The sequence below is a fragment of the Eumetopias jubatus genome, unplaced genomic scaffold (genome assembly GCF_037043125.1).
Source record: "Eumetopias jubatus isolate StellerSeaLion01/CBP00866 unplaced genomic scaffold, mEumJub1_p1.0 scaffold_9, whole genome shotgun sequence".
Taxonomy (NCBI): Eukaryota; Metazoa; Chordata; class Mammalia; order Carnivora; family Otariidae; genus Eumetopias; species Eumetopias jubatus.
The window spans coordinates 68,131,214-68,203,302 of NW_028274815.1; positions in this window are offsets into that span (position 1 = coordinate 68,131,214).

Sequence of the window (72,089 nt, forward strand, 5' to 3'; positions counted from 1 at the left end):
GTTCTTAAAATTTTCAGCTGTTTCTGCTTGAAACCAGAGGTGCAAATATTTGAGATCTGGAACAAGATTATGAATCAAGACAGTCAAATTACTTTAAGGAAACAGAATGCTCAAGATTTCAGTGAACTGAGATGGAGAGAAAATATCATTGTAAGCAGTGAATCACACCGTGAAACAGAGGACATTTTATGAGAAAATACAGTATCATCAAAATGGAAACTCAGAGATGCGAGTCCTTAAAAGAATAATTAAAATCATAATAATGCCTATTTCTATCTCTTTGCATTACATTCTCTTCATTAGCCCCACCAAATTCAGAAATATGTGATATTATAAAAATTTTCTTACATATAGATTATTGAGCCCAGGCACAGAATTTTTTAAATTATAATAATAATTTATGAAGGAACAAAAATGAAAAGTTGGGCATCCAATCTCTTCAGTAAGTCAACACTTTTCCTTTCTAGTATATCTAGTATGTCCACAAAGTATCTGTTAGGTACACAACCTCAGAGTAGAGAATATATAATTAAGTTAAACTGACAGGATACCTATTTACTGGCAAGCTATAAAAGAAAATAAACAAGTATATCAAACTTTGCTTTCTATTTATATTCAGTCCCGGTCTGTTTCCACATTCTCTGTCTACCATATGTAGCTATCAAGCTAAGTGAAAGCAAATATTGAAAAAAATAATAAAATCTTTATAGCAGAGATATTAGCTCAATACGTTAACTTTGGCTAGATATACTAATACTGGATAAATAGAGAAAAGGTATTAGCTTAAACATTTTGATTACTTTGACCAGTGAGGAGTGAATTACAAAAACCATTCATGTAAATAATATCTGAGGAACTCTCACATGCCGTGCACTATAATTGAGGCCAGGATATGGCAGTGAACAAGATGGTCAAGGTCAATACTTATCAATTACCTCAAGTAGAGCAATAAAACTAAAAGAAAAATAAACAAGGATAATATGAGATGAACTACTAGAGGGAAGGAATAAGAAGTGTTTGGACGGTCAGGGAAAAAGTTTTTGAGGAGGTGGCATTTAAACTAAAACCTGATGACAGGAGGCTCCAACCATGAAATGACCTGAGAGTAGAGAGCCTTCTTGGTAAATAGAACTATAGGTACAAAGGCTTGGCTGGATGGAGGGGGGAAAAAGAGTGCTATGGTTTAGTGCAATGAATACAAGCCTCTAAATTCATTTGTGCATGTCTCTGCCAATTCAATCAAAACAGTCCAATCAGTTTTGTGTAGACACAACTTTCTGTGGGGTTTCTTCCCCATGGAATACAAAATCAGTCTAGGATGGGAATCTTGGCCTAGAAAAAACTTGATAGGATGGTCCTTCTTGGTAAAACCCTGCTTAGTTCCTCTTTAGAGGGCTCATGGGCTCTCTCTGAATCTTGACTCTTAAAATAGTATCTTTGTAAAAAGTCTGCAGAGCTGAATATCAACACTTGGCATGCCATCTGCATAGAGCTAATTATATACACTTCGTTATTTGTCACTATAAGATATTTCAGAATGAAATGTGTGAACCATCTGCCAACAACTTTATTCACATTTCTTGGATCATCAACAAGAACCCTTATTCTTCTTTTCCCCCAGGGAACATAAATTGTAATGTGCACAAGGTGGGTAGATGGAAAAAAATTCTAAAAATGGCTTTGCCATGTACCAGAAAATAGTAGGTATTTTCATAAGAATGTCCTAGAATCATTTATATCCATTACTCTGCCATGTGTCCGTGAGACAGTGTTATACAAACTAAAGCTAACCCCCCAAGTGTCAGACACGCACCAGTGCTTTTGGCATTATTTACATGATTGTTGGGTAAGGAAGAACAAAGAATCCATGAGCTTAAAATAAATTGCAGTTTGCCATTTGATTATGTAAATATGTGGTTGCATGATCCCCAAATTCTCCAAATCACATTTTATGCACAAAGGCAAAACCAGCTTTAATGTTTTGAAAAGCAGGTGCACAATTATTCCTGCAAAGAAAAAGAGAGTCATTTGCAGTGATTTTTGGGGGGAGATGATTGAGCAATTACAGGCATACATGCTAATTTTGTTTCGCCCTCTGACCATCTTCTGTTTGTAAAATGGACAGGCCTTTCTGTTTCTTAGATAAGAGAAAGAAGCTGCAGAAACAAAGATATGTACGTCGGACAATTTATGCAGTTGCCAGTCTACATCAACCTGGCACTACATGTTCAAGCACTTCTCACTGAGGACTTGTCATGGCCCTGCATTTACTAAAACACCCAGGCAAAGTTTGATGCCTACCTTATTGACAGTGTTGTCCAAACACCCCCACAGAAAGGCAGGGACTTGGTATTGCTTGCAACAGGTATATATATAAATACATATAAAAATATATATTTTTAAATTTTCATTCCAGTATAGTTAACATACAGTGTTCTATTAGTTTCAGGTGTACAATATAGTGATTCAACAATTCTATACATTACTTAGAGGTCATCAAGATAAGTGTACTCTTAATCCCCATCACCTATTTCACCGAGTCTACCAACCTCCCCTCTGGTAACTATCAGTTTATTCCCTAGAGCTAAGTCTGTTTTCTGGTTTGTCTCTTTCTTTTGTTTCTTACATTTTGCATATGAGTGAAATCATATGGTATTTGTCTTTCTCTGACTGACTGACTTTGCTTAGCATTATACCCTCTAGATCCATCCAAGTTGATGCGAATGGCAAGATTTCATTTCTTTTTTTTTTTAAGAGAGGATGGTGGGGAGGGGCAGAGGGAGAAAGAGAATCAGAAAATCGTAAGCAGACTCCATGCCCAGCATGGAGCCCAACATGGGGCTCAATCTCACAACCTTGAGATCACAACCTGAGCCAAAATCAAAAGTTGGATGCTTAACTAACTGAACCACCCAGGTGCCCATAGGTTTCATTCTTTTTATATGCCTAATATTCCAGTGTGTGTGTGTGTGTGTGTGTGTGTGTGTGTACACCACATCTCCTTTATCCCCTCATCTATTGATGGACACCTGGGCTGCTCCCATAATTTGGCTATTGTAAATAATGCTATAGTAAACATAGAGGTTACATATATCTTTTTTTTTAAAAGATTTTATTTATTTATTCGACAGAGAGAGTGAGAGAGTACAAGCAGGGAGGAGTAGTAGAGGGAGAGAGAGAAGCAGGCTTCCCGCTGAGTAGGGAGCCTGACACGGGGCTCGATCCCAAGACCCTGAGATCATGACCTGAGCCGAAGGCAGACACTTAACCATCTGAGCCACCCAGGCGCCCCACATATATCTTTTTGTATTAGTGTTTTTGTATTCTTTGGGTAAGTACCCAGTAGGGGAATTAGTGAATCATATGGTAATTCTTCTTTTTAGTGTTTTCAGGAAACTCCATACTATTTTCCATAGTGGTTGCACCAGTTTGCATTACCACCAACAGCACGACAGCACATGAGTGTTCTCTTTTCTCTACACCCTCACCAACACTTGTTGTTTCTTGTGTTTTTGACTTTAACCTTTCTGACAGGTGTGAGGTAATATCTTATTGTGGTTTTAATTTTCACTCTGATTATGAGTATGTTGAACATTGTTTCATGTGTCTGTTGGCCATTTGTCTGTCTTCTTTGGAGAAATGTCTGTTCATGTCTTCTGCCCATTTTTAAATTAGATTATTTGTTTTTTGGTGTTCAGTTGTATAAGTTCTTTGCAACATGTATAATTTTTAATAATACTTTCTAATAGTCCTTTTGGAAAGAAATTGAGAGGTGAAAGTAAAAGATTAAAAGAGCGTATACTTTGACTTGGAAATTCAACTTACTTCCTTGCTACCGTGAGCTTCCCTCAAAGACAAAGGGCCACAAAGTCACTGTGATTTAAGATTAGAACTTGGATGATTCTAGAAGGCAGAAAAGTGAGAGGAATAGTGTCCTTGAGTTTTGTGCTACTTGTACTACTTGAGCTCTGAAAATATTCCAGGCTAGAACTGTAATTAATGTTATAAAATGTCAAATTTCTCTTTCCAAATAAAATTTTATAAAGTTGGCTTAAATGTATATATCTAAAATGTATGTATATACACACACACACACACAATGTACACACACATACACACAAATACACACACGATTTTTTAAACTATATTTCTACATCTATATTTTAAGGATCAGATGGAGAATCTCTAATTGCAGGAAATTGCATAATACAAAATCATTGAAATGTTGAGGTGCCTGGGTGGCTCAGTTAGTTGAGCGTCCAACTTGATTTCAGCTCAGGTCATGATCTCAGGGTCATGAGATCAAGTCCCGTGTCAGGCTCCATGCTCAGCACAGAGTCTGCTTGTCCCTCTCCCTCGGCCCCTCCCCTTGCTCTCTCTCTCAAAATGAATAAATAAAATCTTTTAAAAAAATCATTGAAATGTCAATTACCTTAGAAAATTATCTCATTGAAATTACTTGGGAGATATTCAAGTGTAGATAATTTTACTTAAATAATTTGATAGGACCACTGGTAAACCATTAGAAACACTTGCTATAAACAAACAGCAGCCAAGTATTAGAAAAGTCTATCATAATATCCTTGATAATAAGATGGGAAAATATATCTGTATACTAATTAATCTAGATTACATTGAAATAGTTAAATGTCCTCCTCAAAGGGGTACAGACACATGAATCAATATCACTTATAAGAAAGCATATACCACTATAGTCCATCCTTGACCATCTGTGCATCAAGCTCATGAATGTTTTGCATGGGGAAAAGCTGCTAAGTTAATTATTTGCCCATTAAAAGAAATGAAGAGAAATAGCCAACGCAAGGAAAGAGTCAGGATTAAAAGTGACAAGAAGAAATAATGTGTAAGACTGTTGAATCACAGACCTGTACCTCTGAAACAAATAATACACTGTATGTAAAAAAAAAAAAAAAAAGGAAGATAGTAGGAAGGGAGAAATGAAGGGGGGGAAATCGGTGGGGGAGAGGAACCACAAGACCATGGACTCTGAGAAACAAACTGAGGGTTCTAGAGGGGAGGGGGGTGGGGGATGGGTTAGCCTGGTGATGGGTATTAAAGAGGGCACGTATTGAATGGAGCACTGGGTGTTATATGCAAACAATGAATCATGGAACACTACATCAAAAACTAATGATGTAATGTATGGTGATTAACATAACATAAAAAATAAAGAAATAATGGACCAAGTTTATCAAAAAGAAAATGAATAGTAAAATGTAGTTGGGTTTTTTTAATTCAATTATTGTTAAAGATTTTATTTATTTATTTGAGAGAGAGAGATAGCAAGAGAGAACATGAACGGGATGCAGGGAGAGGGAGAAGCAGGCTCCCCACTGAGCAGGGACCACCCCCTCACTCCCACCCCTGATATGGGGCTGGATCCCAGGACCTGGGATCATTACCTGAGCCAAAGGCAGATGCTTAACTGACTGAGCCACCCAGGTACCCCAGTAGTTGGATCTTTTTTTTAAAGTGCAGGATAGGCTGGAATCTTTGCTGTGCCCTTTACTCACTGTATATGAATGAGCAAGTTGCTTAACTTCTCTGTGTTTCAATTTCTTCAACTACAAAATAGATATAATTTTTAAAAATACTGATCTTTTATGAATGTTGTAGGATTAAATGCGTTTCAAGGATGTTTAGGCACAAAGGCAGGTCTCAATGAATATTAAAGTTCAATTGTATTTGTAAAGAAACAAGAAAGAGGAGGGTGATTTTGGTTAAAAGCTTAGTGTGAATCAACAATGTTGACTGACAAAATACATTGATCTGGGGCTTGATTAAAGGAAGGAAAATATCAAGACTGAGAAGTCTATGGGAGTGTAGGCACATGCCAAACCACCCGCCTAGCTATTTATTTCTGGTACATCTGCTTTCTGCTGTCTCTCTTCCTTTGTTTCTCTATGCACATCTTTCTTGTATATCTTCCTCCCTCCCTCCTTTCCTCATTCTCTCCCTCTTTTTCTCTTTCTCTCTCTCTCTCCCCCTTTCTACACCACTTCTTTTCTGTCACATTAGAGGAAACTTCAACATTCTTGAGTGCATCTAGGGGAGAGCAAAGACTAGCTGGTGACAGCTGGAACTGGGACACCAGAATGGCAGCTCCATAAACAGAGATGGCAGGGCTCAGGGACATGCTGAGGAGCAAAGCAAACTGTTTTCAAGACCACCAAATATACACAGTTTAACCAGGTCTGTGAAGCTTAGCAGGGAACAAGAAGAATAAATGGAGAAAAGATATTTGAATTAAAAAAATTTTTAACCTAAAACTTTGGAATTCATAGTAGTCTCCTCAAAAATGTAACCCTGTGCACTTTTGGTGGGAATGTTAATTAGTGCAACCATTTTGAAAAACAATACAGAGATTTCTGAAAAAAATTGAAAATAGAACTACCATACCAGCAATCCCACTTCTGGGTATGTATTTGAAGGAAATGAAGTCATTACGTTGAAGAGATTTCTGCACCCCCATGTTAATTGAAACATTATTCATAATTACTAAGATATAGAAACAACCTAAGTATATATTCACTAATGAATGGAAAAAGAAAGAAATTCTGCAATATGTGATGACATGGATGGACCCTGAGGGCATTTTGCTAAGTGAAATAAGTCAGACAACGACGACTACTGTATGATCTCACTTACATGTGGAATTTTTTTTATTATGTTATGTTAACCAGCATACATTAATTTTTTTTAAAGATTTTATTTATTTATTCAAGAGAGAAATGAGATAGAGAGAGAGAGCACAAGAGGGGGGAGGGTCCGAGGGAGAAGCAGACTCCCCGCTGAGCAGGGAGCCCAATGTGGGACTCGATCCCGGGACTCCAGGATCATGACCTGAGCCGAAGGCAGTCGCTTAACCAACTGAGCCACCCAGGTGCCCACATCATTAATTTTTGATGTACTGTTCTATGATTCATTGTTTGCGTATAACACCCAGTGCTCCATTCAGTACATGCCCTCTTTAATACCCATCACCAGGCTAACCCATCCCCCCACCCCTCTCCCCTCTAGAACCCTGTTTGTTTCTCAGACAATTTTAAAAAAAGCCAAACTCATAGAAACAGAGAATAGATTAATGGCCGCTGGGGTCTAGGTCTTGGGAGAAATGCGGAGATGTTAGTCAATGGTACAAACTTCCAGTTATAAGATGAATAAGTTCCAGGGATACGATGTACAACATGGTGACTATAGTTACATGCTTGAAAGTTGTTGCGGGAATAAATTATAAGTGTTCTCTCCAAAAAGAGAAAAAGGTAATTATGTGATGTGATAGATGTATTAATTAATCTTATTGTGGTGGTCATCATGCAACATATATGGATATCAAATCATCACTTTGTATACCTTAAACTTACATAATGTAAGTTGTTAATTATATCTCAATATAGCTGAAAGGGGGAAAAAAAAAGAATAGTTCCTTCACGAAGCAGTGAATTTCATCTCACCCAGAAGTTCAGAAAGAGAATGGAGAGCTTATGATTACCTTATAGCTAACTTAAAGAACCTGGAAAAGGCCTATCAGGTTTTGGGGGGAGGTTTGTTTGTTTTTTGCTTTATAAGTAAGCTCCACTCCAACAAGGGGCTTGAACTCATGACTCTGAGATCAAGAGTAGCATGTTCTACAGACTAAGCCAGCCAGGCACCCTCTTGGCCTATCGGTTTAACATGACAAAACTAATGGCTTTGTGTTTGCTGTGACCTGAAGGGCAACAGAGACCTTCCAATAAAACAAGCAATTCATAATAAACATCATTTTGACTAAAAAATGGAACAGGATTTGGATTGCTCTATTGGATCAAGATATTAAAGTCTCTTAACAGAAGTGGAAAATACTACCTGGGTATGATTTTTTTAATCATTATCATTTTACTGTGAATTTGTTTCCCAACTGGACAAATGAACATGTTTATGAGCTAAAATGGAATTCATTTTTGTATATATAATAGGAAATTGATGAGAAGATATAAACAATAAAATACACTGGATTATGTTCTTCCTTTTGCTTTTATGTCCTTCCACTCAGGAAGGCTCTGGTTATTTATGTGGTAATTGAAAGACATACCTCTGCAAAATACATAAGCCACAGAAGTATTATCAATAACATGACCACACAGATACAAGAAAAATATGTATAATTAAATTTAAAAAATTGCTATTTTCAATATACCCAATGTTATTGCTTTAAGTATGTCAAAAAGGAAAAAAAAAACCCACAAGCCTTTACTATTATCTGTAATCTCAGTGCAATCTGCAATGCTATTTAAGGATGACATATACATATAAAAAGAAGGCATATATACACAGTATCCCAAATATAATTACTTCTGAAACAGATTTCAAAAGAAACACTCATGATATATTTGCATAGAGATACAATCATCTTGAAATTTTACTACCTACTTGCTAATGAGGATATAAAGATTATTCATTTTAGATGATGCCTTAGGAAGTAAGATTTTTTCTTACAACATTCATTATGGACTCTTCTAGTTGACTTAAAACTGTATTTTTGTCACTTGCCATTTAGAAAATTGAGAAGGCAAACATTCCAGGAGAGAAAGATGTTTGAGAGCAATGACATAGCTCTTGGGTTCTCTAAGATCCTTCTCTTCTTCTAGAATACTAAGCTACTAGAGAGTGTTCTGGGAGGAATTTTGGGAAATCAACTTTGAGGCTGTATCTGTGGAAAAGAGAGCAGACTAAGCATGAGCAAGGTGTATGCAGGAATGCAGATAAAAAGAGATGGATTTTGAAGATGCATGGAATGGGTGAGAGACAGAGACAGAAAGGCAGAGACACAGAAACAGAGAGAGACAGAGGTAAGAGAATCCAAAGATGGTTTAAATAAAGAAAAATAAAAAGAAACCAAATATGCTACCCAGTAATGCTGTTATATTTTATTGTGCCCAGTGTAAAGGTTATGAGGAATATCTTGAGTAGTTCCCAGGAGTTAGATATTATTATTCTGTTCCTGCAGCCCATGGTTTCATTTTGTTCAGAACAAACAACTGAACTTTTCGAAGATAATTAATGAAGAAACCTTTAAGGCCTTAGAACTTCATATTATTGCCACAAGCCTGATCCTGCCTCCTCTACACATGGTGATACTGGAATATATCTTTTATTTCTTTGATCCCAAAGGTCACTTCTGCAAATTCAAACATCAAAGGAAAGGAGAAACTGGTGGATTATTTTTCTTACTGTAGCAATTATTTCAAACAAGTTCCATTTTGCCTTTTTTTACTCCCACAATAGGAGGAACAGTACACACTTATTGAATCTTTTGCCACACCAGGAAATCAGTTCTTGCCACATGGTAAACTTTTGGATTATAAGAGCCACTGGTCAAAATATACTGAAGGTCAAGAGATGAAAGATATACCAATAACACCATGTGATTTGGGGAAAATTATTTCCCTTCTCTGGGTTTCTGTCTACTGAAAAATAAAAATCCTTAATTCAGTGCTTGCTAATGTCACTTGTACTAATGAATTTGTATTATTCTGTAAATAACCATGTAACCATATAACATACTAATGAAATGATTTTTGAATGATAATCTTATTCAGTTGTTATTTGACTTAGCACTTTATATAGATGCATATTTAATGTATTTAACATATATTTAAAAACAAAATATATTATAATCTTATTATTTTCCTGATGGGTTTTTAAATATTTATTTATTTATTTTTGAGAGAGAGAGAGAGAGAGAGAGAGAGAGAGAGAGAGAGGGAGAACATGGGGGGGCAGTGGCAGAGAATCACAAGCAGACACCCCACTCAGGGCAGAACCCAATGCAGGGCTTGATCCATGACCCTGAGACCATGACCTGAGCCCAAATCAAGAGTCAGACACTTAACCAACTGAGCCACCCAGGCACCCTTTTCCTGATAGGTTTTTGGTGCACTTAATTCTATTTTGCTTTTGTAAAACAGTTATGGCTCAACTACTCTGTTAAAGTGGAGAGTATTACCATCTGTCAAATGAATCACCCACACACATAGACACACACACACATGCCAAATCTATTCTTTCTTGCCATCAAAATAATTTATTTGTCATGCAAAGGGGGGGAGGGAGATAATGTCATCTTAATCAGACAATAATTAAACACATCATTAAGAATGCTATAACATCAAGAAAATGGATCTCAAAAATTGTGAAAAGTTCTTAGCAATTAAAAGATACAGGGGTGGGAGGGATGACGTGGCTGGGTGATAGACATTGGGGAGGGTATGTGCTATGGTGAGTGCTGTGAATTGTGTAGGACTGTTGAATCACAGACCTGTACCTCTGAAACAAATAATACATTATATGTTAAAAAAAAAAAGAAGAAGATAGTAGGAAGGGAAAAATGAAGGGGGCGGAATCGGTGGGGGAGATGAACCATGAGAGACTATAGACTCTGAGAAACAAACTGAGGGTTCTAGAGGGGAGGGTGGAGGGATGGGTTAGCCTGGTGACGGGTATTAAAGAGGGCACATATTGAATGGAGCACTGGGTGTTATACGCAAACAATGAATCATGGAACACTACATCAAAAACTAATGAAGTGATGTATGGTGATTAACATAATAAAATAAAATTTAAAAAAAAGATACAGTATATATATTGGCCATTTTTAAGGAAGACTGAGTTTGGTATACTATGAAGGTTTAGGGAAAAACAAATGAACCCTTCAAATAAGTACAGTTCTCCCAACCATAAATGATTATATTGTGGTAAGTTTAAGACTCATTTTTTTTTAAGATTTTATTTATTTATTTATTTGACAGAGAGAGAGCGAGATTGCGAGAGCAGGAACACAAGCAGGGGGAGTGGGAGAGCGAGAAGCAGGCTTCCCGCGGAGCAGGGAGCCCGATGCAGGGCTCGATCCCAGGACCCTGGGATCATGACCTGAGCCGAAGTCAGACACTTAATGACTGAGCCACCCAGGCGCCCCAAGACTCATTTCATGACATTAATCTGTGGGAAAATTCCAGGCGAATTCTGTTATCAAAATTTTGAAAATGATGTCCTAGTCTTGAAATTGTAAAAACTATAAGCTAACTCATTGACTCGATGTCAAGGAAAAATCTGGATATATTTCTAAACATTAAAGTCTATTCACCCTTGTGGGGGGGGGATACAGTGATCTGTGTGAACCACCAGAGTGATGGCACAAGATAAATTAATTTTGCTTTTTTGTGTATGAAATGTCTATTAAAATTTCCAAGCCAGATTGTATGATACATAAATTATTGCAATGTGACCTTGGTTCCACTGAGTTATCATTTTTATCAATGACCTGAATGAACACTATTATTTATGGACAAGCATGATAACTATTATCATAGATAAAACAATCAAAGAATCCAAACATGTAAGATTGAACACACATAAATGTAAGCTCTGTATTGGGTTCCAAAACAATTGCTCATATATGTAGTCAGAGGAGCATGCTTTGAAAGTAATTCTTGTGAAAATTATAGTGAGGTACAGCTTGAACTAGACATTGTTCTACATCTGCCTATAGAAGTATATTTTCAGATAAACACTACCTAAAGAATCAGAGCCAAAAAGAATGAGATCTTCCTTAATCAAGCTTAAATGAAATACAATAATGGCACATCCTCAAAATAAAACTATCAATGAAGATCTTTCAAGTGTTCAGAGAGTGCCAGGCAATGTGTTAAGCAGTTTATATGCATAATCCCATTTAATTCTCACATCAATTTCATGATGTAGAAACTGTCCATCCTCATTTATTGAGAACCTAAATACTGAGGCTTAGAGAGGTTAATTAATGTGTTCATTGTCACATAGCTAGTGAGACGGTAAGCTATGACCTAAAGCTATTCCTGATACTCCACTGCCCAGGTTCTTATCACTACAGTATATAACTTCCCTAGTTTTGAAGTTATTAAATTAGAAACCGTGAGCTAAGTTTTTAGATAAATTGTGTACAACAGCTGATAGGAATATAAACATCTTTAGTGTTAATGATATGGTTTCAATATTATCACCCAGATGGCCTAAAGAAACATTACCCACTGCTCTCATGAAGAACTCAATATCAATTAAATTCAAATGAAAATATTTATTGGCTATTACATTTAAATTTTAGTGGAACAACAATAAAACAATACCACTTCTTGACCTGATAAATTACATTTTAACATCTCAATATTATACAAAAGAAATCAAAGAATCATTTCATTAGACCATTGTTGAAGTTTTTTTTTAAACTGTGAAGATTATAGTAATTATAGAGGATGAATACAGAAATAGCATTCTAATATTCATAAAGGATAAAATTGAGTGCATTTCCTATAATGGAGCACTAAGTAATACAGTCTAAGTAATACATTCTCCAACTGAGGACAACTAGAAAAAATGGAAAAATGTGGAAAAAGCCAAAAAATCCTCTTTAGAGTAAAAAGGCACCATTCTATCCCTCATATTATTTCCACAATTTTTTTCAAACATAATATCCAGCAAAAATGAAATAGAACATAAAGAAAATTTAAAAGAAACAAAAATTAATATCAGATTTAAAAATTGATTTGAATATGTTGTAATTATCAAACTCAGATATTTAAATACCTGCTTATTCTATTCAATAATCAAAAGAAAAGTGTTGCCTGGGTGGCTCAGTCAGTTAAATGTTTGCTTTGGCTCAGGTTATGATCCTGGGGTCCTGGGATTGAGGCCCCACATCAAGCTCCCTGCTCAGTAGGAAGTCTGCTTCTCACTCTCCCTCTTCCCCTCCATCCTGCTCATGTTCTTTCTCTTGTGTTCTCTCTCTCTCAAATAAATAAAATCTTTAAAAAAAAGAATTGAAAGAAAAAAAGAAAAGGTTAGCAGAAAACTGGAACTATAATTACTTTGTAGGTTTGAAAAAGAACCAAAGAAAGCCAAAATTTAAAAACACAATAGCTAAAATTTTGAACTCAGATGTATTGAACAATAAATTAAACAAAGCTAAAGAGAGAATTAGAGACCTGGAAGTTAAAAAAAAAAAAACTGTTGAGGATTAAGCACAGTGGGAAGGCAAAAATAAGAATAGGTGGGAGACACTGAATACAGTGAGAAGTTCTGACATATAGATACTTATAACCCCAGGAGAGGAGCATATGGAACAAAAGCAGTATTTGAAGATATAATAAACAAGAGTTTTTCAAAGCTGATGAAAGAAATCAGTTAATTGATTCAGACATCCAGTTAGCTCCAAAGTATACTAAATTAAAGAAATCTGCTCATAGATAACTCATTGCAAAACTGTAGGATACAAAAAAAAAAAGAGCAGCCAAAAAAAGAGAGAAGATTAGAATTTTCTTTAAAGCTGACCTCTTAAAAACAATGAAACCAAAAGAAAATGGGTCAATATTTTAATTGTGCTGAAAGAAAATAACTATCAATGGAAAATCCCAAACTAAGTGAAAATAAGAATTCAAGTAAAATTAAAAATTTTTATACAATTGTAAACAGAGAACTCATTACAGAAAGACTCTAAGAAGAATACACGTGCGCACGCACACACACACACACACACACAGGTATATATTAACATATATTCACATATATTGACATATATATGAATGATATATATGGATGAAAGGTAGATAGATTTAATGTGCTGTAAGGTCTTTGCATTGTCTGGGAGAGGGATAAAGCACTAATTAATATTGGACTTTAAAATCAAATATGTATTTAATCACCTTTAGTATAACCACTAAAAAAAAACACACACAATAAAGCATAAATTCCAAATACATAGTGAACAAAATGGAATAATATAATCTACCTATGCAAAAACAAAAAAAATGAGACAAAAGGAGAAAATAAAATGGGTGTAGGAAATAGGTAAGTGTATACACAGCAAAAAAATGATAATTAAAAAGATATTAGTAATTACATTAAATATAGGTGAACTAGAAACTCCAATTAAAAAACAAACAAAAAAAAAACAAAAAAAAAAAACCAAAGGTTATGAGATTATAATAAAAGGGGTGCCTGGGTGGCACATTTGATTAGGCATCCAACTCTTGGTTTCGCTCAGGTCATAATCTCAGGGTCATGAGATCAAGTCCGTGTCAAACTCCCGGCTCAGAATGGAGTCTGCTTGGGATTCTCTCTCTCCCTCTCCCTCTGTCCCCCCACCTGTGCTTTCTCTCTCTAAAAGAAATAAATCTTAAAAAGAAGAAAAGATTATAATAAAAAAAGAACCCATATGTTTGCTTCTTACAGGAGATGTATATAAAATATAAAGATACAGAAAGTTTAGTTGAAAATAAAAGGATAAAATTTAAAATACACTATGTGAAAACTAGCAAATATTAAAACTGGAATAGCTGTATTAATTCAAACTCAGTAAACTTAAGGGCAACAGGCATTAAAAGGAATAAAGGAAAATGCATTGTTAGAATGAAATGTTCAATTTACCAGTAGGATAAAATAATCCTAAATATGTATGCCTATTTAATGTATGTATGTATAAATATGTATGCAATGTATGGTTTTAGAATACATTAAACAGTATTGACATAACTATAAGGAGAAATCAGCAAATCCACAATAACTGTAGAAATTTTTAATACAGCTTTCTCAATAACGTAGAAAAAATAGGAAAAAATACTGAGTATAAAAGATTTGAACAGAGCAATTAAAAAATTTGACCTGATAGACATGGATGAAATGTATCCCACAAACATAAAATACAAATTCTTTTCAAGTACATCTGAGACATTTACAAAAAGTGACCAAAGTAAATCTCAATATATTTCTAATTATTAAAATTATAAAGAAAATGTCTGATCACAATGGAATTAAGATAGAAATCAATAATGTTTCCATGATTTGGGGAAATTAAGAAATGAAACACTTTAGAGCCTGTGGGTCAAGGAACAAATTACAAGAAAATTAGAAAATATTTTGAATTAAATAATAGCTAAAATACATTTCAAAGTTAAGAGAATCAGCTAAAGCTATATTTATTAGGCAATTTATAACTTTAATTTCATACTTGGGAAAAGGGATAGGACTAAGAATTTATAAACTCTGAATCCAACTCAAAATGCTAGAAAAGTGATAAAAAATTAATAGATAAAAAATAATGAAACCAATTAATGAAATAAACATCAACACACCAAGGAAAGAATTGGCAGATGAGAAGGCGGTTCTTTGAAAAGAGCAATAACATTAATAACCCCCCCAAAGAGAATAAAAAGGAAATAAGAATTAAGACAAATATTTTAAAATCAGTTTCAGAAAGAGAAAAGAAAGCTCCATTAAAGATTCTACAGACATTATATAATGTAATACGTATTATAAAAAAGATCATGCCAAAAAAATGTAAATTTACCAAGATGTAAACAGTCATAACTTAAACTGAATCCATAATTTGAAAACTTCATACAAAGAAAACCAGCCCCACTAGCCTCATGGGTGAATTCTACCAAACATTTAACATCCATTCAATTAGAATACCAAGATACCTTAAGGATAATTTGAGAAAACTTATTGGTCAACTTCATTCAAAAACAAATACAAAAATCCTAACAAATGGCAAAATAATTCAGAAATATATAAAAGGGACAACAAAGGTTTTTTTCAGGAATAAAGATTGGATTAATATTTAAAAATCCATCAGTATTGTATGTCACATTGACAAAAGAAAAAAAATGATATAATCATCTCAATAGATGCAGATTAAGCATTAGGCAAAATTCAACATTCATTTATGTTTATAACTCTTAGTCAACTAGGAATAGAAAGAAATTTCTTAACGTAAGAAAGAACAATTATAGGAAATCTGTAATATTTAAAGGTGCTTTCACTTAGTGGTGAAAGTTGAAAACCTTTCCTTTGAAATCAGGTTCAAGACAAGTATGTCTGCTATGACCACTTCTGTTCAACCTTATACTGAAAAAAAAATAAAAGCAAGAAATAGAAATGTAAGAATTGGAAATGAATAAATAAATAGGCATTGTTGGCAAAAGGACTTGATTATGTAAGTAGAAAATCAAAAGAAAATTCAGAAAAGCAGTAAGATTTGGTGATCCACATACAAACAAAAAGCAGAAAATAAAATCAAAAGATACTATTTATAGTAGCAAAAAATATTAAACTAAAATATGTAAGTTCTCCATACAGACCTCTACAAAACATTGTTGTAAGAAATGCAAGAAAGCTGGGGGCACCTGCGTGGCTCAGTTGGTTAAGCGACTGCCTTTGGCTCAGGTCATGATCCTGGAGTCGTGGGATCGAGTCCCGCATCGGGCTTCCTGCTCAGCAGGGAGTCTGCTTCTCCCTCTGACCCTCTCCCCTCTCATGCTCTCTATCTCATTCTTTCTCTCAAATAAATAAATAAAAAATCTTAAAAAAAAAAAGAAATGCAAGAAAGCTTATATAAGTTGAGATAAACATTTTAATTGACCAAAGACTTAATATTAAAAAATCAATCGCTCCAAATTAAACCATAGGCTCAATGTAATCACAATGAGAATTGCAATGGATTTTTGGTTTTGTTTCTGTGGAACCTGACAAGTTGTTTCTGTAATTTATACGAGGATGCAGAAAATCAAGAACAGCTACGACTACATATTTTCAAATGTTTTGTACTCTGAAAAATCACTGAAGACCACAAAGAGTTTTAATTTGTATGGGTAAGATATGTTGATATTTACTATATTAGATATTAAAACTAGGAACACTTAAAAATAGTTAAGATTAATTTTTAAATAACAGTGAATATATTATATTTTAACATAACATAAAGAACATATTTCAACATATAAAAATATTGTATTTTCCAAATCAAAAATAATTGGTAACAATGGTGGCCCTGTTTTGCATATTTACTAACTTCTGCTGCTTACTCATATTGTCTTCAGAATTAAAATCTGTTACATACGCTGTTTGGTTGAAGTATATGAAGAAAATGCAACCTCACACTTTAAGTAGCTAGAAAAGGTGGAATCATATGAATCCTGAAAAATCTTGGGGACCACTTGGGTCTCAGACACACTTTGGGAAGCAAGGGCCAAGAGAATGACTAGAGAATGACGACCTGGTCTATTTATTATATAGTGGCAACAGTTTGGTGTTGGTAGAGAGAGAAAAAAATAGACCAGTAGAACAATATAAAGATCCTAAAAATATACATGGACTCTTAATTGATAGATGATATAACTGTCATTATAGAGCCACAGGAGAAGCATGATGGTCTTTTCAATAAATGATGCTGGGGTAAATGGATACCCATGTCAGAAGAAAACAAAGCTTCACTCCTCCTTGGTACCATATAAAAAATCAATTTCAGTTGGATTTTAAACTAAAATGATCAAACTTTTAGAAGTGTAGAGAAGAATATTAGAAAATTCTCAGGGAAGGGACATGTTTTATTTTTACTTTTAATAGAAAACCAAAAACACTAACCATAAAAGTGAAGACTGATATTTTTGACTACATTAAAATTAAATTATTTTTCTCTAAAGGTATCAGGAGAGTTGATAGGCAAGTCATAGAATGGAGATGGTGTTTACAATTCAAAGAACCAATAAAGGAGGTGTAAATGCAGAATATAGCACCACACATTAGGAGATATTTAAATGACCTATAGTAATATGAAAAGCTGATCTTTAATCATCAGGAACATGCAAATTAAAACCATAATGATATTATCATTACACATCCACCAGAATATGTTAAATTAAAAAGACTGAGATTAAGAATTCCTCATAGTGTATGTGCTATGGTGAGTGCTGTGAACTGTGCAAGACTGTTGAAGCAGAGATCTGTACCTCTGAAACAAATAGTACATTATATGTTAAAAAAAAAAAAAGAAGAAGACAGCAGGAGGGGAAGAATGAAGGGGGGAAATTGGAGGGGGAGATGAATCATGAGAGACGATGGACTCTGAAAAATAAACTGAAGGTTCTAGAGGGGAGGGGGGTGGGGGGATGGGTTAGCCTGGTGACAGGTATTAAAGAGGGCACGTTCTGCGTGGAGCACTGGGTGTTATGCACAAACAATGAATCCTGGAACAAACACTACATCAAAAACTAATGATGTAATGCATGGTGATTAACATAACAATAAAAAATTTAAAAAAAAAAGACTGACAAGCGGGGACTTTCATAAAGTTTGGCATTATCTACTAAAGCTGGATTCACCCTCTGTGACTCAGCAATTTCATTCCTATGTACAGACTCAACCAAAATTCATTCACATGAACCAAGAGATAGATAAAAGAATATTCACAGCAGCCTCATTATTAACAGCCAAAAGCTAGACTCAACCTAAATGTCCATGCACAGTTGATTGGATAATTTAAGTAGTGTTCACTAGAACACTATAACAGCATGAGAACGCAAAGACAATGGTTATATAAAAACATGGATGAATCTCACAAACATAATGTTGAGCAAAGAAACCATACACAAAAAGAACACTTACTAGGTAAATCAATTTACACATCCAGTTTTTCTTTATATGTGTTATATTTTACAGTAAAAATTGTTTTTTAAAAAAGGCTAACACTGTTATGCAATGACATGTATAACCACACATGTACCAGAAGCCTTTCAAAGTGCTTAATATGCATTATCTCAGTCACTCTTGAAAAGAATCCCTATTTTATAGATGAATAATCAGAGGCATAGAAAGATTAAATAACATACCGCAATCACAAGTGACAGAACCAAAAACAGAGCTCTGAATTCAGAGCTTACAGAGCAGTCTATTGCATATGCATTACCTCATTTAATCTTCTAAACTTGCAAGGAAGGAGCTATTATTTCTATCCTGTATGAGAAAAATTAGCCCTGAAGAAGTTAAATCATATGCCCGGGGTCACAGAGCAAGGGGAAACCCATTACGCTGCTATCTTTGAGTAAAACAAACAGGTACCTTTTTATTTTTTACTTATACAAGTCCACTGAAATAAATAACCATCCTTGCTTATACTAAGTAATTTGATGAATAAAACATGCTATACCAAGCCATATGACCTATTTATTCCAAAATATAAAGTGATTCCCTGTTTCCTAAATAAGAATTAAGAAGTGACATGCATTGGTTTCTGGCTTTCCATTGTAATATGTGGCTAATGATTTTGCTTTTGTGACACTGGACCCCTGGGGCCTAAGCAGGACTAGTCCTGATAATTAGAAAACCAATTTGAAAGAAGAGTACAGAACAGCTAACCGAACAGAGAAACAGTCAACGCTACCTCTGGGATAACTCCTTTGTGTTCCTGGTGTCTTTATCCCAACCTGCAAGTACGATGGGACAAGAAACCATGTCAGAGGATCCAAGGAGAAGAAGAGAAGGAGCTTAGTCTGAGAGAAGTGGAGAGAGAGAAAAGAGGTAATAAAGAGGGGGGAAAAATGAAGGGAAAAAAAAATAAGGCCAAGGAGAGAGAACAAATTTTAAAACAGAATTTCCATTTTTTGATACATTGAAAAGAAGAAAGGAAAGAAAGGAGGGAGGGAGGGTTGGAGGGAGGGAGGGAGGGAATGAGGAGGAAGGAGGGGAGGAAGGAGGGGGGAAGATCCCTCCCCCTAGAAAAAAAATAGAGAAAAATGTGATGATAGCAACTTCCATCCTGAATTCTGCCAGTTTGTAGAATCAGATCACATCCTCAGTGACTCCCAGCATTTAATCACCATTCCTTTCTAACTTTCTCAGCCTGAATGGAAAAAAGCCATCCCACATTCAGCATGATGTTACAATAAAATGACTTCTTCCCGGAACTTGCCTTGTAATTTGGTGAATTACAATTGCCCACCCAACAAAATAATGCGATGCCTGTTAGTGACCTAAAGCCTTCAAAGTACCATTCCCTTGATTCCCTGCCCTGAAAATAAGTGGTTTGCCACCAAATTTATTATTTCAGAAGGGCCTAACTACCATTATTTGAGTTGCTATTGCACACAGTAGTACCGGTAATATTGACAGCAAATACTTGGCATCGATTTTAAAAACAAGATGAGCTTTGCCCAGCATCTCATATCGCCTCCCTTTTGAGCTCCTTTAACTGTGCTAACAATCTTTTAATGTGCCATTTCAGCTGAAGGGGATGCTCAATCTTAACCATCAATTTTATGCAGACTCCGATTAAAAGAAATGCCACCACTGGCATGTGTCTTGTTTCCAAACTCCATCATGTGTGATTTGTAAATCTCCATTCCCAATGGGGAAAAAATGAAATTCATATCCTATATTTTTATGAGGCAATACAGAAAGTTCAGCAGTTTTCTGAAACTGGGAGAATGGCAGAAATATCTTTGTCATATAAGAAGACAGTCCCAATCTCCTCCAAGGGAACTCCAGCAGTGGATAAAGGAACATTCTTTAAAATCCTAAATTAAGTTTTAAAATTTATAAATGGTTTGAAATAGGAAGTGGATATTTTGAAAAAGTTATTGCCATGAATATCATAAACTGAAAAGAGTATCACTACGTGATACCTAACATGGTGATTATTTTCACAAGTATTTTTCTAACCTCTCCTTGCCCTTAAAATTGTCTGTATTATTTCTTTATTATTTAGAAAAACTTACTTATACTTTGAGGTAAAACTATACAAATGCTCTCAACAAGAGGATAGTTTAACTAACAACCAGTACATTCTACCTGAAGTAAAAGGTCAGAAAAAGACATATCCAAATTAGTATCAAATATATGTGCTGATGGAAAGCAAGAGAACTATGTAACTCTTATGAGGTAGAAAATCACCACCTCCAGAATTAGGAGTAATGGGACATTGAGCATTCTTTGTGTCCACCACAAGAAAAGGGCTCAAATGGTTTTCCTGTGTCTGCTCCCATTAAAATAGAGATTTGGAAAGGAATCCCATTGGAGAATAATTTCATGTGTAGTTTAGGGGCCTATTTATATAGGTATGAAGCTCAGACATCTCTTTTAATATCAGTAGGGGCCAAACAAGGAAGAAAGAAATGACATTATTTTTCTGGATTTATCATCTGGCTTTAAGTATTCTGTCAGGCAGCCTGGGAAAGGCTGAACCAGAATCAGGCCCATCAGTGCAGAAGTTCTCTACCAAGGGTAATCCTTCCACCCCTCCCCACCCCACCCCAAGCATACACGTGGCAATGTCTAGAGGCATTTTTGGATTGTCAACTGCAAGTTTACACTGTAATCTATTGGATGGAGTCCAGGGATGCTGCTAAACATCCTAAAATGCACAGGATATCTCCATGACAAAGAATTATCTGGCCCAAAATGTCAATAGTACCAAGGTTGAGAAACTTCGGCTTGGGGATTATCCATATATAAAAATGACAGGTATGGGGTGCCCAGGTGGCTCAGTCAGTTAAGTGTCTGCCTTTGGCTCAAGTCCTGATCCTGGGATCGAGCCCGCATCGGGCTCCCTGCTCCACGGGAAGCCTGCTTCTCCCTCTCCCACTCCCCCTGCTTGTGTTCCCTCTCTTGCTGTGTCTGTCAAATAAATAAATAAAAATCTTAAAAAGAAATGACAGGTAGTTTAAAGTTAGGTACACAATACACTAAGTTCAATGAGATTTTTTTAGAGGTCAAAGGCAACTAAAAACTAACTGGACTATAGTTTAATTCTTGATTTTTTTTCTATGTTAAAGTATATCATAAAGAAATCAATGCTTTATTTTGTCATTTGAAAGTTAAAAATATTGTTCTAAGACAACATCAAAAACCTGATCTATCAAAAAATTGATATATTGTGCCTCAACAAGATTAAAACTTTTCTTCTTCAGAAGAGACTGTTAATATAATAAAAGAACAATCCTCCAAGTGGAAGAAATATTTGCAAACTTATAAAGGACTTGGGGATAAGAAGTAGGGGGTAAGAAATTACATACAGGCATCTGGAGCTCAGGAAAAAAATAAAATTGATATATTGTGATATCAGTGATATACATTTGGGAGTAGTTAGGGTATATATTTTATTTTATTTTATTTTTTAAGATTTTATTTATTTATTTGACAGAGAGAGAGAGAGTGAGAGCCGGAACACAAGCAGGGGGAGTGGGAGAGGGAGAAGCAGGCTTCCCGCCGAGCAGGGAGCCCGATGCGGGGCTCGATCCCAGGACCCTGGGATCATGACCTGAGCCAAAGGCAGACGCTTAATGACTGAGCCACCCAGGCGCCCCTAGGGTATATATTTTATATACAGCTGTGAGATCAATGATACCTCAAAATTGTGGATAGAGATATTGGAAGCCAGAAATCTGGAAAAGCAGGAAAAAAAATATGTCTCTCAAAAAGAGGTTATACAGCATAAGCAGAAAACTTAGAGGAAGGAATGATTCAAACAGATTGACTATTAGTGATTTAAAGACAGCATACAATAGATCCTCCTTAACAGGGGAGGATATGTTCCAAGAACCCTAGTGGATGCCTGAAACCATGGATAGCACAAAACCCTGTATGTACTATGTTTTTTTTCCTATACATACATACTTGTGATAAATTTATAAGTTTGGCACAATAAGAGATGAACAATAACTACTAATAAAATAGAACATGTATAACAACATACTATAATAAAAGTTATGTGAATGTGGTCTTTATCAAAATAACTTAATGCACTGTACTCACCCTTCTTGTGATGTGAGATGATAAAATGCCTACATGATGAGATAAAGTGAAATCAATGGCATAGGCATTGTAACATATCGTTAGGATACTACTGACCTTCTGACAATAGGCAGAAGGAAGATCACCTGCTTCCTAACCACAGTTGGCCACGGGTAACTGAAACCATACAAAGCAAAACTGCAGATAATAGGGGACTGCTGTATTTCATTCATCTATTGCATCTTCAAGAAGAGAGTATAGTGCCTGGAAATCAGAAGATCCGAAAAAATGACAGATGACTAGTGAGCAAGGCACATGAAGGCAGCAAAAGGAAACTGTCTTTAATGAAAGGTGGGAGGCTGAGGGGAGAGATTCATCATATTAGTGACTTTGCCTCAGAGATATCTGATACTAAAACTGGCAAACATTCTTCTAGAGTGTGAGAGAATTTCTCTGAAACGGAAGCACAAGGAATTTTGCAGATGCCCTGGTTAGGAATAAATAGGTGCCTTAACTTCGAGACTCAGCTGCAAGGAAAAGTGGTAACTGTAGAGCCGCCTGAAATTCTTTCTGGCATCAGGGGAGGTTGGGGAGTGGATTCAAAAAGGTAAAGATAGAAAATAGGTTAACAAAAGAGAGTGCCCAGGTCAACTAATGGGTCATGTGCCTTGCAGATAATTTTAAAGTCCTATATTAGGGCTTTTTCTTATTTAAAAAATCCTTTCATCCAACAATTTTAAGTACTGTATGGTTTTCAGTACTGTGACAGAAATATTGTGTAAAAACAAAATTTTAAGTTGTCCTTTCAGTACTGTGCCAGAGGTGTTGTGGAAGATATTAAAAAGAAGAAAAAACATGACTGCAAGCAACCACTGGAGAATCAGGAGTCAATGTACACCCACATTTTGGAGGTATTATTAAAGTTCATAGAAACAATATTTTAATACTTCTATAAATTATTTAGAAGCATGATATCTTAAACACTTCCATGAGATTGCCCTGCTATACCTTAAACCAAATGTATATGTGCTTATACGTGGAAGGCATAAAAAGCAGATTTTGGTCAAATTCACCAAAACACTGGATAAGTAAACTGAGTGTCTTTTATGTGCTCAGCACTTTCATCTGTGTTAATTCAGCTAGTAAGTGGCAGCATGTGGAAGTGCACACAGGCTGTAGGATCCAAAACCACCCTTTCCCCTCTCCTCCCTGTTTGTCTTTGCCCCAGAGCTCCTTCCCTTTCACTCTGCATGTGTCAACTCAGATTGACTAATTTATACATTCATGCTCTTCCCTTTAAAGAAATGCTTAAAAAAATAAAAAATAAGTCACCCTGACACATGACAATTTTGCAGAAGCACTGGAAGTTCTTTCAAGTGTTGCTATGAGATAAATTATATACCAAAATAATGTACTGTCAGGTACATTTCTTTCTTGCCACTTGGATAGATTTAATAACGTAGTAGGTCCTTTCCACCTCTAATTGATAGTTGGCATGGGATTTGACATTCTGTCTGGGTAAAATTATATCTCCTAGAGGGAATTTTCAATTGATAAAGTTAATTTCAGTCATTTTGAACTTTCAGCAAGTCTGGGAGATTTTTAGAAAAAGAGTAACACTGTCAACCAATGAGTCAAGTGACTATATATTTTAGTTTGAATTTTTTGAAAGCACATGAAAAGGCAATTCACACAGTTTTTGATACCAGGAAGAATACTCAGGGGTTATATGTCTACCAAATGTATCACCTCAAAGAAAAAAAAAAAGCGAACATACAGATTTTATTAGGAAATTGGGTAAACTCAAAGATTTAGAAACATACTAAGATAATTTCAATCAAATCACCAAAATTTTATCCTTTGTGTAGATAAGTCATAGACACTGTGGTCTATGGTCCATAGCTATGGTCACATACACCTCCAGATAAAGATGAAAAGGTTAGCCAGAAAGTCTACTACTTTCTTACCCCAATGTCTAAGCATTGTAAACACCCCTTCCTTCCACTGATGTTTTTCACCTTTTCAGCTAGACATTGGGCACTGTATACACATAGACAACAGTGTGCCTTTAAACTTAAGGAGACCTAAGCTGACTGACTCAGGCACACTTCCATTAGATATCACTAATGTGATAAAGTACATAATTGTATTCTCAAAGCTAAAACAAAACAAAATTTTTCCCACCTAAATACGGCTTTCTAGAAGGCATTGCCTTCTGTGACTGCTCAATTTTTGTGCTAGTAAACCTCATTCCTTATCAGATTTTTATTAAGAACAATAAAACTTATTAAACTCTATGTTGTAAATACGTACTCTCAGTATCCACAAAAAATCTTGTAAGTTGGGATTTACATCCTGATTTTGAGCATGACCAATAAAGGTATAAAGATGAAAATTAATCACCCAGTAAAATCATACATAAAGATGAAAGCTAACTTTCCTCATCTCTGACTCCAAAGACAATGACCTTTTAATTGCTAAGTACTTACCTAGCTTTAATGCTTAAGTAATAGAGAAATCCCACTTTTAAAAGAGAGGATACCTTGGAAGTTGAAGCCCATGATATGTTTCTTCCTTGGTGCTGTTCTCATGTAATGTATTTTCTAGATAAAATTTACAGGTATCAGGCAAATCTTCTAAATTCTGAAGTACTTTCCTTCTTACTCTCAGCATCACTGTATTCTTGTAACATTCTCTCATTTCAGGAACAATCCCAAGAAATGGTCTTTGAGTCATTACTACCCTATTTTTACTAGAGAACCCCCCCCCGAAAATGGAGTTCAAATTCAGGCTTAAGTTTTAAAAAAGAATCTGAAAGAGTTTCTCCATTCAACTGCCTGCTATTTCTCTGCTTTGACTACAACCTCCAAGTCACTGGCTGTATTGGGAAAAAAAAAAAAAAAAGAATATAAATAAAGAAAAAGGAAGTGGGGAAAAATAATGGAAAAGCAGGTTTGGTGAAGTTTTCAGGCATTCAGAAATGGATTGGAATTAGGGATTAGTACCCCAAATTCAGAATTTTAGTTACTTTTATGCAAATATTGGATAAATAAACATGAATTGAGAAGTCTAGATCTGGTGAATAAAATGTGCCAGTGAAATTTCGTGGGATAAAACAAGGGTTTCCTTACCGTATACTGAAGGCCCCAGCTCTCCTCCTAATGATTTTATAATTTCTACAACCCCAAAGTGCTATCAACTTTCATATTACAGAAAGGGAATAATAGATACTTTTAATTACTTACTTGTTCAAAGATCATAATCTTGAATTACTTTTCCAAGGTTCTTGATAAATTTTCTGAATTCCTCTCCACATGTACAAATAAGAAATAAAATTTAAAATGTCCTCCTTCTGGATAACACCAATAGATGCTTTAAACATAGGCAAAATCTGGCACTTTAAATTATATACTTTGGGATGAAATTAGGTATCATATTAGGGAATGAAAGTCATAAGCAAGAAAGCAAAATGTCCACAAATGAAACATAAATAGACATCCTTAAATGTGTTACTTGAAAAATTTTGATGACAGCATGATCCAACAGTTTAAAATAAAAATTAAGATGTTAAAAAAAAAGATGTGGTACATACATACAATGGAATATTACTCAGCTATCAGAAAGGATGAATACCTACCATTTGCATCAACATGGATGGAACTGGAGGGGATTATGCTCAGTGAAATAAGTCAAGCAGAGAAAGACAATTATCATATGGTTTCACTCATATGTGGAACATAAGCAATAGCACGGAGGACCATAGGGGAAGGAAGGGAAATCTGAAGGGGGAGAAATCAGAGAGGGAGGCGAACCATGAAAGACTATGGACCCCGGGAAACAAACTGAGGGTTTCAGAGGGAACAGGGGTGGGGGGAGGGGGTAACAGGATGATAGGTATTAAGAAGGGCACGTGTTGTGATGAGCACTGGGTGTTATATGTAACTAATGAATCAATGAGCATCAAAAACTAATGATGTACTATACAGTGGCTAACTGAACATAATTAAAAAAAAAGAATCCTTAAATACGGTCCCTAAGGTTTAAAAAAAAAAGATGTTCGCTTAAACATATAGCCCATCTGTCTAAAACATGGAGGAATATTCTGTCACACACTTGACCATTTTAACTAGATGTTTTCTTAATATGTCAAGGGTTGGGGACCCCAGATAGTTTTTCACTTTTTAACCAGATGTTTTAGGATGCAATCTCTTCTTGCCTCACTATGATATTTTGCAGTCTGTTCCTTCTTGCTCTTGCACCCTCTCCCATCTTGCAACTCCACACTGCTAATTATCTTGGTGTGAATGTGAAACAGAGAAAAAGGGAAGATTTTAATTCTAACAGCAAGAACTCTCAAGTCAATAGTTTTTATGGATATAGCTCAAAATATTCCTAAAGATACATCTGCTATATCTTAAATAATTGTTAACTACTGTTTAATGAAAATAAAATTAAATGTTCATGACAATGGAAAAGAGATCAATTTTAGGCCAAGAAACATCAGCATAATTTTCCCAAAACTACGCAAACTGTCTCATGTGAAAGTGTTTTAATATCCTTAACTGCTACACCAACAGCAACTACTTGTGCCTGTATTTTCAGTCTCCATAAAATCCACTGACTTCCTCTACAAGTCTAAGCACCTTTTACTATTACATAACACAAATTTATCCCAGAGTTTTTCCCATGTCTAAAAACTCCATGAGGCCGTTGAGTGCTGCCAAATTAGAATGCATTTTCAGACAATAGAAAAAAAGAAATATGGAGAGGAAATACTTTGCCACAGCTAATATCATAAAGTTACAGGATCATGTTTCCCCATCAATAAGTAGCAATAACAGATATTAGATGCAGGGTGCTTTTCAAGGGAACATACTGATAATTTAATTTTTCCTACCAAAGGAAACAAATTAAAGCCATCTCACTGAAAAGGAGCTTAGCAGAAAAAATAAATTCTAATTTATCTGTCACAAATATTCTGTGGGTATACAAATGGAACTATAATGTTCCTATAGTGGTAGACCTGAAATAATTAACCACATGAGTATTTACCATTAATGATGCAAATAATTGATGACTTGGAGAGTGGTGCTTCCATATTTATTATTTTAACAATATTTTATTTGTGCGAGTATTGATATCCCTTATTTAAAATCTTTATCAATTCTATAAGAAATCCAATGAAAAGTAGAGAAAACACACCAAGCCATTTTTTCTAGATGTCTGAAACCCATGGGAGGAAAAAAAGATACACAGACATGTAAACAGATACAGATAGAGATATTTACCCATAATGCTTATTGCATCATTAGCCTTGGAGGAAATAAGGGATATATTAAGAACACAAAAACAAAAAAGAACTAAAATCAGAGTAGAAAGTGGTAAGCAAATCTGAAAGCTAGAATTGCTCTGAAGACAAAAGTCAATCGCAGCATTGCAATGAAGACACTGAACCTTGGTATAGAAGCAAAAAGGGAGAGATGAAGATTATTGGTTTAATCCAGGGACCCTAAAAGAGGGGTAAAGATTTACTCATTCCCCACTGCCAGGTTAAAGAAATGAAAATCCTTTCTGAGGATATATGTGTATATATATATGTATGTATGTGTGTATATACATCTCTCTCTCGATATATATACATCTATCTATACATATCTATAGTAGAGATCTATATGTATACATAAATATACATATCTATATGCCTATATACATATATCTGTGTATACATATATACATATACACACACACACACATATATATACACACACAGTTTTAGATACCAAAGAACTTAAAATATTGTGTCAGCTAGAGATTATAAGATGCTTATGGATGAGATATTCTAAACAATAATTTTTAGAATAAGCAAGCTCTAAGATACTATTAAAAGGGATTAGGTAAACCTGAAAAAATAACTAAATAGAATTTTTAGAAGTTAAAAAATGTTATGGAAAAATTAGAAATGAAAATAGATGCCCACACACAGATAAATGAATAAAGAAAATGTGGTATATACATACAATGGAATACTATGCAGACTTAAAAATAAATGAAGCTCTTCCATTTATAACATAAACCCGGAGGATGTTACCTTAAGGAAAACAAGTCGGTCACAGCAGGACAAAATACTGTATGACTCCACTTATACAAGGTAACAACATTAGTTAAACAAGATGAATATGTTCTAGAGATCTGCTGTACAGTATTGTGCATACAGTTAACAATATTATATTGTATACTTAAAAATTTAAGAGGATAGATCTTGTGTTAAGTACTCCCCCCCAACCCCCCAACAAGAAAACCTTGGGGGGTGTTGGATATGTGCATTACCTTGATTGTGGTGATGTTCTCATGGGTGTATGCCTATTTCCAAAATTCATCAAATGGTATGCATTAAATACGTGCAGTTTATTGACAATTAAATTTCAATATAGCCATTTTAAAAACAAAAATTTTAAATGGTTAAAATAAAAATATTAATAGATTAAATATCAGAATAAGCAAAACTGAAAAGGAAAGCCTTGAATTCAGAGACAGCATTGAAGAAATTATTCCAAATTTTTAGAAAGAAAAGCAGATGAAAAATTTAAAAGAGGGGGTAAGAGTCATGGAGGAAAGAAAGAGAACATCCATTCTATAAACATTCAACAGTATTCATTAAGTATCTGCTATGTTTTAGGGGATTTCTGTCTCTGAGGCAAAAAAAAAGTGGGAGAAAAAGATAGGAAGTAGGAAGTATGGAGTAGATCACATAATGATGGCCGTGATAGGGAAAACCCATACAGAGGACCGAGTCAGAGTTCCAGAGAGGAGAAGAGATGTAAAAGAAGAGAAGTTACATTTGAAGCAATAGTAGTCATAAATTTTCTAGAGCTAAAGAAAGAAATGAATCCAGAAGTAAGGAAGTATAACCTATACTAAGTGGAATATATAAAAATAAATGCATATGTAGTTTGCAGTGAATCTTCAGAAACTCTATAAGAATATCTTTAAACTAGTCACAGAAAAAGTATTTTTAGCCACAAAAATAAAAACAACCAAATGAACAGATTTCTCAAGAGCAAAAATGGAGGCCGTAAGATGTTGATTTATCCATTCAACATTTATTGAGTACTATGTGCTATGTATTAAACAGGAAGGAAACAAAAATTTCTGCCCTCACAGAACTTATATTTTAATGGTTGGAGACTGATAATAAGTGAAATAATAAATAAAACATATATTAATAAGTGGTATGCTGTGGAAAAATTTTTGAAAAAATGGAAAAAACAGTGATTGCGGGAAACATGGAAAAGTGTTTGCAGGAGTTGCAATTTTAAACAGAGTCTGGAAAAGCCTCAATAAAAAGAAAACTTGATCAAAGACTTAAACTGAGAGAGTGAGCTTGGAATTTGGAGCAGAAGTGTTCCATTAAGTTTATTGACATGAGGGGAGTATGGCTGCTGTTTTCCAAAATCAAAGGATGCTAGTGTACCTGGAGTAGAGAGAGAAAAAAGAAAATTAGTTAAATATGAGGTCAAAGAAGAACGATAGGGAGAGTGCATATTGTTAAGAACTTGAAGTATATCGTAAGGATTTTTTCTTTTACTCTGAATGATAGATGAGCAATTGGAGGGTTTTTTATATGTATTTTAAAGATTTTATTTATTTATATGACAGAGAGAACAAGAGCACAAGTAGGGGGATCAGGGGAGGGAGAAGCAGGCAGGGAGCTCAATGTGGGGCTAGATCCCAGGACCCTGGGATCATGACCTTTGCCAAAGGCAGACACAACCTACTTAACCACCCAGGTGCCCCAACTGAAGGGTTTTAAATAGAAGTGGTATAATGGGCTAAATGGTGGCTCCCCAAAAGATATATGTGAGCCCTAACCCCCAAGACCTGTGAATATCACCCTATATAGCATACAAATATAAAAGTGAAATATATAACAAGAACATAAATGATAAGAGGAGATGAATGGAATTCTACAGTTTAAGGTTGCTATATTACATGTAAAGTAGTATAATATTAATTCAAAATAAACTGTGTAAGTTAAATGTGATATCATTATCCCTAGAACTTCTAAAAAAATTACAAATGGTATAGCTAAAGGCCAAAACATAAAATTAAGTTAAATATTCAAGGTATTTGGTTAACCCTAAAGAAGGGAAGAACAACAACAAAAAAAACAAGAATTACTATTATAGGTGTGATTCTGCTTTTGCTTTTTTTTTTTTGGAAGATTCTATTTATGAGTGGAATAATATGATATTTGTTGTTCTCAGGCTGACTTATTTCACTAAGTATTATACCTTCTAGGTTCATCCATGTTGTCTCAAATGGCATGACCTCATCTTTTTTATGGCTGTGTAATATTCCAATGTGTGTGTGTGTGTGTGTGTGTGTGTGTGTGTGTGTGTGTATACACACACACCACATTTTCCTTATCCATTTATCTGTTGATGGACACTTAGGTTGCTTTGATATTTTGGCCACTGTAAATAATGCTGCAATAAATATAAGGGTGCATATATCTCTTTGAATTAGTGTTTTTATTTTTTCTGGGCAAATACCTTATGGCAGAGTTATTGGATCATATAATGTTACTATTTTTAATTTTTCGAGGAACGTTCGTACTGTTAGAACAAGCTGATGGTTGCCAGAGGGGAGGGACAGAGGGGGTGGGCAAAATGGGTGAAGGGGATAGGGAGATACAGCCCTGCAGTTATGGAATGAATAAGTCATAGGAATAAAAGACAGCATAAGGAATATAGTCAATGACACTGTAATAGCAATGTAACGGGACAGACAGTAGCTACACTGTTGGTGAATATAGCATAATGTATAAGCTTGTCATATCACTAAACTGTACACCTGAAACTAATGTAACATGTTAACTATACTCAAAAAAAAAAAAGATTTAAAAAAAATCAGGAATCACTGGGACCATCAGAAAATAAGTAGGAAGATAGCAAGCTTAAGCATACTGCCCTTGTATTAATAATAACATTAAATGTTAATGGACTAAATACCCCACTTAAAATAATCAGACTGAATAAAAACCAAGATTTTCTTTTACAAATACAGAAGAAATTGAAAATAAAACAATGGGAAAAGATAGCTGGTGTATATCTGACCTCATCTTCCCACTGGGCATGTTATAGCAAGACAGCCATGCCCACAAATTTATTAAATAGGCAACTAGTCTTATATTTTCAGGAGGTACCCAAAAGATAACTAGTCCTATAATTTTGAGAAGAGGATGTTAAAGGTTGCCTTTCTGCAACTAGAATAGAGTAAAATCTGGGACCTTATCCTGGGTCTAGTGAGTCAAATATGGGAAATCAGTCTTTAATCACTTGTTTATATTTGCAGTATTAAATTATGATTCAATTGACCCTCCTTGATGTTCATTCCAAGACTTCATTTCATATTGGACAAACCTGGGCTGGGTTTTCAACTGGCCCTTGTTCGTGTTTGGATTTTTCCCACTCAACATTATAAATATAGTGTTTTGTGCTAACCAGAATGAAAATTTTTGATTGACAGTGAGCATCCAAGCCAGTGGGAAATATTTAGACACAGACATACCTATTATATAAGTAAGATGCAATAAAGAAAAACCGTGATTGCTCTCTGCATCATCTGTCCCCACCTACAAATTAAGTAATAAATATTAAACAAATGTGACCAAATTTCTGCTTTTTCATTAGCAGTATTCATTTAATTTTAGAGCCGAATGGAATTTAAGATTACCAACCTTGCTATGGGCTGAACTGTGTTCCTCCAAAATTTATGTGCTAAAAATCATATGTTGAAAACCTTAGAATGTAACTACTGTACTTGGTTATAGTGTATTTACAGAGATAATTAAGATGAAAATGAGGTCATTCAGGTGGAACCTAATCCAATAGGACTGGTGTCCTTATAAGAAGACAAGATTAGGACACACCTATCTACAGAGGAAAGACCGTGGGAGGACACAGCGAGACGGTGGTCATCTAAAGCCCTGGAGAAAGGCCTCAGCAGAAACACTGGGGACACCTCGAGTTTGGACTTCTTCTGTCCAGAAGTACCACCCAGGCTGTAGTACTTTGTAATGGCGGTCCAAGCCGACCAACACAAATTTCATCTTCTTGTTATTCAGTACGGAAACTGACGATGTAGAAATTGATGTCCAGAGAGCATTTTGACTTGGTTAAGTCTCCTAGAAACCAATCCCAATTTTAAATAAACATCCAAATGCCTGACACAAAAAACTCAAAGATGGATGATCTGCTGAATAGTAGAAGAAAAAGCTCATTGTTTGTGAAACCCCCAAGATATTCCCAGTGATTCACAAAGCAATATTTGAAAATCAGTACACTGGGAAGGCTGACATCTTATACAAGCATTAATAGAGAAGCTTGCTAACCTTCACCTTTGAGCTTAGATAATAAGTTAACTATGACTATAAAAAGGAACAAATATAGGGAAGAAATACTTTCTGCAGTTGATGAAACAAGATATATTTAAATATAGTACTTGAAGATGTAAAAGTAACAAATAAAGAGACTAAAATATTTTATAACCATACCAGGAAGAAGAGGGAAAAGAGATGATAGGCTAATTAGGCTAAAGCATTAGCAGAGTAAGAGGCTTAATGAATCCAGAAATAGCTAAATAAACATTGATTAGCAAGGTGCAAGTAACTGCCAAAAGAAACTGGAAATAGCCAGAAGTCATTGCCTTTGGAGCTCTGGGTTAGAAGTTGGGAGGCAGGAGGCAGGAGGTGCCCCTGTAGAACTGAGGTGTATGTATGTGTATGCCACTGTCCATGTGTGAGTGTGTACTTCTCTTTAAAACAAGAGGAGAAGAAACTTGTGGAAAGAAAGGTTTTATGGAACTTACATCCTTTCCATATCCACTAGAGGGAATAGTGAAGTCTGTTAGTATACACTGAAAAATATAATCCAAAAAAGAAAACAAGACAAAATATGACCAAAAAAATCACTTATCTGTTCCATGCTGACTTCCATTAAGATACAGAGGCCATCAAGCCTCTTCCCACTCTTCCCTAAAGATTTTCTAAGGCAGACACTCATGCTCTAGGTCCGTGGGGACAAAGTCAATTCAAATATCCTCCCTGCTCTCGCTTATGCACTTCCCTCTTCCTCTTGCCTCCCTCCCCAGTTTTTCAAAAAACAAACCCTTTTATATACTAGAATGGAATCTGTCTGTCCTCTGAAGGAGAAGACAATAAATTTCTACAGAATTTCATTCTAGGGCTAGAATTCAATTGTAGACACCTCCATCATTTATTTTACTTCCATGGGCTGTTGAAGAATTGAAACAAAGTATTTTTGTTTTCCCCCTAAATATGAAGGTAAAAAAGAATTGGCAATTTTGTTCTCCAAAAAGCAAGTCATAAAGGATGTATTAAACATAACAAGATAACTGGAAAAGCTATCTCACCTTTAATTATACTAAGATCTACTAGAAAAAAAAATTCTTGAAAATCACATGCCAAAACACAATATAAAATAAAACTTTGATAACTTTTCTGTCATAAACTGATAGAATAGAAAGTACCTGTTATAAAAATATTTGCTTGTCTTGGATAACTTCTGCATACAGCATAAATATAGTTGTTACATTTCAGTGTCAAAATCTCAATTAAGTATCATAGCTGTATTCCCCCACGCAACGTATAACACATAAAGCCAATACATCGTTCAGTCACAAGCAACCTAATTGTAATACCGAAGGAAAATATCTAGGTTATTTTCAGACTAGGAAACTGAAAGGTAATAAACTGATTATGCCCATGTAACAATTAAAGCTGTCCATATGCAGTACAAGTTTGGTTCATTAACAGAAGGCCACAGAACAGGTCCTCTCTCTGGTCTTGATACATAAGGAAAACATGATATGCAGCATTGTCCTGTCATAATCTGCAATATTACAACTGTCTGAGCAGTATGTTTTCCACAGGGACATTTCCGTTTGGCTCCTTTCTTTCTGAAGCACTGCCAATTTTGTCAAATTATTTGCAAGTTTTCACTCCATTACTTTCAAAGCTACCAAGCTTATGTGATCCAAAGAATTTAGAAATACCTTGTAGCCACCTGGAAATTAAACACACAAAGTGTGTTTCTGAATTGGTGGAATTCTCTTAAGAGATCACATTTTTATAAAATAAATTTTCAAATCACCAAAGGAAAAGTCTTTACTGTAATAGCTCTCTGAATAGTTAAGTCATCATGACAAAGATAAGCGCCAAAAATTGACAGACACAAACTCTGTATAGTCTAGGTAGCATGAGGGACAGGCCATTCCTGAAGGCTCTAGCTGCTCATTTAGACACACATTCTGAAACTGTTTCCTATAGAGACTGTGCTGTCATTCTCCAACTGGAAGGAAACAAAACAAAACAACAACAAAAAAACGACTTTTTTTTTTTTTTAGAAAATATTCTCCATCTCACTACTCAATCAGTGAAGAAAACACTCTTAATTTGTTACTAGATATGAAAGTGCAAGGAACTCTCAACTCATCAGATAAAATGTTTAATGCAGGCTATAGCTGCAGGCTCAGAAAACATGACAATATTCCTTAAGAGAGATTCATTACCTTTTTGAGTTACTTCCATTGATTTTTTCATGGCTACACACCTATGTTTCCTGCTGCACCACAATATTCTATTTTTTCTTTGGATACTTTTATTTTCCATCTGCCTACTACTAACTCAAGTCTTTAATAAATTTTTAATGGGTTTTTAGGGTGACCTTAGCAGACCATGCTTTTGTTTCTTTCGAGTAATCTCTAGAGGCAGAGGCCAAGGTCAGCTTCTCTAACACAAATAGGAAAATAAATTGCTGGTTAAGCTACAAGTAATTTTAGGTGTTGTGTCTCTATCTCTAAAACAATGCCACAGTATTGATACCACTGATTTTTTAATGCCATTCAATGTGATTTCAATGATTGGAGAATAGTATAAATGGATAAAAATTAAATGTCTTAGTTAAAGTATTTCTAATCGAATGAGAGGACTTAGACAAAGTCTAGAGGGTAGAAGAATTATAATACAGAGTACAGCACTGAGTAAGTGCTTATTAAATGTTACTGAATCAGTAATGATTTTACTTCACCTTTTTTTTTTTTCCCCCACCAAAAATCTGCTCAGAAAGGAATGAATAATTTTTGGCTGCTACAAAGCCTGATCTGAGTCCTAGACCACTAAAAATAAGAATATAGAATTTTTAAAATGGTCACAAGATAAAAATTATTCATGTAGAAAGAGATGACTTTAAAACCCTATAAGGAATGCCTGTTTAATGAACAAAGAAAAATATACGCCATTTTTATCCGTAGTTGTTGGAAGAGATCTTAGAACCCATCTTATTTGCTCTTATACCCAAAATACCACTATTCACCACAGACTGACTGTGGTCATCAGCTCCGTTTGAATACTTCTGAGAAGAAGGAGGTCTCTCGCTGTCATTAGCCCATCCAATGTGAACAACCAATATTTTATTTACCAACTGAATTGACTGCATTTATTTTGGTTTTGATCTCAGAGATTTGCCAGTTAACTAAATGCCATGAGACATTTTCGCTGAAACCCTTGTCAGCCAGTCTCTTGGATCTACTTTTGGAACCTAGCTTGAAAGTTTGCCTTGTTCCCCATTTTATTTTAGGTAAATGTTAAATAAATTTACAATATATTTTTATTGTAAAATATTTTAAACATACAGAAAACCCTAAAGCAATAAAATCAATACTCATTTAGCAACTAATTTTAATAATCTCATGTTTTGCCATGTTTATTTCTAATATGAAAACAAAGAAATTCAGAGCGAATAAATCAAAACAACCCAAAACTTCACAACCACTGCTCAATTACCTTGTGTGATCCTTCCCAAAGCTATTTCTTTCCTTCTCTCCCCAGAACAAACCACCACAATGAATTTGCCTTGAAGGAGTCTGCATTTCAGAGTTTTACTCATATACATATATCTATAAACAACACAGCAATATTTAACAACTTTCAAATTCTGTATAAACATCCCACTCCCTTTCTGTCCCTCTCTCTATACACGTATGTACATATAATGTCACATTTTGCAACTTGCTTAATTCTACTTAACTTCTGAGATTTTCTGGGTCAATACATATTACTCCAGTTAATTCATTTAACCCACTGAATAACAACAACAAAAAATTAAATGCTACAATGAGAAGATCTGTGTACTTAAGAACATGTGGGAGAGTTTCTCTACGGTGTAAACCTAGATATGAAATTACTTGGCTATAGAAAAGAGGCATCTGCAACAACTACCACTATAAAGGGATTGGAATAATTTATGCACACACCAGGAGCCCCATTGCTCTACTATCTCGACAATACTTGGTGTTATGAAATCTTGTACTTTCTACTAATCTGATGGGAATTATATTTCATCGTGGTTTTATTTCCATTTCCCTAATTACCAACAAGCCTGAGTATCTTTGCTTATAGTGCTTGGACATTCAGTTTTCTTTGCCCATGAATTGCCTGTTTAGATACTTTGTCTTTTTCTTTTTCCTCTTGAGTTTCTGGCCTGGCTTTACTTTTTCATTTTTATTGTATATATTCTAATACATTTCACTCAAATCTTTCTAATGTGAGAGTTACAACTTTATAGTCATACATATATCTTTAGCACGAATGCAGTCACATTTATGAATATTATTATAGTATGTGCTTACTGTGTCTAGTCTAAACAATTTTTCCTTGTCATGGGGTCATAAAATAACCTACTTTTTTCTAGAAGTTCTAATATTCTGCCTTTCACATTTATGTTTTTAACCAGCCGGGGACATATGCTTGTGTATATGGGGTAGAACCTGTTATTTTTTTATCCACCAAAATAAGCATTGTTCCAGTACCATTTAGCAAGTGCCTCGATCTCTCCCACTGCTTTATAATGTCACCTCTATCATTTGTGATATTTTCATTTTACAATGGTTCATTTCAGGACTCTTTATTCTATTACATTTAATCCTTGAAATAATGCCGCATTTTTCACTTTTAGTTTTAATTGCTATATTTTATGATGAGCCTTGGTGTCTGGTAGGGAAAAACCCTCACCACATTCCTCCCTGTGATGGTTAATTTTATGTATCAACTTGACTGGGCCAAGGAGTGCCCAGATTAAACGTATTTTTGGGTGTCTTTGAGAATGTTTCCAGATGATATAAACATTTGAACCGATGGACTTGGTAAATTACCTCCTCAAATGAATGGGCATCATCCCATCTGTTGAGGGCCTGAATAGAATAAAAAGACGAAAGTAGAAGGAATTTGCACCTTTTGCTTCCTGCCTGCTTGTTGACCTGGAATATCGGTTTTCTCATTGACTCTTCTCCCAGAGGATTTTCAGGTCTTCGGACCAGGACTGGTATATAACAACTTTCCTGGGTTTCCAGCTTGCAGATGGCAGATCATGGGGCCTTTCAGCCTCCACAATTACATGAGCCAATTCCTTATAATAAGTATCTTCCTATGAATATAGCCTATGTGTTCTGTATTTCTGGAGAACCCTGACTAACACACTTTGCTTCAAATTGCCTTAATTGTAACTGGCTTCATGCTCTTCAAAGTACATTTTAGTATTAGTTTGTCCCGCAAGATTCCTCTTGGGGTTTTGATAGAACTTGCATTAAATTTATAGGTTAATAAAGTGGAATTTTTCACATTAAGTGACCCCACACATGACAATTTTATATCTTCTCACTTAAAAAGATTTTTAAAATCTTCTGCAATAATATCTCATATTTTTTTCAATAAAAATGTTAAGTATTTTTGTTGAATTTATTCCTAGTTATTTAGCATTTTCTTCTATGGGCACTTAAAAGGAATATATATCTTAACAAAGAGAACAAAATTTTAAATATATTTTAGATAAAGCTTGCTAGTTTTCTTGTTCAAACATTCTAAATCCTTCTAATTTTTGAGTGCCTGACTTCTCAATTTCATAGAGGAGTGTTAAAATATCCCACTACAATTGTGGATTTTTCAAATTGGCCTGTGTTCTGTTCCTGAGAACAGTGAATTTTGGCTCTTTGTTCACTTCTCCTTCCCAGTATCCAGAATGATACTGAGCATATACTAGACACTCAATAAATAATTGTTGACTAAGCAACTGTTTTATATTCTTAGTAATTTTTTTATATTCTTATTAAATTTTTTAAGATACAGTATTCCTATTTTTTCCTGTATATGATTTTTGCCTTAAATTTTATTTTGTGTAATATTAATTTTGACACAACGCCTTTCTTTTAATTCATACTTTCCTAATACATCTTTTTTTCATTTCTTTTTGTTCAAACTTTTTACATGGTTTTGTTTTAGGTCTTTCTCTCATTAGTATCATATGGCAGGATATTTTATCACTATATCTGATAATGTGGTATTTATCTCATCAATTTCTATCATCCTAATTTTTCTATTTATTGACTTTTCTCTTCATTGGTTTTTATTTTCCCCTATTATTTCCTCTATTTGAATTGATAAAGTACTATATTTTCCTTTTGTTGGTAGGCTGTCAAAAATTATATACAGCTATTCTTTTAGTAATTAATTTTATTTTCAATTTTTTGTTATGGTAAAATACACATAAAATGTACCATCTTAACCATTTTTAGGTTTACAATTCAGTGGTATTAAATACATTCATATTGTTATACAACAATTACATTCATCCATCTCCAGAATTCTTTCATCTTGCAAACTGAAACTCTATACCCATTAAGCAATAACTGCCTATTCCTTTTCCTTGCAGCCCGTCAACCACCATCCTACCTTCTGTCTCTATGAATTGACTGGGAGCCTCATACAAGTAGAATCATACAGTATTTGTCTTTTTGTGACTGACTCATTTCACTTAGCACAATGTCTTCAAGGTTCATCCATATGGTAGCATGTGTCACAACTCCCTTCTTTAAGGGTGAATTATAGCCCACTGTGCATCTATCCCACATTTTTTGCTTATCCATTCATTTGTGAATGCACACTAGAGCTTTATCTTATGTGAATAATGCTGCTATGAAAATGGGTGCACAAATATATCAAGACCCTACTTTCAACTTTTTTAGATATATACCTAGAAGAATTGTTTGATCATACTGTAATTCTATTTTTAATTTTTTGAGGAACCCCCCCATACTGTTTCCCATAGCAACTACACCATTTTCCATTTCTCCTATCATTGCACAGGGTTCAAATTTCTCTACATCCTTGCCAACGCCTATTGTTGTTGTTTTATAATAGCCGTCCTAATAGGTGTAAGGTGATAAGTGTTCTTAAAATTTTTAACACTCATACTTAACTATAAATTGTTATAACAAAACTTATTATATATTTCCATCTCATCCCAAATATATCATAGATCCAAACATAGTTTAACTCCTTACTGAAGATTATTTTAATGCCTCCTTTCTTTTCCAATGTTTTACATTTATCTTTTTTTAAGTGTTATTTTACAGTCAGTATACATGTCATACATGTTATTAAATCCTACAACACTGTTTTTTAATAGTTTTAATAGTTTATTAAAATGTAGTTTTAATAGTTTATTTTTATTTTTTTAAAGATTTTATTTTTATTTATTCATGAGAGACAGAGAGAGAGAGAGAGAGAGAGAGAGAGAGAGAGAGAGAGAGAGAGGGGCAGAGGGAGAAGCAGGCTCCCCGCTGAGCAGGGAGCCCAATGCGGGACCAATCCCAGGACTCTGGGATCATGACCTGAGCTGAAGGCAGACGCTTAACCATCTGAGCCACCCAGGCGCCCCAGTTTTTTTTTTTTGTACTTTTTTTATTTTTTTAAATTTTTTATTGTTATGTTAATCACCATACATTACATCATTAGTTTTTGATGTAATGTTCCATGATTCATTGTTTGTGCATAACACCCAGTGTTCCACGCAGAACGTGTCCTCTTTAATACCCATCACCAGGCTAACCCATCCCCCCACCCCCCTCCCCTGTAGAACCCTCAGTTCGTTTTTCAGAGTCCATCGTCTCTCATGGTTCGTCTCCCCCTCCGATTCCCCCCCTTCATTCTTCCCCTCCTGCTATCTTTTTCTTTTTTCTTAACATATGTTGCATTAGTAGTTTCAGAAGTACAGATCTGTGATTCAACAGTCTTGCACAATTCACAGCGCTCACCATAGCACATACCCTCCCCAATGTCTATCACCCAGCCACCCCATCCCTCCCACCCCCCACCACTCCAGCAACCCTCAGGTTGTTTCCTGAGATTAAGAATTCCTCATATCAGTGAGGTCATATGATACATGTCTTTCTCTGATTGACTTATTTCACTCTGCATAACACCCTCCAGTTCCATCCACGTCGTTGCAAATGGCAAGATCTCATTCCTTTTGATGGCTGCATAATATTCCATTGTGTATATATACCACCCCTTCTTTATCCATTCATCTGTCAATGGACATCTTGGCTCTTTCCACAGTTTGGCTATTTTGGACATTGCTGCTATAAACATTGGGGTGCACGTACCCCTTCAGATCCCTACATTTGTATCTTTGGGGTAAATACCCAGTTGTGCAATTGCTGGATCGTATGGTAGCAGGCGCCCCAGTTTTAATAGTTTATTTTAAAGATTTTATTTATCTGATAGAAATAGCGACAGAGAGCACAAGCTGGGGAGGAGAGGGAAAAGCAGGTTCCCCACCGAGCAGGGAGCCTGACGCAGGGCTCAATCCCAGGACCCTGAGATCATGACCTGAGCTGAAGACTTAACTGACTGGGCCACCCAGGCGCCCTAGAAGTTAAAACTCTCAATCATCGTAGGTCTGAAAGAAACCTCTTGGTTGATAATACAGTTGAAAGTACAAATCTAGGCTGAATATCATCTTATGGCAGCACTGTGAAGCCACCGTTGTGCTATTTTCCAGTGTCTACTACTGTCGAGAAGTCAACTGTCCATCTAAGTGCTATTCCTTTGATGGACACCTTTCTTGTCTTTCTGGTTTAAGAGTTTCCCTTATTCACTGATAGTCTATAATTTCACAATAATCTTTCAAGTTGTAGATTTATTTTTTTGAAGTGTTAATTTAAATTCCAGTTACTTAACATACCGTGTAATATTAGTTTCAGGTGTTCAGTATAGTGATCCAACACTTCCATACGTTACCTGGTGCTCCTCACAAGGATACTCCTTAATCCCCAACACCTGTTTCACCCATCCCTTCCACCCCCCCCCCACCCCTCCAGTAACCATCAATTTGTTCTCTGCAGTTAAGAGTTGGCTTCTTGGTTTGCTGCACTCTCTCAAGTTGTAGATTTACTTTATTCATCTTTTTAGTCTCAGGACTCAGGGCTTTAATTCTGAAAATCTATAGATTTTATCTCTTTGAATACTGATGTTCCACAGTTCTTGTTATTCTCCTCTGAAGCTCTTTAAGCTGTCTATTGGAACCTTTCAGTCTCCCTTTGATATCTCCTAACTACTCATATTCTTTGTCTCCCTGGGTACTGGTTTGGGTGAACTCAGCCTCACCTTTTGGTTCACATGCTCACTCACCACATACAGTCTAGAGTGTATCTAATTTGTCGCATTTTAAAATATTTCAGTATTTCAATTTTTCTTTACTAATGATTTTCACATATATACTCATCCTTGTTTTATTTATGCTTATACATGTCACAACATCATGCTCTTTAATAAAGTTATCCTTGAGTTTTCTAGACAAACTTATTTGAAATCCCTTGGGGTACTTCTCTTATAAATAGTTCCTTTGGGAATAAATTCACATTCTAGGTATTTTTTTTAAGATTTTATTTATTCATTTGAGGGACAGAGTGAATGAGAGAGAGAGAGCACACACAAGCAGGGGCAGAAGGAGAGGGAGAAGCAGACTCTCCCGCTGAGCAGGGAGCCTGTCGTGGGGCTTGATCCCAGGATCCTGGGATCATTACCTGAGCCAAAGGCAGACGCTCAACTGACTGAGCCACCCAGGTACCCCACATTCTAAATATTGATAGGCTGTCTGTAAGGGCATTACATTTACTCATGTGTTTTGAAATTTTGGTTTGCAAATTCATTTTGAATATTGTTTTTTTCCTGGTGTTATTTTCTCTTTCTAACTTTCTGTGTTCTCTCCACATCAGGAGGATCTGCAATTGTCACTTTCCAAACCTTTAGGATCCTCAGTTCTTCTAATGGAATACTGGAGCTCCTTCCCATTGTGATGTTGATAAAATCGTACATCCATTTAGGGAACCAGGGCATGGCTTTGTTCGGTCTTGGTTTGGATGTTGTATAGGACCTTCCATTACTGTAGTTCAGCAGCTCATTTACATCCAGTGCCACATATGGTGGCAAGTTTTTATTTTCCTCATAGCGTATATTCATAAACTTCCTGTACAGTCCAGATTCAAGCAAGGAGACTTCTGCAAGGCCCCATCCCCCATGGTGTACTTTTAGTCTCCCTTCTCCTTCAAAGGTCAAATGAAACCACAACTTACTGCTTGAGGTCCTCAGCCAGAAGGTATACAGTCCAGCTATATTCACCATTTTTAGTTTCTCTTCAATTCAGCTCCATGGAGACTCTTTTTCTTTTGTTTAGGTTTTGTTTTGTTTTTAGCCTAGTTATACATTTTCTTTTTCTCTCTGGTCATAATTTACCCATGTGTTTGAAGCAAAGAGGATACATTATGGTATTAATTAATGGTGCCATCCTGACCAGAAATCTTGAGAGGCGAGTTCATAAATTTGAAATTTGAAAGGCGAGTTCACCGTTCCTATTATTTTATTCTAAGTTCCATTTACATTAAAATTCCTTGGACACAGTTGTATTTTCAGTTACAAATTTCCCAAACTATGATATTGTCATTCCCAAATTATTTTACTTATTATAGAGAATATCATGAGAAGCTTTGGCAAATGCTTTGCAAATATCAAAATACATATATTATTCTATTTCTGTATCAGTTACTAGAAAATGAAATGATTAAATTTTGGCCTGAGTGAATTACATAATCAACTAGTAATCTTTATGAAAATCTGCTTGGGAGATATATCAACCTTGTAAGCCCACTTTTATGACCATTTAAATAGTAAAACAAATACTAGTTTTTATGGCAGGAACTCTGGAAGGCCTCTCTTTCCTAGCGCTTCTCCCCTCCTCTGCAGTTCTTGAAAATTCACTGTAAAGGCTCTTTTTCCACCTCTGCATCTTCACTCAATCACCCTCACCAAAATATTTATTTGGTTCTAAAGAAGTGATTTGATTTAAAAGAGCAAGTTTCCCACAATTATCTGTCATGAGTTATATTTTCTCCTGATTATGTTTGCTTTTTCTATTTTTGCCAGTTTATTCTCCTTGGTAAGAAAGAACAAAGCATAAAAGAATTAAATAGGTAAGATTTCTCACATCTCTACACAGTATAGTATCTTCCTCCAGTGATATCTTTATCCTTTAACTTTTTTCCATCATCTCAACCAGACTAAAATCATCCCAATTATCCTTCTGCAATGTTGCCCCTTTTCTGTATTTTATACCTATATTTTAAAAAAACTGTGCTTTCTCAAGTGTTTCTAATAGAGATAATTACTTTTTATCAAAAATAAGCATGAGAACCCTAGAGGGGGTGGGGTGGGGGGATGGGTTAGCCTGGTGATGGGTATTAACAAGGGCACGTTCTGCGTGGAGCACTGGGTATTATACGCAAACAATGAATCATGGAACACTACATCAAAAACTAATGGTGTAATGTTTGGTGATTATCATAACATAATAAAATAAAATTTAAAAAAACCGGCATGTGAATTTTGAAAGACTCTCTGCAAGTAATTGTTGACCAAATAACCATATCATGATAAAAAGGAAGTTCCCCAAATCTTGAGAACTATCACCTTTTACAGAGGATGGTTTTTATCGTCATTAAATATTTGAGTTAGGGATTTCTAAAAACAATTGAACAAACATGATCAAATGGCTAAACCCTCCAATTTCATATACATGATCCCTTGAAGATATCAAGGGGATTTGTCAAATAGTAATAGTGGTAATAATATCAATATCTAACTTTGTGAGGCACTTACATGTACCAATGTACTTCATCAAAAACTTTACATAAATTATCCCATTAAATCCTTAAAACAACTTTTAGGTAGTGTAGTGGGTTGAATAGTGTCCCCCCAGAGTTCATGTCTACCTTAAATCTCAGATGTCACCATATTGAAAATAGGGACTTTGCAGATATCATTACTAAAGATGAGGTCATATTGAATTAAGATGTGCTCTAATCCTATGACTAGAAATCCTATAAGGAGAAAAAACAGAAACATACATAGACACACAGAGGGAATGCCATGTAAAGAAAGAGGCAGAGACTGGAATGATATGCCCACAAACCAAGGAACAACAAAGACAGCCAGCAACCACTAGAAGCTAAGAAGCTTCCAGAGGCAAAGAGAAAAACTTTGCTGGAGCCTTAAGAGACAACATGACCCTGCCTGCACCCAGATTTCAGACATACGGCATCCAGAACCCTAAGAGAATAAATTTCTGTTGTTTTAGGCCACCAAGTTTCTGATACCTTGTTATGGCAGCCCTAGGAAACTGATAAAAGTAATTGCTTTTGTTATTCCATTTTATAGATGAAAAAAACTAAAGTTCAGGAAAGTTAGATAATTTATCCAGATCATATGGCTTGAAAACAGCAAAATTAGAATGAAAACTGAGGAAGCCTGATCCCAAACCCAGATATGTATCTGTGTGTAAGAGAGATGTATATGTATGTGTGTATATATAAACACACACACATGTGCGCACGCGCGCGCGCTACAAATCACCATAAAGTTGTATAGATATGAGTGATATTGTTCACATAAGACAAAAGCTTTGCAAGGTAGCCCCATCAAAATTTTTTTTTATCCAGGAGGTAAAACTTACATTGGACCTTAGATTTTGATAGAATTAAATAAAACTAATAGAAATTGAAGTGCTCAGGATGGACAATGAAGACTACATTAAAAGATGGACTGTCATGGCTGTTAAATGATTCTGTCTGTAGTATAGAATCCAGGAAAGGATTCATATTAGGACATGGTTGGGAATACAGAATGGACGGAAATGGTGGAGCACCAGGTACACTAGGAAAAGAAAGTGAGTCTTCATCATAAAGGTGCAAATTGCTATAATTGAGTGTAAAAGAGTATTTGCTTTGAAAAGGAGGGCTTAATGAAAACTGTACATTTGGAAGATTAATTTGGCAATTATATAGAATATGACCAATAGAGGAACAATATTAGTGGAAAGAAACTATTTTAGAGAACAAAGCAATAGCCATGAGGAATTAAAAGCCTAGATTTGGTTGGTAGCAAAGGAAAACAATAAGGTAAGATAAAGATTCGAGAAATGTTGCAGAAGAGATTAGAGGAATTGATTTCTGATTGACTTGGTTAGTGGGAATATAAAGAGAAAGGAAAGAAAGCAAGTGGAAAAAAATAAAGTGTATTTTTTCTTAAATTTGGAAAGGGAAATGAGATTAGGATAAAGATTGTTACTTTAACAAATCCAATTTATCTATATCCATGATCTTAATTATTATTATTCTATTATTTTCATATCCTAAAAATATATTGATTCAAGTTTTTTTTCAAAATTATTTTTAATATGCATTGTGGTCTTTCTCCTATTTTTATTCAAAATCCTAAAAGCTATAGACTCTTGAAATTATACACACACACACACACACACACACACACACACCCCATTACATTAAACTTGGAAATCATCACATAACACATTTTCCTAAATAGCAATTGGGTAAGCTAAAGAAAAATAAAATGTTTCACTTTAGACTACTTAGTCCACCCATTAATTTATCCAATTATTAGTAATCAAAAGTGAGACTGGTGTATTTCACAATTTGCCTCAAAAACTGATATTTAATGTGTATAACAGGGCAAATCCAGGAAAGCATCAACCAGATTTCAGTAACACAGTTTTACCTCGTCAGTAATAACCAAGATGTTATATATTCAATAAGGCTCTTTCTTTTTTAAAGCCATGAAAAAGATCAGGTTCATTAAATTTTTTGCACAGAGAAAACACATATGAAATAAAATACAGTTTGATTGAGAATCTACTACAAGAATTTCAATTTTTTGGCAAAATCACCCCAAGGCTCTCTCCAAATGCCCAGCTGAACTGAGTAGAAAGCTTTAATTACCAATAAGTATTTCATCAATATAACAACAAAAATGTTTCCCTTGGCTCCTCCCCTCAAAGTCATGAAGGCAATATAGTAAGGACAGAGACTACTCTGACTCACAAGATATTTTGAATATTTATTGACCCATAATACATGCTAGCATGATGGGAACAGGCAGGTGATTTATCAATCCCACACTAGGAGGTTTTCACAGAAGGCTTTGTGATTCAAATACTCTCTATAGTCTAAAATGAAATATAACTCTTTTCTCCTCATCACCATAACAACTTTAACTAGCATGAATGTGTAAGACAACCACTAAGCTAACATGGTTTTACCTAGTAATTATAGGGAAGGTGAAAAATCCAAGATCTAACTCCAATTATGAATTTAAATACAATTTTAAGATGAAAGGTTAGAAGAAGGCATTGCTTATTGTCTATAATGATATAGTGTTGAGATACTTTTTGCATTAATTTCTCCAAGGCTAATCTCTCATTTGTTTTTGCACTCCACACATACCAACTCTCCAGCCACACACCTGTATATACCTTCAATAATACTGAGAATGTTTAAATATTTGAAGTATCCTCCTACTCAGAAACATGTTTGCTACACTGGGAAACTTGTATTTTTCTCCTAGATTCAACATGTCCTTGTATTGCTGCAGTCTGGACTACTTGATATGTTGGTATCACACATTGGGAGTGAGAACCACTGTCTTTATATCAGTCTTTGAATTTCTGTTTGAGGATGTGAGCATGTTGCTCTAATTAAACAAAAATGTCCCAGTGAAAACTTCACACAGAGGAACTTTACTTGCAGAATTTATACTTCAGGTCTTCTTCTTCCTGATCTCCAAAATCTACTGACAGTGATACATATTTATGTCAACAATATACAACAAGCCCAATTAGATTGTGGACTTCTTGGGGTCAAGTACCATATCCCAAAGTATATTTATGGTTTCCACAATATCAAATACAGTGTTAAATACACACTGAAATATGACTCAGTGTTCACTAATTTTAGCAGGCAAATTATTATTTATTTATTTTTTTTGGTCTAATGAAGAAGTGGTCTGCTGTTACTCCAAATCAAGGAAAATACTTCATGACAGCTAGACATTTAAAAGGAAGAATTTGAAGATAATTTCCATCTCTCTCTCTCTGATAAAGCAACCATTCTCTCTTCATTTTGTAATTTAGGAATCCACAGCAATAGTTTGATTTCAAATACCAACCTAAATGACAGCTCCATCATTCAAATTCTGAGTGCAGATGGCTGACATTCTAGTCAGGCAGAGAGAGAGCTCTGCATTTGTTCAACTTATAAAGGTCTCTATTAAAGAGACCCTTTATTAAAAAAACTTAAGTGCTGTCAAAATATTTTATGTTCCAATTACTGTTTTAATTATGAAAGTATAAGCATTCGACTGAATTTTGAGAATAATCACTCTTATGTCTATACTCCCTGCTTTTCTACAAATTCATTTTGAAAAGTAATCTCTCTGAAAGACAAACCAACATTAGAGATGTCATATCCATAAAACACCCACATAACAAGTTCATTGCCTTGATTTCCAAACTTTTGGAACCTGTAAATTAAGTTAGGAATCTATTAAAGAAACAAAAAGGAAGCAGTAAAAGAGAATGAACTTTGAATAAGACACATGTGGATTCTGTTCAAGTTGATCTAGTGACTAGCTCTGAACTTGTGGGCAAGGGACTCTGGACTCTATTTTTTTCATGGATAAAGTTCTGCTTCATAAGGTGGTTGTGTGAAGTGATGTAATAATATATATGCAGTGACTAGTACAGGGCCCGACACATAATATCTCTTCGATAAATGATAACATCCACAACTTCTGGGAAGAGAGCACGGAGAGGCAGGATGAAGAAGAGAGGGATAGGGTGAGGAGAAAGGATTTTCATCCAACACGATCTTCTTCTTTAAAGAATGGCCTAGATGATCTGGTCATGGGCAGAGAACTGTAGAGCTCAATACCTGGCCAGTATTTAGATGTGACTTAGCTGACTGGGTGAATAAATGGAAGAAGAGAAAAGAAAAAAAAAAAAAAAAACTCAAAGACAAAGAAAGAGATTAAAAAAAAAAAGAAGAACAAGTCACTCAGTAACTGAGTGCGCTCAGCATGTGGGACAATGAAAGAAGTACAAGCTACCACCCAGTGGGACATTGTCACCACCATCAGTAAATGTTAGTACATGTCGATTTGCTCAAATACAGTTTGAAAGACTGAACCAGATAATTGTGATTCTAACAATGCCTTAGAACCATTTAGCAAATTAAAGCAACTTGTCTACATTTAATAAAGCCATATGTGAGGTGAGGCAGGTGCACACCTGAGCGCCAGAACCTATCCCCACTTGGCAAGGGTGCGCATGGAGTCCTTCAATCTTTGCCATCCCATCCCATTCCTAAATTCAAGCTATGAAAAAGTCATGGGGGAAAAGTGGTATTTATGCTCTGGTTTTATTTAATCTATTTTCTTCCAGTTAAAAGTTGGTATTTGTGAGCCTATAACGCCCTTTATTCCAACCACGTAAATATGAATCTAAAGAAAAAAAATAGATCATCCAATAGTGGACTGTAGAAGGTACACTCAAAACAGAGTGGTTTAAGAAAAAAAGAAAGGAAGAAAGAATGACATTTATAATTTCTCAGAAACCCAGGTTATTATGACCATACATTCTCAATGACCACACTGCCCTTATGCAATTAGGTTGATATCCAAGGTATGGTTTTAGATCCTGGAAACTAAATTGATTCTTATTATCTCAGAATACAGAAACACTTATGACTTGGGTAATAGCTGCTTCTCATAGATGATTTTCAAATGAGCTAAATACAGTGAGTTGAGGAAAATAAATTATGAACACATGCAAATACATATAGACAATTCAGTTCACCGGTTTTAAATGCTGCTTGATTTTCCTGAAATTTTATTGTATCTCATTTATTTAATGAATTATTTCTAATTTTTGGAGGTGCTTGCCATTACATTAATTCATGTTATATAATTTCATAATGAACATAAGAAAATATTATGTTTTATCAACTACATTATTTAGAACCAGGCTCTTGTTAAGGTAATATAATTCATCCACTTTATTAGGAATGGACTAGTTATTTTTGCCACTGTTTTATCCTAAACAATATTCTTCTAGGCCCACATTTAAGTACATGCATTTAAAAAAATGGCAATTCATGTAGAGATTGTTGGATAGGAAATTTCAGAGTATGTTTTGTAGAGCATATATGGATTCTCCTACAGACACAAACTCTTGACTATAATAAATGTAAAATATGTAAGATCCAAACTATTCAATTCATTATTGATGTATGCCTTTAGACCACTGCCAATCTGATGTTCTTTAGAGTTTTTAGATTTGAGATTTTGCTTTCACTTTCAGTTATTAGTTTCACCAAGGTTTCTGAGGAGTAACTATGAATCATGCACTGTGCCAACTCCTGGTGCTGCTAAGAGGAATAAGACAAAATTTGGCATCAGGATCTTACAGTTTATTCAAGGACTCTATAAAAGCAAAGAAGGAAATAAGTTATGCTTGCAATGATAGAAATCTGAATGCAAAAGGAGGCAGAAAGGTATTTCCCACTATATAAGCTTATGGGGAGAATGGGAAGGGCATACAGAATGAGCTGTATTACAAAAAATAAAAGAAAATTCTCCAGATTTGTCGTTTTGTTGTCTTCAGAATGGAATGCCAGAGAGTATGATGTAATGGGAAGCTGTAAACAGTAAGCAAGACAAGGCCATGGATGGCTGTATATGCCTTGCTAAAAAGTCTGGAGTCTTACCGAGTTTTGAACAGGGGCGTGAACATCACATTACTTATTTGTCAAAAAGCTCCCTCTAGTGGCAGTGGAGAATTTGTGTTGAGCTGGAGGACTGCAGATGGGGACAGGAGTGATAGAGCATTGAAGAATCCAGGGGAGAAAAGGTAAAGGCCTAGAAATTAAGCACCAGTTGTAGTAATGCAAAGAGAAAAAACAGGTAAGAGAAAGAGGACAGACATCTAGGATGAAACCTGAGTTTAGAGCTTACAGATTGAGTGGGGGCTTATGACATCACAGAAACAGGGAAAAATAAGCTATAAGACTGTGGAGGAAAAGCTCCTTGATTTTGACTTCTTGAATTTGAGATTCATGTAGAATATCCAGCCAGAGATGCCCATAGACAATTATGTATATAGAAGTAACACCGACTTTTTGTGCATTTGAACCTCTTAAATTATTTCTGTGATGGTATATACCTCTGGGAAGCAGATATAGGTAATGATTAAGAAGCTCTCTCAAGTTCACACTTAAACAATAAAAAGTCACATCTAAATGGAAGAATCTGAGAACAATTATGACACTCAGAAGGCAGTTAAGCTTGTCCACCAGAAAGAAAACAAAGGCACTGGCAAGAGCTAAATTGTAGAGTCAGCTCTGGGTCAAACTGAGTCAGATCCCAGCTCTAGTATTTACCAATTGTACGAGGTTAGGCAGTTGACTCAGCCTCAAGTACTTTGTAAAGTAAGGCTAGTGATATTAAACTCAAATACGTTGAAATAAATATTTTAGGTCATGTACATAAAGCACCAGCAGAGAGCCTTCACCTGCCTAAAAGATATTATCTAAATTTAATCACTGTGATTAGTTCATGATCTTAGTCCAGTGATTTGCTTCCTGATAAAGGCTGCCTGCAGGACACACACATCTTTCACACAATGTTTGGCAGATTCACAGCTGTGGAAGGTAAAAGTTGAGCCATGACTAGTTGAATGATAAGAACAGGTAGTTGACAGATGGCTCTTTGTTCCCACAGTTTCTACTTCCGAGCTTTTCATAGAACTCCAATTGCTTTGTTTAAGCTCGAAAAAGATGAAAGAATGATTTGCTCCTCGACACCATCCGAAAGCATTTTGAATCTGCATTGTCATCCTTCGTCTTTCTCCTTGACATAAATGAAAGCATTATTGCAGAGATTTATGTGGTATTCTTAAATAATTTTCTAACTAGGGATTTTATCATTCCTCCCCTCAGTCATCTAGGATGGGAACCACTTCAATCAGGACTTTACACAAAGCCTCTCCAAACAACCCTTCTCAAAAACAACAAACAAACAAACAAACAAACCTGTTTGGAGGTAAAGGGAAGAATGAAACTTGGAAGCTCAGCTGAAGTAAGCCCATTATCTAAGTTCTGGAATGTACCACTGAGACATCAAAAAAGCACAGACAGTGGTTTTCCTGCTATTTAGACTTGATATTGTGTCCTCTAGCTGGCTGTGTCCTTGGAAAAACCTACAGAAAACAGAAGGATCTTTATCTATCTTTCATGCTTGTCCCAAAAGAGAAATGTGTGGCATATAGGGTGTGGGATGGAGTTCAAAGAGGTCAGCTGGATAATTTTTAAAGCCTTAGTTCTAACAAATCTATGTTGTGTATAAACACTTCACTAATTTACCTAGCCCCCCTGAATATCTTTATAACCAAATGATTGTAAATAAGTTTGCCTAGGAGGAACTATATGAACCACATTCCCTTTAATATAAAAAAAAAAACAACTGAAAAATGTGGATAATTTCCTCTCTATAAAGCCTCACTTACTATAATCATGGTGTAGTGGTAAACCATAAATCTAGTGTTTGGTATTTGCTGGGAAGTGATTTTATAACAATATGTTCTAGAACCTACTTCCTGGAGTTTGTAGAAATCAGTTCAGACCTCCCGATTCCTATTTGTAGTAACTGTTGAGGAAACATTTCTGAAGTTTAGACCCTTTCTAAATAACAATCTGTTGTCCACTTACAAGAAACACCAGTTTTGAGGACACCAAAAGAAGTTCCAGAGGAAGCATATGGACATCAGGAAATTATGTTGCCTTTTGATCATGAACAAGTCATCTGCAAGTGTCCCCTGAGAGATGAGATTGGCCCAGGACTTCATTTTCAAAGAGAATTGATGGAGCATTAAAGCCAAAAGCATCTGGGACCAACTAGACAACCCAATCAGCTTATCTTTGCATGAACTATGACAGACACCAAATGTAACTCCAAAAAACATCAAGGCAATTGCCTGTGGATTCTGCCAAAAGAGAAAATGCTGCCAGTGAAAAAGAGCATTCCTGGCTTAGCAGTTGGAGCTTCAAACTGTTTTTTTTTTTTTTTAAGTGAACAAAAATAGAAGCACAAACAAATGGTGGTCAGCAATAGTTTGGGGAACATAAAGTGAAAATATTCAATAAAATCTATTTGCTAGTCATATTATAAATCTTCCTCTGCTTACTTGGATACTTCACATCCAACAGAAATGCTTCTCTATTGGTTAGTATATCCTATTCAGTTACTCAATTTTTAATCTAGTATGTTTTCTTTAGGAGTCAAGGGAAGACAGTGATTAGGGAAAAGTCGTATGTGTTAGATGTTTTAGAGACATTAAATTGTTTACTCTGTTTTTACTTCAAGAAGAAAACTCAATGATCTCTTCAAAAAGAGAAATCTTGGAACTAAAATGGTTGAAAACAATTAAAACCATTCAGCCACAGTCTTGGATAGGACTTTAGAGGTTCTTCCACAGCATTCCCCATTCAAGGCAGAGTCTACTAGCTTCTTCTTGCACAATTGTAGACATGTGGACGCCCCTAGCTATAAGCTTGCTCATACCATCATTGCATAGCCCTAATTATTAGAAAGCATTTCTCAAATATTTCCTACTAACTTCCATGCACCCATTCTAGCTCTACTATATGATGAAATAAAGAGCAGGGATGCTGTTTCTTCCCCATCATCCCCTTTTTTCAATGATGAGGTGACAAGCACTACGGCTTCCCAGTTTTTCTTTATTCCTAGACAAATCTTCAATTTATACAATCATACCTTGGATAATTCTTGACTCTAACAAGAGTTCAACTCCCTTTCCATATTTCAAATCCCTTTCCATATTTGAGGATTTAGTGAGGGCTCAAGCATAGGACATATAATCTATCTGAAATGGTCCAATACACAACCATAAGATACGGAATCTAGATGTGAACTCAATGTTGCAGATGTGGTAAGATCAGCACAGAAAATAATATGTGACCATTACCTCATTTCTAGGCTTATGGTTTTGATTCCTATTAAATCACTTAAGAAGAATAGCACATCAAGTTTTCAGGTGTAGCTAGGAGAGGAAGCTTCAACAGAGAATCAAAGAAAAACATAAAGAACAACACTGAATATCTGGAGTAAAAAAAGTAGAAGATCTACTAAAATAGGTGGCTAAGAGCGCTGAAGAAAGCCTCACTGGATCCAGTGTTCATTAAAGTTAACTCTATTGATGACCAAGGTAAAACCTCCGTTCAAAACCCCTTGAGCTTCCTGGAGAGGCAGATGAAAATTTCCACATTCTTGAAAGACAGCATACCTCTCCGCTGGTGAAAGCTTGAGAATCTAGTGACAGGAGAGGAAACATGCCCATCTCTCACTCTTGTAGGTTCCTAGGTATTACTGGGGCACACGCAAAAACCTATTTGAATAATATGAACTATGTTCATTAATTTTCAAGAATCTTGTTTCATTCAGGTTGGTTTTTCCTTTTTATGCTTCTGATGTGGAAAGGCCTTAAGGATGGAAGAGTAAAGGTAAAGGGGTTCTGAGGACTTATATGCAGGAACTAAGAGTTCATAATCATGGCAAGATTAAAAATCAGAAGTATGCAGTGCTACAGGCTATGTATTTATACTCCAGATTTATCAAGCAACAGAAGCCAATGTATCAGATTGGACTGATTTTACAGTGGAGACCCTTTGTACGAATTATTATTCAACAGCCTAGTCCAACTCTCCTTGAATTGCCTTAGTTTGATTGTCACATTTCAAATCCTTAATAACTATCATGTAGCTTATTCCATCAAGAGGATACTTTAGATTAATACCTGGTTTGAAGAATTAGATCTTACCAACAAGAGTAATAAACACAGGAGGGACACTGCTTTATCATTGTGAGGGAAAAACGGAAAGAACTCCTGTCTTGTACAGATGCCTTGTTTTTCAATGATATGTGAATATATTTATATGCACAACTCCAAACAGGGGTCATTGTATCTGCAGTGGCAGAAAATAGAAAGGTCAATCTCTCTATTTTCTTTTTCTGAAAGCACTGCTCAGACTGCTGGGAAGGCTTACTTCCCGGTTACTTCTAGATACTCAGATTTGAGCTGTGTGTCTGTGTCAAGCATGACATGATGTGATGTGACATGATGAGAGAGGCTGATCCTGTGATGCGACATGATGCCATGACCCATCAGAGATGCACTTAATGATACATACATGCCTCCTGCATTCCATGATCCAGCCAGCAAAAGAGCAAAGTCAAATGTCACTGAGCTTTGCACTCTCTGTTGTAAATAAGCAAGGAAAGGGAGGAGAATGTTGCAGGAATGATTTACTCAAAGCTTAATACCCAGAAAATCACCACCATCCGGAAGCAACCATGCAAATTAGCAGGCAAGGAAAATGGCCGGACCCAAAGCTCTGCAGCATGGCTGGTGAAAAGGCATATGATCTTTGCCCTCCTGCCATTCTTTAACTGCATAGCTCATGTGCAGAGCATGCTTATGTGCAGAGATAATATTTGTGGAATCTTGAGTGCTGCACCTGGGGATTTCCCAGTTTGAGGATTCTTAGGGGATTTAAGGTGTCTTAAATAACATTTCAAGACTCTTCATTTCAGATCTGCTTGTAGAGTGGTTTCAGTTAAGGGCCAAGCCTTGAAAATTATAATTTACCCTTAGTGCTGCTACACTTTGTTGAAATAGAGTCCTGAATTCATTGCTGTTTTAGTGACACAAATGTCTTCTCCCAAACCAAAAAATTTTCATGGGAATCAGAATACAGTCTAGCCCAATGAAGCTGGATGATGCAGAGGTCTATGATTTGAGAGCAACTAAGTTGGTTCAATTTTCTTAGTGTGATCTACCTCCAAGAACTTTTTTAGAAAGCCCCTTTCGAAAGCATCACAGATAAAAGTGATGACTTTTTTTTTTTTTTTCTGCCAAGTCTGGTGGGCAGTACTGGCAAGACCAATTGACAAATGCCAATTAAAAAAAAAAAAAACAACAAGCAGTCCTTGGTTTCCCGCACTGAAATTTACTATATGCATCACATCACCACACCTGTTTACTCTCCTTTGAGGTTTCTAGAATATTCTATTTGAACTTAATTTTGATTCATCTTACTGTTTAAGAGTTTCAAAATACATTTCCCTCCATTAGGCCATGTTCTCATGGGATTTTGGCAAATGGACAGGTCTGTTGTTCCTTTCCCAAGCTGAATTTTTATTTATCTTTTTTTATTTGAGTATACTTGACACACAATGTAACAGTAGCTTTACCTGTACAACCTAGTGACTCCACAAGTTTATACATTATGCTAGGGTCACCTCAAGTGCAGCAACCGCCTGTCCCCCTACAGAGTTATTACAGTATCTTTGACTGTATTCCCTATGCTGTGTCTTTTATTCCCATGACTTATTCATTCCATAAGCCAAGCTGAACTTTTTACCTTGAGGATTTCAGATACAAACAATGGACCTATTGATGGTGGTTTCCCATCACTTCAGGAAAGCTGATAAAAAAACTTCATCTAGATTGTTATTATGCATAAATACTTTCAGTGGTCTATTTGAGTGTCTTTCACTTCACAAAATTCAGAAATCAATCAAAGGAAAATATTTTAGAACCATGCATCTGAGAATCATACATTTCATATCATTGTTCTCTTGTTGAAAAGTCCTATGCCAACTTGCCTTTAGGGTACCCCAGGGTGGTGACAGTTGCAGCAGCTACCAAAGACACATCTAACCATACCCCAAATACAGTTCAGAGATGCCGCATTGTGAAGTAACATTAAAGAAACTTTTTTTTTTTTACTTCCAAGGTCAAATATATTCTTTTTTTTTAAATTTTTTATTGTTACATTAATCACCATACATTACATCATTAGTTTTTGATGTAGTGTTCCATGATTCATTGTTTGTGCATAACACCCAGTGCTCCATGCAGAACATGCCCTCTTTAATACCCATCACCAGGCTAACCCATCCCGCCCCCCTCCCGCTAGAACCCTCAGTTTGTTTTTCAGAGTCCATCATCTCTCATGGTTCCTCTCCCCCTCTGATTTACTCCCCTTCATTCTTCCCCTCCTGTTATCTTTTTTTTTTCCTAAACATATATTGCATTATTTGTTTCAGAGGTACAGATCTGTGATTCAACAGTCTTGCACAATTCATAGCGCTCACCATAGCACATACCCTCCCCAATGTCTATCACCCAGCCACCGCATCCCTCCCACCCCCCCACCTCTCCAGCAACCCTCAGTTTGTTTCCTGAGATTAAGAATTCCTCATATCAGTGAGGTCATATGATACATATCTTTCTCTGATTGACTTATTTCATTCAGCATAACACCCTCCAGTTCCATCCACGTCGTTGCAAATGGCAAGATCTCATTCCTTTTGATGGCTGCATAATATTCCATTGTGTATATATACCACCCCTTCTTTATCCATTCATCTGTCGATGGACATCTTGGCTCTTTCCACAGTTTGGCTATTGTGGACATTGCTGCTATAAACATTGGGGTGCACATACCCCTTTGGATTGCTACATTTGCATCTTTGTGGTAAATACCCAGTAGTGCAATTGCTGGATCATATGGTAGCTCTATTTTCAAATGTATGAGGAACCTCCATACTGTTTTCCAGAGTGGTTGCACCAGCTTGCATTCCCACCAACAGTGTAGGAGGGTTCCCCTTTCCCGCATCCCCGCCAACATCTGTCGTTTCCTGACTTATTAATTTAAGCATTCTACTGGTATGAGGTGGTATCTCATTGAGGTTTTGATTTGGATTTCCCTGATGCCGAGCGATGTTGAGCACTTTTTCATGTGTCTGTTGGCCATTTGGATGTCTTCTTTGGAAAAATGTCTGTTCATGTCTTCTGCCCATTTCTTGATCGGATTATTTGTTCTTTGGGTGTTGAGTTTGATAAGTTCTTTATAGATTTTGGATAGTAGCCCTTTATCTGATATGCATTTGCAAATATTTTCTCCCATCCTGTCGGTTATCTTTTGGTTTTGTGGACTGTTTCTTTTGCTGTGCAAAAGCTTTTTAACTTGATGAAATCCCAAGAGTTCATTTTTGCCCTTGCTTCCCTTGCCTTTGGCGATGTTTCTAGGAAGAAGTTGCCCATTTACATTCAGAGTAACTATTGAAAGATATGAATTTAGTGACATTTTATTGCCTCTAAGGTGACTGTTACTGTATATTGTCTGTATTCCTTTCTGGTCTGTGCTGCTTTTAGGCTCTCTCTTTGCTTAGAGGACCCCTTTCAATATTTCTTCGAGGGCTGGTTTTGTGTTTGCAGATTCCTTTAGTTTTTGTTTGTCCTGGAAGCTTTTTATCTCTCCTTCTATTTTCAATGACAGCCTAGCTGGATATAGTATTCTTGGCTGCATATTTTTCTCGTTTAGTGCTCTGATAATATCATGCCAGTCTTTTCTGGCCTGCCAGGTCTCTGTGGATAGGTCTGTTGCCAATCTAATGTTTCTACCATTATAGGTTACATATCTCTTCTCCCGAGCTGCTTTCAGGATTTTCTCTTTGTCTGTGAGACTCGTAATTTTTACTATTAGATATCAGGGTGTTGACTTATTTTTATTGATTTTGAGAGGGGTTCTCTGTGCCTCTTGGATTTTGATGCCTGTTTCCTTCCCCACATTAGGGAAGTTTTCTGCTATAATTTGCTCCAATATACCTTCTGCCCCTCTCTCTCTTTCTTCTTCTTCTGGGATCCCAGTTATTCTAATGTTGTTTTGTCTTATTGTATCACTTATCTCTTGAATTCTGCCCTCGTGATCCAGTAGTTGTTTCTCTCTCTTTTTCTCAGCCTCTTTATTTTCCATCATTTGGTCTTCTATATTGTTGATTCTCTCTTCTGCCTCATTTATCCTAGCAGTTAGTGCCCCCATTTTTTTTTTTAAAGATTTTATTTATTTATTTGAGAGAGAGAGAGAAACAGCATGAGAGGGGAAAGGGTCAGAGGGAGAAGCAGTCTCCGCGCTGAGCCGGGAGCCCGATGTGGGACTCGATCTCGGGACTCCGGGATCATGACCTGAGCCGAAGGCAGTCGCTTAACCAACTGAGCCACCCAGGCGCCCCAATGCCATTTTTGATTGCACCTCATTAATAGCCTTTTTGATTTTGATTTGGTTAGATTTTAGTTCTTTTATTTCTCCAAGAAGGGTGTCTCTAATAACTTCCATGCTTTTTTCAAGCCCAGCTAGTATCTTTAAAATCATGATTCTGAACCCTAGGTCTGATGTCGTACTAATGTCCGTATTGAGTAGGTCCCTGGCAGACAGTACTACCTCTTGTTATTTTGTCCAGAGGATAATAGATCAATAAGAGAACAAAATGCTTTCAGGTTAAAAACTTCCCCAGCAAATATACTCTATACAAATCAGTAAAGACCTGAAACCAGGGGAAAAGAAAGGGAAAGAAAGGAGAAAGAGGAAAAAAAAGAAAAAGATAAAAACAAACAAAAACAGAACAACAACAACAACAAAACAGAGTGTGATCAGGGTAGTGCATAGATCAGTGCTCACACTAGATTTTGGGTGTATTTTGGTCTGTTAGAAGAAAGTGCCTCCTAAAATTTTAAAGAAAGTAAGACTTATATATGTACAAAATAAGGGTTGATACAATGAAGGGATAGAAGATGATTGTAAAGATGAAAATTATAAAGGATTTTATAAAAGGAATTTATAAGAAGTTGTTTGAAAAAAGAAAGAAGACTTAAGAAAAAAAAAGAAAAAAAGGAAACGAATGTGATCAGGCAGGAGACTAGAACAAAGCTATACACTAGTGATTTAGGGTATATTTTGATCTGTTAGAAGAAACTGTATCTCAAAATTTTAAAGAGAGTACAACTTATATATATGCCAAAAATAAGGGTATCTACTATGAAGGGATAGGCTATGACTAAAAATGAAAAATACAAATGTTTTTTTTCCAAAAAGGGATTGATAAGATGTTGGTTGAAAAAGGGAAAAAGAAAAATTAAAAAAAAAAAAAACAGTTGAAAAAAATAACTTTGAAAAACTAATGAATCATGGTAAAAAAGCCATGAATTCTATGTGCAGTATTCCCCTAGCGCTGGAGTTCTCCCGTTCTCCTTGATCGGTAAACTTGGTCTTGGCTTGCTGGCTGTTCATGCTGATCTTCTGGGGGTGGGGCCTGTTGCCATGGTTCCCAAATGTCTTTGCCGGAGGCGGAATTGCCCCGCCGTTGTCGGTCCAGGCTAAGCAATCCACTCAGGTTTGCTCTCGGTAGCTTTTGTTCCCTGCAAGCTTTCCGTACAGCGTTGGAGGACGAGAGTGAAAATGGTGGCCTCCCAATCTCTGCCCGGAGGAGCTGAAAACTCGGGGCCCCGCTCCTCATTGCACCCCCAGAGAAAAGCAGTCAGTCACTCCCGTCTCCCTGGTCTCCGGCCGCACTCCGTGCTCACCCGGCCTGTGACCGAGCATTTCTATCTCTGGCACCCGACCCCGTGTAGAGTCTCCAAACCCAGCAGATCCCTGCGGTGCACTCCCGAGCCGCTCCTCCCAGGGGAGGAAGGGGAGTCTCCCCGGCTCTGCTGTTTGTTGGGTCCCTGCTGCAGGAGCAGTGGCCCAACTGTCACCGATCACAGTTTATGGCAACCCCGAGCTGAGAGCCCGTGCCTCGGCTCTGTGTCTGCAGCCGGCTTCCCTGCTCCGATACCTGGGAGTTTTGCTGCACTCAGGCACCCCCGGTCTTTCTGTTACCCTGAGGGTCCTGAGACCACACTATCCCACGAGGGTTCCACCCCCAGCTTAGCCACTGGAGCGACGTCCCTCAGCAGAGCCAACTTCTAAAAGTTCCGACTTTGTGCTCTGCTGCTCAATCACTTGCCAGAAGCGGCTGACGGAGGCCCCCTCCCCCGCTGTCTATCCTCCCGAATATCGCCTCAGATTCACTTCTCCGCACGTCCTACCTTCCAGTAAGTCATCGCTTTTCTGTTCAGAGAGTTGTTGCTATTCTTTTCTTTGATCTCCTGTTGAGTTCATAGGTGTTCAGAATGGTTTGATCCCTATTCACCTGAATTCCTGAGACCAGACGAACTCCAGGTCCCCTACTCCTCCGCCATCTTGCTCCACCCCACCAAGGTCAAATATATTCTTGTAGTAAGGACAGAAGACTAGTAGACTCAATTGATTTCTTCATACTAATTATGTGTGACTATTTCTTTTAGGGGAGGGTATGTGCTATGGTGAAAGCTGTGAATTGTGCGAGACTAATGCATTACAGACCTGTACCTCTGAAACAAATAATACATTTTTTGTTAAGAAAAAAAGAAGATAGTAGGAAGGGAACAATGAAGGGGTTGATATCTGAGGGGAAGACAAACCCTGAGAGACTATGGACTCTGAGAAACAAACTGAGGGTTCTAGAAGGGAGGTGGGTGGGGGGATGGGTTAGCCTGGTGATGGGTATTAAAGAGGGCACGTATTGAATGGAGCACTGGGTGTTATATGCAAACAATGAATTCATGGAACACTACATCAAAAAAAAAATAGGAAAAAAAGAAAACTACTTTAGGCTTGCTTCATTGATCAAGACTCTTAGAAAAAAATGCACAAAGCAGCCTGTTCTGTATGCTCCCTACAATAATTAAATAACAAAAGCCCATAGTAGATAAACAATGAAGTTTCCCAAATATCCAAAGTACAAATTCCTTCTAGCTTCCTCTTGGATCACACATTTTAAGATAGAGCATTTCTCCATAGGAATCAAACACAGTCTGATCAGCACAGTTGGTAAATGTTCCAAAATAGGAAAGCAAATGAAAGATGACAATATAAAATTAGAGGTATCCTGTTGAATCATCAAAGCATTCCTTTTAGTTTAAGAATTACTGACATCCCCAACTACTGCAGTGACAATCTGCTGCTGTCTACCTTGATCATCTCTTCACACAAATAGTATTTTCACTTTAAAAGTTATATATGCACAGCAAGCCCGTGGAAAACTTAGCAATGTGCACAGCTTTAAAAGGAAAATGACAAGCTTCCATTTTCTTTTTAGTGGTTATATTGAAAATAAGGTGTGCTGGATGATTCACTGGACTTTTGATTCCAGTTGGAGGGTTGGCCCTTGCCAAAACTGATGAAGTATATCTTCCATTAACCACCATAGCACTTTGTAAGAAATAAGTTCAAAATTCAGTTCAGAAAAATATTTATATTTCACCAGGTAATAAGGGTAAGAGGCTCCCTTGAGTCCCTAGATGTCTGTGGAATATTCTTTTGTTATTTTCTCTGGGAAGAAGGTAGCTGTGATAATACAATACTCATAAAGGGTATAGATATAAAAACTAAGGTTCTTAAAATATAAGTAATTGGTTTAGTTACCAATTAGTGGCCCTGGTTGGGATTTATCTGCAAAGCTATTTTTTTTTTTTTTTTTAAGAGTGAAGCATTCATTCTGCCTCCCAGGTGTTAAAACATTAAACATTACTTAAGTGGGCTTCATGAGATCTGGGTCTGAATCCATGTTCTCATGAAAGCTGAGGGGCATGTGATAATTGAGCTTAAGCCTTCATTCCTTACCCATAAAATGTAAAATGTTGTCATACCTGCCTTAGAGGCAAAGATAAAATAATTTAATATACATAAAAATTCTTGACAACCAACATATGAATATTTCCAGCTACTATTCTTTATGGACCTTCACTTTGTCATTGTCATTTGTAAATTGAAACAATTATATTAGACAACTGATATTCTACCTCGTGATTTAGCAATTTCTTCATTTCTGTCCTGCTTTGAGTAGCTTTGGTCCCCATGCCTAATCCAGTGATGACCCAAAGAAGAGCCTGACTCTAAAAAAATCATTACTATCAGGTAAAGTTGAGCAAATAGAAATGGCATGGAGCAAATCGAGGCCATCATACCAGCAATGAGCACCTGCTCTCAGAAATGGCTGTGGCATTCCTTACTTTCTTTATTAATTCATTCAGCAAATCTTATTTTGTATCTACTATGTGTCAGTCTTACTCATGGCGTAGTAAAAAAAAAAAAAATCTCCACCTTCATTTACTTTATATTCTAGTAGAGAAAAATGTTAAACAAAAAAAAAAAATGTAATCTTGGATAATAATAGTTATAGACATATTTAGAAAACAGCAGGACAAAGAGAAAGAGAATGACTGGGCCTATATTCAAACATGTGAACAAGCAAGAGAATCAGGGAAGGTAAAATGTGAGCAGAGAATGAAATGAAGTGATCTGTGGAGCCATTTGAAAATCTAGAGGTAAAGCATTTGGGGCAAAGGAAATAACAAGCAGAAAAGTCACTGTGTCCGAATAAGATTGGTGTGCTCAGGAAAAGAGCAGGAAGATAGTGTGGCCGGAGAGGAAGAGCTGGGGAGAAGTTTGGGAGACAAGGTTGTGCAATGGACAAGGACCATTTCAGGTCGGGCCTTGTAGACCATGCTTCCTGTTTAGGAGTGGGAATCTTCTGTTAACTGTAGTCTTCATCCCAAAGATCTACTTTGAGTACAGAAATGACATACAGTGATTTAGATTTCAAAAGTCCACTGGCTGCTATGTGGAGAAAATCCCGAAGAGGAAGCAAGAACGGAAGCAAGGAGAGCAGTAAAGGAGACTACTGCAAAAGCCCAGATGAGGAATGGTGGTTTGGACCAGAGAAGTGGTGTTCAACGGTTGACCGGTGATGGATGATGGTGACTTACTAAAGTGCTGGCCACAGAGTAAGAATGAATGAGAATATCAGAGAATGATTCCACAATCACCACTTATCAAAGTGGAGTATGGAGGAAGGACACCTGCCCTAGATCCTATTGTCCACCTGCCTATACTGCCATTGGTGCTCCTTCTCTCATTATGTTAGCTCAGATCTGCTCAGGTCTCTTATCTGCTGGGCTTTCTCAAAATTCCAAGGTAGGACTACTTTGACATCTTTTGTATATGAAGCCATGATTAGACCTGACATTGATCAGGAAGAGATAGCATAGGAAAAAATGCCCTGGAGGCACAGAAACAGTCATTGTATTTCAACATATAGAAAACACTCTCAGGGGCGCCTGGGTGGCTCAGTCGTTAAGCGTCTGCCTTCGGCTCAGGTTGTAATCCCAGGGTCCTGGGATCAAGCCCCTCATCGGGCTCCCCGCTCAGCGGGAGGCCTGCTTCTCCCTCTCCCACTCCCCCTGCTTGTGTTTCCTCTCTCGCTGTGTCTCTCTCTATCAAATAAATAAATAAAATCTTAAAAAAAAAGATAAAAAAAAAAAGAAAACACTGTCAAAGTTGACCAAAAGGGAAAAATCAATCAAAAGCTATTAACTGAGTATCTACTATATGTTTTACCTTGTTTTAGGTGTCATCAGAAATTTAATAAAAGAATCAAATGTTAACTGCTCAGAAACTACAGCTGAGTTGGAAAGCCAAACAGTATGAATAATACAATTGCAAACAAAATTAAAGATTACTAAATAAAAACTTAAGAATTTACTGTAGAAAAAGTTATCTGAGTTCCTACCTGACAGTACCTAGCAGTGACTGGCATATAGTACTACTAATAATTTTTTAAAATTATCAATAAATTAATTAGTTTATTAATATAATCAAACTAATTTAGATTGGCATTATGCGAGGGGTACTTAAGAAAAAAATACTAAATTTACACAGTAAATTATTCTGTGCAAAAAAAACACATAGAAATGTATAAAAGAGGCCAATGATTGGAATAATGCAGTCCGGAAAGAGCATCATGCTATTTAATTAAAGAAACAATATGCAGGGCACCTGGGTGGCTCAGTAGGTTAAGTGACCAACTCTTGATTTTGGCTCAGGTCATGATCTCAGGGTCACAAGATAGAGCCCTGTACTGGGCTCCTTGCTGGGTATGGAGCCTGCTTAAAATTCTCCCTCTGCCCTTCCTCCCTGTTCTCTCTCTTCCTCTCTCTCTCTCCAAAAAAGAAAGAAAAAGGAAAAGGAAAAGAAAAGAAAACAATATGCAAGAACAGTATTTGCTCATTCTATCCTATACCACCTCATCAGCATATAAAGCTTTGTCTTTTTCAGTAAGTTCATCTCCTCTCATTAGATAGATGTTCCCTGAAAGGAGACAAGACACCCCCCCCCCCCACCCCGGGATTACTGTAAGCAGAGAGACAAAGAATAGCACACACTGGACTCCTCTCACCCACTCAGCCTTGATACCACCCAACCTAGAGAAGTGCGGGCTCTGCTGCTGACGATCTCAGGCAGGTAGAGAGGTCAGTCCACCCTGAGTCTCCCTGTGAGGGTGTCGGCCATTCTATCTGGTTGGCAATTTTGAATACTCAAGACCCTCTGAGGTAAAAGCAGAAAACTTAATTTCCTGGAGAAACATTACTCGCTGCTTCGATCCTTGGTATCTCGTCTATTGCCTAAAAGAGAAAAAGCCAAAGCTATTTACCAGATTGTCAACTTCATCTCTAAACTGATTTTATCTTTGCCCTCAACTTTAAATCAAATAACAGAAGAAATGGACCACAAGTTGATGGGCTTAAAGGTGAACCGGAGACACAAAATGGCTTAGCTGACAGGAGGAATTCACCCACATAATCTCTGCTACCCTGCACACTACAATTTTGAAGTAGATCCATTGTCACTTATGCAAACAGCAGGGATTTCTGACACCTTCCATGAAAAGGGAGGGTACACTCCACATTTCTTTTCCTTTGTTGCCTGTTCCTTTGTTGCCCAGGCTGTTAATATCAATTTGATGAGGAAAAAGGCTGGCGTCTCTGTCTACTTTCACTCCTTCAGATAGAATGACTTATATCCAAGCTCTCTGTTTAAGGAAAGCCCCCAAACAGTGCCCTTCCCTGTGGGACCCATCAGCGAGCCTTACATTCTAGCCCATTTACAAGTTTAGAATCTATATTTAATCTCCACAGTACAATTGAGCAGCTTGGAGAAATTCACAGGTTTATCAAAGGGAAAGCAAAAAGTTGAAGAAAATACTTTTCACACATCAGATGGACAATTTTACTTTCTCTGAATGACCATCAACAGAAAACTTATTTTCCAGATGGTCAAATCAGACCTTGCTCTCCTTTATTTGCTAGGGCAGCTGCTTTACTCACACATCTCCTCTCCTCCCCATGCCCTGACAAATTATCCTTAGTTTTTGCGCCAGAGAGTTTCCCTTTATCTACGGGAAGACCCAGCTGTGATCTCTAAAGGCATTTTAAGTTATGTCTTTGGTAGCATATTTTTTCTTCCTCCTTTATGGTTGAAAGTTAGGAATGCTCTTGCCTGCATGTACAGAGCCCTCTCCAAGCAGTCAGATAATATTCCAGGACAGTGAGAAAGGCTTCAGATCAGCTTTCTCTTCACCTCTTGACAGCCAGGATCAGAAAGAAGATATCTGCCTCCCTAGAATGGTAAAGTGGCTGTGAGCACTGCTCTAGTGTTGGAACAGAGCTGGCTTCTCTCAAATATGTTCTCAGAGCAGAGAGATCAAGGAGATGGGGAACTGACCCCAAACAGAAGAAAAGTGAAAAATTCATAATGTTCCACAGTGATTTTTCTAGCAGTCAAGTCCTGCTTAGAAACACACACATTCACACATATATATACTCCCACATTCCCCACCCACATGCAGATTTGATTTAAATGCATTATAAAGGTTGCGAGTTCTCCAGAATGAAATATGCTTTTTAAAACTGGTTGCAAAAACGCATCATCCTACCTTTTTCATGGTGCAAAATCACTCTTAAGACATTAATATTGGCAGGTGGTACAGGTATTGTTAAAGAAAAGTCACTCAGGACCACGTGAGCAGGCAGACGTTGATTTTATTCCAATACCACCAAAAATGAGCAATATGAGGCAGAGCATAGATACTCAGCTTTGCTGATACAAAAGGTGGGAGATTTTTAGGTGCTGGGGTGAGCTAGGAGCAAAGTACCGGAGGTTGTGGGGAGAGGTTGATCAATGGGATGTGTCTTGTTATTACAACACTGAGTTATTACTGAGTTAGCAACTGCTTTTTTCTGTGATTATGTCATCTGTGTTTGCTAATTGGTGCTCATTGAAGATAGGCTCCTGACATCCAGACACTGGGAGATGGGGTACTATCTCCCTCTGTATTTACATTTCAAAGAGATAGTTCCTAGGTCCTTGAAAAAACTTTTCCTGGGCTATAAACTCACAGGCTGAGAGAAGATTCACATCTCCCAGGAGCAAAGAAAGAAGTTATAATGGCAAGTTTTCTAAAGCATTTTGACTACCTAAAAACTTGACTACTAATAGCTTACTATCGACCTGATCAATAATATAGTTGGTTAACATATCTTTGTATGATATATATATATATATATAATATACTATCTTCTTACAATGTAACTAAAGAAAATGTTATTAAGAAAATCATAAAGAAAACAAAACACATTTACAATAATGTACCATATTTATCCAAAAATATCTGTTTATAAGTGGACCCATACATTTCAAACCCATGTTGTTCACTGGTCAACTATATACATATTTCTCTCAATTTGTGGATTCATACGTCAGAATTATTTCTTATCAAATCAGATTCTATGAGAAATACTCTGGATGTTAAAGTATTGATTTTAATAGGCAATGGCTTAGTTATGGAAGTCAAGAGTTTCTCTCTCCTTCTTTCTCAATCTTTATTTCTCTCTCTTCACATGTATATGTACACACACACACACACACACACACACATTTCAATAAGCAGGCTTTGATTAGCTATAGAAAACTTGAGTTCTTGACACTTCATATGTCCAATCTCATCAAGAAATAAAAGAGCTCAAACGTCCATAATGAGGTTAGAAGGTTCTCAAAAGAGAACACTGCTCCTTCCCACACCTTATCTTTACTAGCCTATTAGAGGGACAACAGGTGTAGAGAACTGTTAGCATCCAATAGCCAGGACCTTTTATTTCTATTTAGAAGACAAAGTTCTCGGTCTTATGAGGATTATGCAAAGTGGTCTAACTGCTAAATAATTCTGAAAAGGAATTTGAAAAGCCCAGAAATATAAAGAGAAAAACTCTCAGGGCACATTGAGACAGTATCTGGGTAATCTTTTCCTAAGGAGTTTAGATACCTATCAAAGACATTAACTTTCTGTGCAGATAAGCAGGGCAAATACTTACTCTTCTCACAGAGATCATTTCCTCACTTGTGAAATCAGGAAAATAACATCTACCTTTTTGGGTGGATTTAATGAGATCATATATGTCCAAAATTGGAGGCTTAAGAAGGGTAGCTTTTCTATTCGCATGGCAATTTTGACTTTAAGATTCTATAATCACTTACAAAGGAAAACATTTTTAAACATATTAAATACTTTATTGCATTATTAAGCCCAATCTGCTGGACATAAAGAACTTTGTTGGTGGCTTGAGATCATTGGCATGATCTAAGAATGATGCCACTAAGATGTCTGAAAATCCTACATGGTGTTTGCCTAATATCCCAGTGCACAGCTCTGTCCAAAAGTTTGAAGTTGCTGGAAATCTAAGCTCCATATTAAGTAACCACAAATTTCCTTAGTTCTGATGCTACATTTAGAAATTAATAACGGAAGGTATATTTCATTCAAAGGCCTAAATAGCAAAATAGAATTTATTCGGGTAACTGCAGTGCAAGATAAAAAGTGACCTACACTGGGAATAGAGAAACAATCATATAGAAATAATTACAGTCCCAAAAAGAATTCTCAAATTCTGAGTTTTAATAAAAAATGTGGGTCAACCTGGGAAACAAGAGATAGCCAGAGGCAAGCAATATTGTTCAGCATATAAGATTAACAGAGAAAAAACAGAAGGTGTAGGCAAAGCGTCTGAGTTAACGGCAGATGATTTCAACCCTCCGGAAAGCCTTTTGGACAAGAAATTCATAGCTAGAGGGACAATGTGTCAGAGGAATTTAAAGCTCATCCCAGACTCAACTGCTAAAACCCTCTAAAATATGTATTTAGAACTAAAGCTTGGGCAACTAGAAATTTATTAGTTTGAGGAAGAAATTGAAGTGGCCCAAATGACATCAGAATTAAAGAAGATATCACAGCAGACAAAACAAATTAATCCCATAGTCAGGTTTCACGTAAAGATACCTGGTTGAGAAGAGGGTGAGGGGTCCTCCCACTGCCTAATGCCAAGACTGACAGTGCCACAGAGAAAGGGGAGCAGGGAGTTCACATTCCAGTGGGGCGCGAGAGATAAATACATCACTAAGAGCTTTGTGTTTTCCAGTTGTCAGAGAAGAGGGTGGCTGGATTCAGGACATGGTTAAAGGAGACGACCATTCTCTGTAGATTGCAATAGGTCAATGCTGTCTGATTCCCTATCAGGAATGGGTTTAATTGTTTTTGGAAGCTAGTGGCAAAATAACAGATGCAGTTATAAATAATGGGATATGCCATGCTTACCTAAAGCTCTGTATTAAAAATGAGTCGTATTAAAGCAACTTTATATTAAAAACAACTTGAAGAAATCATTAAAAATAATGACAATTAGCATGTATGTTACAATGGGTGCTCAGAGGCGAGTATAAGAATAGCAGCAAGCAAATGCTTGATTGGATTTCATGCTGGAGGAAGTTAGGGAAAAAACTGAAATCCTGAATAGTTTAAATGTTCAGGCTATGATTTATAATAATTAGAGAGAAGGCAAGCTCTCAGTGCTTAGAGGATGAGTATTTTCATCTCTAATCTGCAAAGTGTTTCTCAGAGAGAATAAGTAATTCGAGCTCTCATTGGTAAAATCTTTAACATTCAGGGAAGATTCTCAATCAACTAACAGTTATTTCTAAAACACTGTTTATGCGCCGAGTGCCAAGATAAACACTATGAAAGGTAAAAGAGAACTGTGAGATGCTGACTGCTGCCTTTGTATAGCTCATAGTCTAGTTGGGGAGTCAAAACTGATGGTATGAAATTATTGAAATGCACATCAGATAACAAACTCTAGTGTGTAACATCAAACCAGAGGGAACTGTAAACAGGGAGTGCTCAGAGGAGATAAGGACAGACAAGGAGAGAGACAGACTTCCGTCAAGGGGGTAGGTTTTGACTTGGGTGTTGTCAGCGGGGGGGCGGGGGGGGCGCCTGGGTGGCTCAGTCGTTAAGCGTCTGCCTTCGGCTCAGGTCATAATCCCAGGGTCCTGGGATCGAGCCCCGCATCGGGCTCCCTGCTCAGTGGGAAGTCTGCTTCTCCCTCTCCCACTCCCCCTGCTTGTGTTTCCTCTCTCGCTGTGTCTCTGTCAAATAAATAAATAAAATCTTTAAAAAAAAAAAAAAAAAGAAAAAATGTTCTGGAGAAAGTTAGCTAGAAATACCTTGTGGAGAGACATGAGATGTTAACAAGCCCATGGGCAAAAAAGGAATGTTACGAAAATTGTATTCTTCTAACAATAGGACAGTCTCGAAAAGGCAAACCTGTGAGACAATAAAAAGAGCAGCAGTTATAGGGGTTAGTGGAGAGATAAATAGGCAGAGCACAGAGGATTTTTTAGGGAAGTGATAATACTATGTATGCTATTACAGTGATAGACACATGTCACTATACATTTTTCCAAACCCATAGAGTGTACACCACCAAGAGTGAATCCTAAGGTAAACTATAGAACTGAGGTAATCATGATGAGTTAACACAGGATCATCCTTCATAAAAACCTGTATCATTTTGGGGTGCCTGGGTGGCTCAGTGAGTTAAGTGTCTGACTCTTGGTTTCGGGTCAGGTCATGATCTCAGGATCATGAGATCAAGCTCCGCATCCGACTCCACTCAGTGTGGGGTTTGCTTGGGATTCTTTCCCCCTTTCCTTCCCTCCCCCTCTGCTCTTCCTCCTACTTGTACTCTCTCTCAAATAAATAAATGAATAAAATCTTTTTAAGAAAGTATCATTTTGGTGAATGATGTTGATAATGGGCGAAGCTATGCATGTGTAAGGGCAGAAGGTATATGAGAAAATTCTGTACCTACTTCTCAATTTTGCTGTGAACCTAAAAGTGCTCCAAAATATTTTTAAAATTTTTAAAATGGAATATGTTGGAGAACAGCTTCCATTCTGCTATAGACATCATTAGGGAAAAATGTACCCTCAGTATTAAAAATTCAATCTGCAGATAAAATAGTTTTGATGCCAGGGCAACTGAGTGACTCAGTGGTTAAGTGTCTGCCTTCGACTCAGGTCATGATCCCAGGGTCCTGGGATCGAGCCCCACATCGGGCTCCCTGCTCCGCGGGAAGCCTGCTTCTCCCTCTCCCATCCCCCCTGCTTGTGTTCCCTTTCTCGCTGTCTCTCTCTGTCAAATAAATAAAATCTTTAAAAAAAAGATAGCAAGATAGCGAGATAGCGAGAGCAGGAACACACACAGGGGAGTGGCAGAGGGAGAAGCAGGCTTCCCGCGGAGCAGGGAGCCCGATGTGGGGCTCGATCCCAGGACCCTGGGATCATGACCTGAGCCGAAGGCAGACGCTCAACGACTGAGCCACCCAGGTGCCCTCAAATAAATAAAATCTTTAAAAAAATATTTTGGTGCCAATACTGTGTCCAAAACAGACATTCTCCAAAATCTCCACTTCATCTTCACTTTCATCCTAGTTTTCTTAAATCAGAGAGAACCTTTCCAATGCTCAGTATCACAGTGAAGGCTTTTTCTAAACATGTTCCCCTTGAGCTTTAGGGAATGGTTTCTGAACCATTGCCTTTTGCAGATTTATAAGTTGAGTTCATCTGTGAAGGGTGAACTGACAGATTCTTTGGTAACATCTCTATTTCATCCTTTGTTCAGTCCAACCCCCTCTAGAGCTCCCTCTTCTTTGCCTTTCAGGTTGTCAAGTCTGCTCTCCCTCTGTCCACTGCCCTCTCCCGGTTTTAGTAGTCACTTACTTTATCTGAGACACAGATTCAACATTTCAACAGTTCCAGTCCATTGTCCTTCCCTAGAGGGCCATCTCGATCATTCTATAGTATCATCAGGAGAAGGCACTGGAAGTTTACCATTCTTTAATCCTTTTAATTAGATGTTCCAACCCTGTCTGCTCTGCACCTGTTTGTTGTCCTACCTAAAACACCCCTGTGATATCTGTCTTGTTTTTCCATGTAGGGTGAGAACTACTGGAAGACAGAGAGACAGACAGACAAATCTCAATTGCCCAACTGTGCAAATGGATTTC